The sequence below is a fragment of the Colossoma macropomum genome, unplaced genomic scaffold (assembly GCF_904425465.1).
Source record: "Colossoma macropomum unplaced genomic scaffold, Colossoma_macropomum, whole genome shotgun sequence".
In the NCBI taxonomy this organism is placed as follows: Eukaryota; Metazoa; Chordata; class Actinopteri; order Characiformes; family Serrasalmidae; genus Colossoma; species Colossoma macropomum.
In genome coordinates, this window is record NW_023494785.1 from 33,215,490 (window position 1) to 33,273,795 (window position 58,306).

General features: G+C 38.7%; 2 protein-coding genes across 2 annotated transcripts; both read left to right on the top strand.

Moving 5' to 3' along the window:
- The first annotated feature begins 22,608 nt into the window (after positions 1-22,608).
- LOC118822439 (protein FAM171A2) lies at positions 22,609-38,751 on the top strand. Its single transcript, XM_036591496.1, has 8 exons — positions 22,609-22,823; positions 27,346-27,573; positions 28,992-29,084; positions 31,182-31,334; positions 31,601-31,780; positions 34,848-34,961; positions 36,706-36,832; positions 37,017-38,751. The coding sequence occupies exons 1-8, from the start codon at positions 22,727-22,729 to the stop codon at positions 38,581-38,583; spliced, it is 2,559 nt and encodes an 852-aa protein (XP_036447389.1). The 5' UTR covers positions 22,609-22,726; the 3' UTR covers positions 38,584-38,751.
- Positions 38,752-45,163: 6,412 nt separating this feature from the next.
- On the top strand, positions 45,164-55,223 carry dcakd (dephospho-CoA kinase domain containing). Its single transcript, XM_036591522.1, has 5 exons — positions 45,164-45,406; positions 46,313-46,425; positions 48,478-48,681; positions 53,185-53,272; positions 53,469-55,223. Exons 2-5 carry the CDS (start codon positions 46,314-46,316, stop codon positions 53,752-53,754), a joined length of 690 nt encoding a protein of 229 aa, XP_036447415.1. The 5' UTR covers positions 45,164-45,406; position 46,313; the 3' UTR covers positions 53,755-55,223.
- Positions 55,224-58,306: the final 3,083 nt, after the last annotated feature.

Genomic DNA, 58,306 nt, shown 5'->3' on the forward strand with positions numbered 1-58,306 from the left:
TAACAAACAAATCAAACGAAGATCCTGGTTTTCTCAGAATAAACTGGTCACCCCATTTGGAGAGTGAGAAAACGTGTGGTAGAGGTTTTGCTTTTTAATTTGTATTAATGTGTGCGTTGTATTTCATTGTTTTCACTGTTATGATTGCATTGTAAAGTGGAAAACCAGCTCAAAGTACTGCACTGTGGAAAGCAGTGTAGTTGTTTATTACTTTTCAAGGCAGATTGAATCCAATTCTGTCATGAATTCAGCATTTCATTTTTAAAATCCTCGTGTATTGTTTTTCAGTAAAGAGGTCAAACGACCTGAAAACAGTGTAATAGAGGTTTTATTATTATTATGTATGTCACGATGGAAAAGTAAGTCATGTTTGCACTGCATTTTATGCTTTTGCACTGCAGTGATCTCATTTCAATTTGGCACAAGAGAAACAGAAAATGCAACCAACTTCTAAGACTGAATTTTGGAGGTGTGTAAAAATATTCCTGCAGATTTCTTTGGAGAACTGAAAGCAAGTACTGGATGGCATAAAATGGACACATAAAAAGGCTTTTGTATAATTGTCTGTTAAATACATGTTTTTTGCTGACACTGAAAATTAATAACTTGCACTTAATGACTGTATTGGCAAGAAAATTAAATCAAGGAAGGGTGGTCCCTGATATTCTTTCGTAAGCATGAAAATAAGCACGCTACGCTTATGTACTACATCATCTCTTCATGTAGACATGTAAATCATTTTGCCATTAGTTTTATTTCACTTTGTTTTATTAAATCAAGTGATAAAAAGCAGCAGTGCTGGTTTTCATTAACAAACAACCTTTAATTAAAGGAAGGAGAGGCTTAACCAAAACTTCCCTGAAGGCTGAAGACTGCCTGCCCCAGTTCTGCAGAGTGTGTATGTATGTGAGAGAGGTGCAGAATAAGAAAAGCTTTGATATGATCTACTGAAAACAATGGGATTAGTAGCCTATAAAGTTTAAGAACATCTGTCATGCATATTTTTTTGTTATCATTGAGATGAAACTTACATCTCTAAATAAAGTTATCTGAGTTATTTTTGCACATTGCATCTGAAAGTGTAAGACATAGGAGGTTCAATTATAAACTGCTTTAATGTCAGTGTAATGAGTGTTCTCCATCACATCAGTTAAAGCACGTTGTCGCTGTCTGATTTCCATAAATGATAGCTTTACAGGAGAAAAAAGCAGTACTACCTCATAAAGGAAGTTATTGTAATAAATAATACACACACACATGAAACTGGAGTTTTCATATATATATATATATATATATATATATATATATATATATATATATATATATATATATATATATAGTGCTTTTGTATCTCTCTACACACTTTACATGTTAGCACTGGCCTAGTAAGAGTGCCTTTATAACATCAGCCGTGAAGTAAAATCAGATAATCTTATGTAATTATTGTTGGCCCAAATGTTCAGAATTACTTGCCGGCCAGTGTGTGTGTATGCGTGTGTGTGATAGAGAGAAGTGGGCCAATAGGTCGAGCACAACTAAATCAAGCATTGTGCCATTGCAGTCATAGATGGGATTACAAGCAGTGTTGTCTTTTGTCAGTCAGACTGCATGAGTGTTACTGGCATTAATAAATTACACATTCTAATCTCTTTTCTTTGAATGAAGAAGAACATAATATGGTTAAAACTGTAGAATTCTTGCAAACAGATGAAGGATGTATGCCTCAAATGGCAAAGGTAGGTGGGGGGGGGCAATAATAAGTACAACAACTGAAAGCTTTTTTTTATCCATCAGTACATATATTTATGAATTAAACTGATTAATTTGGTAATCATGCTTTGTCTAGCTGTCCTCCAAAGTAGTAGTAAGAATCGAAATATTGATAGTTTCTAAATGTACCATTCACTCCCCAGTCCATACAGTATATATATGGAGACTTAGTTTTGACTTCACTAGTTCTGTGACATTGTGAGGACTTTTTAACTTGCATTTGCCTATTAGCCTACAGCAACTAGCCCCACCCATTCATACCTACAGCAATTTAGCCCCGCCCATTCATCTTGAAGTGTTTCAGCTCTGATACAGGGCAGCCAATCAGAGCAAAGAAAAAAAAATACATTAAAATGTTGGATATAGGCCCTTAATGTAAGTGGGTTGTGTGTGGGGTTGACATGTACCCTCACTGCTGGATAAACACTACTGTTGTCCAGTCAACAGTTTGTGACTTCATCTGCCTGCGCCTTTGCCGTTTTTCAAATTCCTTGCAGTGCGCCTCCTCCTCATGCAGAGGGGCAGAAAACTCCACAGATACACTGTTTATGAGCTTTTTCCATACTGAAATGTATTAGCATAAAACAAATGGGTACAAAATTTTACTAAAGTCATTTTACCCACTGACAGACAGTGTGGATAGATAATGTTGAGTCTCTCATACAGGCTAGTCAGTTATCTTACCAAGTAGCATTGCTAACCAGCTATCTGGGTAGTTAGGTTATGTTTAATCAGGGTTGGGATAGCTACTGAAAAAGTTAGTAGTTAGCTACTTTGTAGCTACTTTCCCAAAATTTATAGCTAGCTACGATTTAGCTACTTTTCCAGGAAAAGTAGTGCACTACTTTTTAGCTACTTTCAACGCACGATTGTCAGAGTGTTTGTGAATCTCCACCTGACACACCAAACAAGCCCAACTGAAAGTGTGAACAAGACACTGTATTTAATCATGTGCCAGAAAGAAACGTACAATTGAAAAGCCACAAATATACAAAAAGATCACCAAAAAGTTTAAGTGTAACCAACAATCAAACTTACACAACCAAAGGTGTGATATCCAACAAAAACGTAGACTGAGTAAAGAAAAAAGTCAATCATTCCAGGTTTTTCCTAACAAAAATCAACAAAAACAACTGAATACAAACCAGAGAATTTTGTGCAAAGCATTGTCAACTGTTGAAATAAAACTGCTCCAATTTAAACATTTCAGCAAGATACATACAGACATGACATTCAGAATCCTTTGTTAAACTTCAGTAACACTTTAGCCTCAAAACTTTCATCAGTGACTCTGGCTCTGTTTGGGCTGAGAATCAGGCCTCAATAATCTCTCCGCTGCTGCAGAGCTGTTTAAGCTCCACAGCAGAACTAGATTTTTAGGTAAAATAAAATAATCCTCCATTTCTGTGAAAATCGTTATAACACACAGTTCTAACACAGTTTTCATAATAAATGGTCTTAAGCACTAGAGTTAATGTACAACTGCTAATTCACAAACCTTTAACGCTGAAGACTGACACGCAGACTGCTGAACATACAGCAGTGCAGATAACAAAAAGGCAAAGAGAGAGATTTAAGATGAACATCAATAATTTGGAGATGAATGGACTTATATGAATTTATAAGCACTCAGATGGTTTCCTGATAAGTTTAATCTGCAACAAGTTGCGAAGCTGAAGTCACTTCTCATTCTCCTGCTTCTCGTTCTAATTGTCCTGTTCCACCTTAAATGTTGCAGCAGTAACGTACATTCTGGCGCCTCAGGCACCATTTAAGGTGGAACGGGACAATTCGAACGAGAAGCTGGTGAATGAGAAGCGACTTCAGCCTCATAAAAAGTCGAACGTTGAGAGACATTTTATAAGAAACTCGCGGAAAAGTTTCCTGACTGAGGTGAGAAAAGCGGCTATAGCTGAGCTAAAGGTTAAAGCAGAGCAAAGTAAGTCTGCGTTTTTACCCGGTTTTCTCCCCAATTTAGTCGTCTCCAATTCCACCCGCTAGTTAGGACTCCCCCAATCACACGATGCTATCAACGCTAGGAGGGTGAAGGCTAACACAGGCTTCCTCCGAGACCTGTGAAGCCAACCACCGCTTCTTTTCGAGCTGCCGCTCACGCAACGTCACTGGACAGCCGAACGCGCTCGGAGGAAAGCGCCAACCGCCAGATCTGTTACGTCAGCTAACAGACGCCTGCGCTGACTAGCATCGCGCTGAGTGATGGGGGGAGAAGGAGGGGCCATCCTACCCACCCAGAGAGAGCGAGGCCAATTGTGCTCTCTCGGACTCCCGGCTACGGATGGCTGTAGCATCACCAGGGATCGAACTCGCGATCTCCTGATGATAGGGCCAACGCTTAGACGGTTGCGCCACTCGGGAGCGCCTGCGTTTTTGTTCATGTTATATTTTAGTCTATTCTAGTACATCAGCACATACTGAGACTTATTTACAGCCAAGATGGTAAAACCGACCTAACATGCTGTGGCTCCCAGGGTGGTTTCATTTTTGTTGAAAGGACAAAATGGCTCTTCTTAACATTTTGGTTGCCGACCCCTGAGCTAAGCCTACTAGTCGGGGTGATCAGTGCAAGGGGCCAGTGCGAGATTGTTTGCTCGAACTGTCTGTGGCTCAGTCAGGATTGCATAATCGCCACCAGACCAGTTAACCACCGCGTTCTATGGTTCACCTTTTGCCTGGAGCCTGTAGCGAAATTGTAGCGAAAATTTTTGCTATAGCTACACAAAAATTTGTAGGCGCTACAACTATTAGCTACATTTCATAAAGCTGTAGTGGCTACAGGTATTAGCTACAAAAATTTGTAGTTAGCTACAAAAAGTAGCGCGCTACTTAGCTTCTCCCCCATCCCTGTGTTTAACAAACAGCAAAACTTAGAAAAGTGTGATTTTTTAAAGGATATGTTTGACAACAAATACCTAACAGATCGACTTATGAGCTAAGTAAAGCTTATCTAGTTAGCATGCTAGCAAACTTAGTAGTACTTTGCACAGCATGACGAGCTGCTTGTCCTGGGTAGTTAATAGCTGCTGATCCTGGATGGTCAATTAATGACTGTGTTAATCTGAGTTAGAAAATGTATCTTTTTATTGATGGTATTGATCCTGGAAAGTCATTCATCATATTACTTATGGTATTTTAAACTAGTTGATGACTAGATTAATTGGAAGGTCAACACAGTCATAAACTGTTATGATCCAGTTAATGACTGTATCGATTCTAGATAGCCAGTTAGTCATATTATTCACTGTATTGATCCAGGACAACCAGTTAATCTAATTCAGAACTGTATTGTTTCTGGATAACAATTTAATCCTGTTTCTGATGGTATTGATCGTAGATAGTGAGTTACTTGCTTTATTGACTTTGTTGATCCTGGATAGCCATTTAATACAGCTATTGACTGTACTGATCCTGGATATGTAGGTAATCCAGTTCATGACTGTATTGATCCAGGATGACCAGATGGTCATATTATTAACTCTTTTGATCTTGGATAGCCAGTTAATCCAGTTCAGAGCTGTATCCGTTCTGAATTGCTAGTTAGAGCTATTAGTGACTGTTTTAATCCTTGTTAATGAGTTAATCCAGTTCCTGACTTTATTTATCCTGGATAGGCAGTCAGTCATATTCTCGATTGTTTTGATCATGGACAACCAGGTAATCTAGTTCATAACTGTATTGATCCTGGATAGCCAGTCAGTCATATTATTGCTTGTGCTGATGCTGCACAGCTAGTTAATCTAATTCATGACTGTTGTGATCTTGGATAGCTATTTAATCCTGTTACTGATGGTGTTGATCCTGGATAGCCAGTTACTTGCTTTATTGACTATTGATCCTGGATAGCCAGTTAATCTATTTGATTACTGTACTGACACTGGATAAACAGTTAATCCAGTTCATGCATGTATTGATCCTGGACAGCCAGTCAGTAAAATTATTGACTGTTTTGATCGTGGTTAGCCAGTTAATCCAGGTCATGGCTGTATCCATTCTGGATAGCCAGTTAGACCTATTATTGAATCTTTTAATCCTTGTTAAAGAGTTAATACAGTCCCTGATTGTATTGATCCCGGATCGCCGGTTAATCATATTACTGATTGCATTGATCCTGGATAGTGAGCTAATCCAGCTGGTGACTCTTGATTCTGGATAGTCAGTTATATAGTCAGTACTTGATAGTCTGTTAGTCCTATTACTGACTGCATTGATCCTGGATAGTCAGTTAACACAGCTCTTGACTGTATTCATCCCAGATAGCCAGTTAGACGTATTATTGACTGAATTGATGCTGGATAGTCAGTTAATCCAGTTCCTGACTGTATTGATCCCTGGATAGCCTGTCAATCCAGTTTACGACTGTACTGATCCCAGATAACCTGTTGACTTTATTACTGAATGCATTGATCCTGGATTGTCAGTTAATCCAATTAATGAATGTGTTGGTCCTGGATAGCCAGTTAATCCAGTTTCTGGCTGTATTGATCCTGGATAGCCAGTTTGTCCTATTATTGACTGTATTGACCCCAGAAAACCAGCTTATTCCTTTAATGACTGTGTTGATCTTATGTTTATGTATTGATGCTGAATAGTTAACAGAACTGTTTCCTGGATAAAAAGTTAATCAATTCTTTGATTGTGTTGATCCTCAGGTAATGATTTATTATTTAACAGTTTGACAGTTTCAATCTTGAAATGGCGGTTTGTCCTAACCATGACTTCTACACATCCTGGATAGTCAGTCCTTCTCATGACCCTAGATAGTTTTACCTGTTCATATATTGTTGCTGCATTGGCCGTTAATCCACTAGTTAATACGATTTACAATTAAGCTTATCCTAGATACCCAGTTGCTCCTATAACAGTACTGGCCCTGGGTTACCAATAAATCTTCTTCAAAGTAACTAGTTATTCCAGTTCTTAATAGTATTTATTATGCATGGTTATGGTCAGTGGGAGTTATTAATAATCACATTGATCATGAATAATCAGTTCAGCTGAAGTATGGATATGTGCACAAGGTCAAATCAGATTTTAAAAGTGTTATATGCAGCCTATGTCAATTAATATGTACAGTCAGGTCCATAAAAATTTGGATTTCAATTAAGTTATTGTTATTTTAGCTAAACCACAGCTGCCACAGGATGTTGGAGTTGAAATCAAATAATGAATGTGAGCTCAAAGTGCTGATTTTCAGCATCTGGTGGTGCCTGTGGGTTCCAGATTGAGGCAATCAAATGATTTACATCCAAGTATTAAAAATGACAAAAAAGCTAAATGATAAAGATGAAAGTCTGCACTTTGAGCTCATATTCATTATTAATTTAAACTCCAATAAATAATATAGTAGTATAATGTAAAAAATAACCTTGTTGACATTTTTAATATTTAAAAACCTGTCCCTATATCATAGTGGAAACATACGTAGGTTTAACATCTCTTTATTCAATTGCCAGCCAAAGCATTCTTTCCAAAGCATTCCAAAGTGCCAGCCAAAGCATTATTATATAGAATATGCATACTGCCCTTACCTTAAACCAAACCCTCACCTTAACTTCAACCTTAAACCTACACCTACTCCTAAACCTAACCATAATGTTGTTGATAATCAGCTGGGTATGAACAGAATGTCTGTTAATAATTCAAATATCTGTAGATCATCTACAGGGGACCATCACCATAAATTGTGAGCAAATTATTTTGCAGATCAATGAAGGGTGCTTTTTCACAAAGAAGGTATGCTATCTTGGAAGTTCTCCTCATGAGTAGTTGACATGAATTCATACGCTTATTATACATCTCTTTTTTTACAAACACTTACCTTGTACATTTTTACATGCTATAGCCCATATGTTGTCATGCACAATTTGTCAGCTGTCTTTAACCCTGTAATTATTGGTTAGTTTCTGGGACTGCTGTTGACCAGACAGTGGTAGATAGTACAGTACATACACTGATATGGTACAAGTATGGTGGCCCTAACAGTGTTGCTGGATTTTTACACATCAAGACCACTGCTGGATTAAGAATAGCCCACCATCCAAAAGATGTTCTTGTTCAAAATTCTTAGAAAAAATTTCCAGTTATAAAGAGCTAGAGGATGGCACACATAGATTCCATTTTACATTGATAAACTATAATCTCTGACTTCATGATGGGTGATTCTAAGAAATGAATGTATTGTGATCAGGCATAAAAGGTATCATGTGTTTTATTGGGTATTTAATTATCTCTACAGATTGTAACACATTCCTAGTGGAATAATGATTGAGAAGACATCAATCCAGTCATTTAAAGATGGAAGATGGCTTGATGACATCATAATGGATGCTCAAATGTGGTATATCATTTTTTGCGTGTCTGTTTTAAATTAGTTAAAATAATTGAGAAATATGTAAAGTAGGTATTCATTCTTCTGAAGAAGTCTATTGTTGCTTTTCTAGAGCCGACATTGAAGGGTCCACTGATTCCTGAATTGGACTTCCTCAGCCAACATACTGTATTGAATGACTATCCAGAATCAATACAGTCATTAACTGGATTAACTATCCAGGATCAATAAAGTCATGAACTGGATTAAGTGATTATCCAGGATCAGTGCAGTCAGGAAGTGGATTAACAGGCTATCCAAGATCAATATAGTAATGAACTAGATTAATTGACCATCCAGAATCAGTACAGTCAGATACTGGATTTTTTATTTTATGTTCCAGGATCAGTGCTATCATGAACTGGATGGAATGTCTATCCAGGACCAAAACAGTCATTAACTGGATTAACTAACTATCCACGATCAATACAGTCATTGGTAGGATTAACTGGCTGTCAAGCATTAATACAATAGCAGGATTAATTTCTAGATCTAAATCAGATTACCACAGTAATTAAAAGGATTTCATGCAGGTTCCAGAAGAAATACAGTCATGAACAATGTCCAGTTGACTATCCAGGATCAGCAGCTATTGCCCGCCCAGGACAAGCAGCTCATCATGCAGTGCAAAGGACTCTTAAGTTCACTAGTGTGCTAACCAGATAAGCTCTAGTTAGCTCATAAGTGGACCAGTTAGGTATTTGTTAATGTTGTCATACATATCCTTAAACCTTTCTTAGTTTTACTGTTTGGTAAACATAACCTAACTACCCAGATAGCTGGTTAGCAATGCTACATGGTAAGATAACTGACTAGCCAGAATGAGAGATTCAACATTATCTGTCCACACTATCTGACAGTGGATAAAATGACTTAAGTAAAATTTTGTACCCATTTGTTTTATGCTAATATATTTAAGTATGGAAAAAGCTCATAAACAATGTATTTGTGGAGTTACCTGTTGTTCTGCATGGGCAGGATGCGCACTGGTAGGAATTTGGATGAGGCACCACTTATGAAAATCACATCATGCTACTTTGCACACAGCTTAATTTTCATTACTTACCTAAAATCAGAATTCCTACCAACTCAGAGAACCCCTATGAAGCTGTACCAGATTTACCTGCTAGGTTCTACTAACCTCACCCATAGTATTTTATTCTCAGGGAACCAGTATCCAGTTCCACTATCCTCATCTGTGTAATTTTACCTAAGAGAACCTGCGTCCAGTTCCAGTAATCTCACCTGTGTTATTTAACCTCAGAAAACCTGTGTCCAGTTCCACTAATCTCACCTATGTTATTTCACCTCAGAGAACCTGTGTCCATGGCTCACTCAGAGTGTATGGTGGAATGCTCACCTGTGCTCTGTAGAGGCTGTCTGTTATCTAGATGAGCTGTTCCAGAGTTTCTCAATCATAAAACAAAAGCAATTAAGCAGCATGTTTGACTAACATAATTACAGTAGTTATAAATTACATCATCAATGAACTCATGAATGCATTACTTAAGTAAAACTACCTTGATTTGGCCCAATGACCTGCTACTGCCTTATAATTATTTGTTTCTACAAAATAAATCATGATATTCCTCTCAGACAGTCACAGACACAAACAGTGCTTTTTCATTAGACAGTGCAGGAAGGCATAGAACATTTAATAATGCAAACTCAGAAGTATGCATAGTCTGATCTAGTATGAAAGTAAGATTAGGAGAAGATTAAGTTTAGCCAATTCCTATAAGGTATGAACAGCCATAAATCCATACAAATTTATTATAAAACACAGATATAAAAGCTTGGTTAATTAGTCTATGGTTAATTAGCTCGCAATCTACACAAAGATTTATTTCTTTATGTAAACAAAACCATAGGTGTCATAATTATAGGCACCCCTCCATTCTGTGCTTTGTGAAATCTACCTTTGCCAACAGAACAGCACTGAGTCTTTTCCTACAATGCTTGATAAATACTCCAATACTGAATCTCGCCAGATACTTCAGGATCCTGGATCCTCCCTATTGAAATCTCGTCTTCAGCTGACTCCACAGGATATCGGTGGGACTGGGATGACCATCTCAGAAGCTTAATTGTGGTCACCAAACCACTTTTGTGTGGATTTGGACTTATCACTGATCACTGTCTGAAAGATTCAAACATGATCCAGTTTTAGCTTTTTGGCAGAGACAGTCAGATGGTCACGTAAAATTTACTGTTACTTCCAGTCCGTGATGCTGAGTATTCTAACAAGGTTGAAAGGGTTTTTGGAGGAAAAACAGCCCCAAAACCTTCACAGATTCTCATGACTTTGTGCATTATAGTGCTGGAGGTGTCTAAGTGTGCATAAACTGTAACCATGAGGATGAGATTGTTTTGATAAGTGTTTAAATTTAAATAATTTAAATGAAATTAAATTTACATTTAATTTCAATAATTTTTGTTACCTATTGATTGACTGAATGCATAGTGAAATATCAATCACTGCTGGAATGCCTCAAGTGAAGACTCAAAACATCTGAGTTTTTAAAGTTTTATTCATGTTCAGGTTATTATTTAGTGCAGAGCCTCTGAAAGAATGTGGTGAACTTTTTTTTAAGCTAAAAACTGGTGCACAACAGGTACTGTCAGATGAGAACCAGATACTATTAGGTGAGCACTGAATACCATAGAGTTAGCAACAGAGACTATTGGGTGATTACTAGCTTCTACTGAGTGAGAACCAGATATTATAGATTGATCACCAGAAATGAAGGTGTCAGCACCAGATACTATGGACTGATCACCAGATAGGCAAGTCAAGACAAGTCAAAGATTATTTATATAGTGCTTTTTCAACAGATGTTGTCACAAAGCAGCTTTACAGAAATAAAAAACCCAGGTCCAAACCCCCATGAGCAAGCCAATGGTGACAGTGGCAAGGAAAAACTCCCTAAGAGTGAGAGGAAGAAACCTTGAGAGGAACCAAGACTCAAAAGGGGAACCCATCCTCCTCTGGTCGACACCGGGTAGCAAACAATAACAGTAACAGGTCCACTTGTATTGGTCTGAAGGATGATAGCTGTGAAATCTGTTACAGCAGGTGCACAACTGTGTACGGCTTCATCAGAAATCAGATTTTCCAGCTGTGTTATTTTAGAGTCTGTTTGAAACAGAGGTTTGGTGGCTTCCACAGTTTCAGCTATTGGAGCTGAACTTTCAGAAATGGTGCGATCTTCACTGATCCAGATTTCTACAACACAATCTTGATTTTCTCTGACTCAGCAGAGGACTGTGTTGTATGAGCAGCTGCATCTCTTAGTAGTTTTGAGACAATACTGACAGCTGATACTGAATGTGTTGAGGAAGCTGGTCTTTCTAGCTGAGAAACACCATCAGCAGCAGTTAAACGCAAACCAGCACAGTGGTCTGGTGTTTTTGATGATGATGCAGCCTCCAAAATCAGTGGAGCACTCTTTCTAGATGTGGAGCCATCCAGCACCAGATAAGATAGGGTGTGCACCAGATACTATTGAATGAGCACCAGATACTATCGAATGAGCATCAAAAGCTATTGAGTGAGAAATAGATATTACCAACAGAGCACCAGATACATTCAGATGCACATCAGATAGTACTGAGTGAAAAACAGATGCTATGAATTGCACACCAGATACTATCAGTAATACACCAGATACTTTCAAGTAAGAACTTGGTACTATCAGGTGCATAACAGATACTATCAAGTGTGCACAAGATGCTATCAAGTGCACAACACATACTATGAAGTAGGCACTATGTACTATCAACTGAGCACCAGATACTGTCGAGTGTGCACCAGATTTTTACCTTTAAAAAATACACCACATCATTTGAGAGGCTCTGACATTTGAGGATTTAGTGCCTAGGTGGATTTAGGCTTGAAGGAATTACGAAGAGCTTTGGAGATTGCAGAAAAGATCCTGGGCAACAACTTGTGCGGCTTCTGGGAGGATGGTGTACAGCCCTCTGTTTCTCTCCATGAAGCTGTAAAAGATTATCAGATAGATTATTTGATTATGAACATGGTAAAATTAGCTTGACAATGGAAAGATGAAATGATGAACTGACTTACTCTCTCCGGAGGTGGAATTGGACTGATGACTCTCAGATGTTCTTCTGAGTGGGCTCAATTTGTTCTCCTTTTTTTGCTGTTAAAATTACACAACACACATGAAAAATGAAGTCTAAACGATATTCTACAAGGTCCTATCAAATCAATTATATAAATTACTGAACATAAAGCAGTGAATAACATTCTGGTAAAATTGACAATTAAATGTATAATATTATTTATAAATGTGTTTCATACCTTTAATCCAAAGCTAATAAAGGGGAATTTCCTCATGACACCAAAATGAATTTGTCTGCTTTTCTTCTTCAGGTTCCCAGAAGCTGTATCCCAACAGCTGCTGTGATTTAACAGACTGGGGTCACTACGGGTGGGCAGATTCTCCTGGTTACTGATGCTGACATTAGCTGGTGTGTCCTTAACCACAGAACTGTTAGCTTGACTGGAGCAAGTTTTTGGATGAAAGGCCTCCATTATCACTTTGTCTACAAGTGTTTCAGCAAAACAGTTTACTGAATCAGTGAAGACATGTTGATGGTCAGCTGACTGGACTGAGATGAGGTTCTGAAGATGAGTTTCTGCACTTGAGTGTGGCATGTCTCGGTCAGAAAAAGCTGCTCCAGGTGACAGTGTTGGGTTATCACTGGACAAATGCAACAAGAAGTGTTTAGTAGACTCCTCTGTAAATAAGTAGACGAGGGCAGAGGAGAACAGGTCTGAGTCTCTCAACAGAATCTTTCTCTTCTGTGACGACTCTGGAGCTAAATCAGAAGAGCTCAAACAAACATCTGATGGTCCACTTGTCTTGGTCTGAAGGATGTTGGCTGTAAATTCTGTTGCAGCATGTGCACAACTGTGTATGGTTTCATCAGGAATCAGACTTTCCAGCTGTGTTAAGTCAGAGTCTTCCTGAAAAAGAGGTTTGGTGGCTTCCACAGTTACAGATGTACATCTTTCAGAAATAGTGCCATCTTCACTGATAGAGATTTCCACAACTCGGTCATTGATTTTCTCTGACTCAGCAGAGGACTGGGTTGTAGAAGCAGCTGCATCTTTTACTAATTTTGACACATTACTATCAGCTGAAAATGAGTTTGTTGCGAAGGCTGGTCTTTCTAGCTGGGAAACACCATCACTGGCAGCTGAGGTCAAACTAGCACTGAGGTCTGTTTCATTTAACAGCGATGCAGCCTCTAAAGTCAGTGGAGCACTCTCTCTAGATGTGGAGCCATCCAGAAGAGGAAAAAATTTCTTGCCTTTGAATTTCAGAGAGCAATGCTGTCGTAAATAGCTTGTGAAAAAGGCATGAAAATAAGTTTGCATCTTTTTATACATGCTAAAGCAGGGTGAATGACACTTACTCTCTGAAATATCTGATGCAATAAGACTTGCTGTACTGGAGACTACCGAAAACTCATCATGAGCAATCAGGAGAGTAGGAGAGTCACTACACAACACTGATGACTCATCAAGACAGTCCATAGCACTGAGAACTGCAATCATACTTTCTGAAGACGTAGATGAAGAAGACGTCCACATGTCAGGATCCAAATGTATCTGAATAGATGGATCACTTTGTGGAGATGATTTCTTGTGTTCGGTGTCATCAACATCAACGGCTTTAGCCAACACTTCTTGATCCTTATATAATTCCAGGATCTTGTACGTGGCATCATTGCTACAAACGTCAATGTCCTCCTGCACTGTTGGAGGTGTTTTATCTTCAGTTAATTGGGGCGAGGCTCTTAGCAGACACTGACTCTCACTGTCAGACTCTTTAAACTGTGACTGTTGGAGCCTCGAGAGGAATTCAAACACCTTTTTATGCACATCTCTGTAGATCTTACGAGCAGAGAGATTGTACCTTTTTGATAGAGGAGGTTTCCTAAAATCATCAGTAACTGAATGGTCAGATGAAGAAAGCTTCTTAAACAATTTCAGAAAAATTGGAACAATGCATGACATTGTTTCATGAACATATATGGATGATGACGATGATGGTAATGATGATAAAGGTAATGATGATGATGAGCCTGAAGCAGATGAACTTTTTGTCTTAAAATCCTTAAATGTCTGCAGTGAATACTTTTCCTCTGTTTTGATCAGGATATCAGTGACAAATTGTGCTGCTTTGTCCTGAAACTGATTGCTCAACAGTCTCTCAGTTAGCTGAGAAGAAGGACGATGATTTAATGCAGCCTCTTCATTATCAGACACTGATTCGGCTGGGACTGACACAATGTTCTCATCTCTACCTGGTAAACTCTTCTCAGATGAGCTTCTGCTAATGTAGTTCTGTAATGTTCTGCTAAGTTTTTCCAGCTCTTGAATCACCTGATGAATCTCCAGAGAGGAGGCTAGGGAGATTTCTGAACTTCCTGCAGATGTGCAGGGTTTAGGTTGGGACACATTTGCATGATAAAGCTGTATGATTCCACCAACTATGTCATTTGTGCAGGTTAGCGTGAGATTATCTAGCTGGGAAACACTGGCAGGTTGAATCAAAGTGGAGACCTGTTCATCCACTGACAGCTCTGAGGTCTTTGATACACTTGATTTGATTATTGAGGGTTCATCCAGTAGTGGGAGTAGATCTTCTGATCCACTCTGTTTAGGGGCACTTATTTTAGTCAGTGTCTCTGTGATGCTGTCTATCATAGTTTTAGACATGTTGAAGAAGTCCTTCACCTTCTGATGAACAGTGTGGAGCATGACATTAGTGACTGAGCAAATTCCACAGTCTTTGCAGATGCCACTGGTCAAGGAGTGGCCAGACTCAAGAGAGGGGCAAGATATGCTGTATGCAGACAAAGCATCCATGTTTTCCATAATAGTCTCCACAATTTCATTAACTGAAGAGTCTAGATGAGACATTAAGGACTCGTTTGTGGATTCTGACGGTTCTCTCTTCTTCAACAGGGTGTCCTGATCTAGCTCACTAGCAGGGCTGCTGAAGGACTTGCAAGGCCTTCCATTGATCATTCTGTTTCCAGTGCTTCTATAAAGCACTAGACTCACAGCCCTAGAAGATTTAGTCTTCAGGTCTTCACGACTCAGACAAGCTTTCTTCTGAGAGCCTGTCTTATTGGTCAGGTCTTCCTCTGTGTTCACTGCTGAGGTCATTAGTTTGATTCTCTCAGCAGCAGCAATCAGCAGATCACTGGTTTCTTTCAGATCAAAACTCTCAGCACTGTTGCCCTCCATGAGGTCAAGAACGATCATCACAATCTTACCAGTGATGGCTTCTGTGTCTGGCATTTGTGTCTTTCTCAGATCAAAGACTTTACTCTCTGAAATCTCTGCAGAGGGAGAACGCTTACGTCTGGCTGACAGGGCCTTCAGAACTTCATTAGCCAAAGGACTGAATAGAGCGTTCCCCATGCTGGATCCTGAGGAGGATGTTTTTCCTGAGGCCACCCTGCAGATAGCCTCTCGCATTGCCATTTTAACCTCATTGAAGATGTTCTCAAGATTGTCACAAATGATGTCAGACTGGTACGCTGGTGATCTATATAGATGATAAACGAGAGAAGAATATTTAGGACAATGAGCACATTTATAAATCTACAATCAAAGAATTTCATGCACAAGAAATAAAGTCTGACGTAAATACATTCATAAAACAACAGACGTTTCTAGTCTTAATTGGCTTGTGTTTACAGAAATGCACACTGACCTCCCTTAAACTGTACATCTGCTATAGATTTATACTACACTGATGTCCAAATGATATAATTTCTGTATCTTTTTAAAGAGCTTTATATAATGTGGCCACTATTGGAGAACTAAATCACAAATCTAAACATTAAATTATCATAAGAGTTTGGACAATTGAGTAAAATTTATACAGTCCAACTCTTGTTTGGTTTTAAAAGCAAGAAGATATACAGCAAAATTTGGGGTGAGCCATTAAAATCATGTATTACCATGAAACCATTTACTCTGCTACAAAAAGTAAGGGAGTGTTTATCTTGTGCTGCTTAATAAAGCTCATATAGTGAAAACAGTGGAATAATTCTATTCAGATTCTATTTCTATTCTAGTCTATTAACATGAAACAAACAGAGGATTTGTGTGTCCTACCTTTCACATGAGAGTGGAGTCTTTAGGTCACAAGTCAAACCTCTCTCCATGTCAGATGTAGATCGGCTGGTGTGTTTAGCTTTGAATTTCCTCTTTCCCTTGGTCTGTTCTGTTTTCTCTGGATGAACTGAATCTGTTCTAGGTTCATCAGTCAGTGTGGGGATGGAAATATTTACTGATCTCGACACATTAGTCACAATCTTTGTGCAGAGTGCTGCAAACTCCAGTTTAGATTTCTTTATAAATAAAAACACAAAAGCAGAAGAAAAAAGTCAGTATCATGTCATTTTATCTGCTGTTATCTTCTAATAAATGACTGGCTGCAGTGTTTTATTATTCATTGTACAATAAATACCTTTTGATGGTGGTTGTACTCCATGCCCTGCATCAAACACTGCCATTCCCTGTAAAACATTCATTCATTACTCACTGTATTATTACAACATATTAGTGCATTATATGACTGACTAGTATGAAACTGAAAGTTAAAAATCAACATACTCATCACTCAGACTGAGTAAGATGTCCATCATGTCTCTAAGACACTCCAGCTTCTCATTAGATGAAATCATCTGTGAGGGGTTTCCTCTGGTGGGAGTTTCTGATTGACTCAGCATCCTGTTCTTCTCTTCATTCATATCTAGAACCCAAAATGAATCCACTATTTATTATTTTATCGGATTAAGCTTTGTATGCTAGCAGGTTAGTATTGTGTCATAATAATTTTTTTTTATCAACAATCAAATAATCATACATCAACATAAAGTTATTAAGTATTCATGGTGTTTCTTGAAGATTATATTGTTTCAGCTTATGACAGAATATTTTCCTAAATCACATCATTTGTTGTTCTGTGTTTAATGGCGTTTATAATTAATTGTAACATTATAATTAATGGCAGTTTATTACGTCATAGAGTACGTTCTGACGCCACTGTCTCACTGTTGTTGGTCTACACAACACTAATATTCTCATAGTCATTATTTGATTAATTATGGAGAGTAAAGCGAACTTAATAGCTAAATTCTCTAACTTCTGACTTTTCATTCTAGACATAAAATATTTAATATTAGAAGCAATTATGCAAATTATCGCACAATGAAGTATTTTCCATCGAAAATACACTGAGCCCAATTTCTTGTCTATTATCAGTTAGTCTTGCAGCATTTAGACTGTAAATGTTCATTTCTAATTAGAATATAATATTTTACAATAGAAAAATGAATGAACAAATGAATAAATATTAGTTTTATACAACAGTGAGTTCCGACGGCACAATCTGATTGGCTGAGAAGGTTCTAGACACTTTCATAGTAACTTGATGTTCCGCTGGGTTGCTAAGTAACGGCTCCTCCGTAGTGACCGTTACTACGTTTCTACTGTGACGACAGAACAACCGAACAAACTGAACTGAGCAGAAACGAACAGAACGGACTGTGAACTGTTTTACAGCCTGACTGAACAAGACGACCATCAGCTTCATCTGGAGAACTGAAAGACTGAAAAAGCGGAGCTCAACTTCACATTCTCACATTTCTACGGCTCTATTGGTGACAGTGCCGTGTTTTGAAGTAGACATTTCTTTAGATATTCGACTTTCTCTCCTCAATTTCTCATGAAACGAACTTCTAACAATGTTCAGACCTAAAATGTCTGAGTGAGAAGACGGAGAACACACTACAATTACGAAGGACGAAACATGAGAACACCATAAATAAAGAAATAGATAAATAAACTCGGTTCAGATCAGATACAGAAATAAATATATGTAAATAAATTCAAATAAAGCAAATGTAGAATTACATACATTCATAAATACGTAAAAAATGTATTTAATTCTTTATGGGTTTTTGTCTCTAATGTATTTATTATTATTATTATTATTATTATTATTATTGTTGTTGTTGTTGTTGTTGTTGCTTTCCTACTACTCATTGATATATTTATCTATTACCGTTTTGATGAATGAATCAATTGTTCATTATTTATTGATTATATTGGCTGGTTTGTTCATCATATACAATCCAATATATTTTAAAACTGTCCGTGTTTAAATTTCAAAGGCCTGAAAACGCAGATCACTGCAGCGTTAGTCATTAAGGCTCTGTCTACAAACTACATTACACTTTTCTACGTTTTATTTTCCACGTATTTGTTCTAAAGAAGGAAAGATCAAATCACTTGCAGTAGAGAGTTGCTTCCTTTAAATCTACTAAATCTCCGTTCATAATTCCATAATTTCATCACACTTCACATGAGCTTTAACGCCCAATTCAAACACAGCCAGTCAGTAAAGGCTGGGAATCTGCACGGATCTGAAAATATACAGTGTTCTAGAATTAACTGTCCACAGAAGAACTACAAGGCTTTTCCACTGTTTTAGCCTGTGATCCCCTTGACAGCAAACGGAGCTACATCACATATTCAGTCTGTAGATTCGAAAATGTCCACATTTACCAGATAAAGTGAATCACCTTCTGAAAGGTAAAAGAAGAGCAGCCTACCTGACGTCCGTCCGAACGCGACAGCGGATGACGTTCAAATAATTCGCTGGAGCGAGTCACCCGACATAAATACCTCGCGGTCGGTGACGTCACGGCACGTTTTCATTCAGATATCTGCTGCGTTCCATTCACTTAATTGATAGTATTCCGATGACGTCACAATCGCGTTGCCACCACTTTGGTAGGCAACATCAAGTTCATTCAGCAGAGCAAAGCATAACTCATCCAGCAAAGACAGTAAAACACGTTTTGGATCACATTTTTAAACCATACTAACTGATATATTTGAGTGTATTGCCTTGATTTTATTTGATTTGTTGCTCTAGTGATAAATGACAAAAGCTGAAATCGAAATGGCTGAGATTTTCCCGCTGCATTACTTGCACCCCGTCCCAAACCGCATACTAGCACACATTAGAAGTGCACTCATTGGTGTAGTAGGTAAAGTACAGAAGTGTGTGGTTTGTGACTCGACCTTACATCAGCCAGTGAGACACGTTTAACAGTTGCTCTGCTTCTCATTAACTGCTCAGTGAACATTTTCCAAGTAAAACTTTAAGGTATTTGTTGATTAAAGTTGCATTTATGGTGGTAAATTAATGCATTTATTGTGGTAAATCGATGCCTTTATTGGGGTAAGCTGATGCTGGCTTTGTATAGACGTGTTTCTGTGCAACATCATCACAGGGATGTGCACACAACTAGGGGTAGAAAGCAACACAAAGCGGCGCTACAATTTAGCTACTTTTCAAAGAAAAGTAGTCTCTACTTTTTAGCTACTTTTTGAAAAGTAGTGCACTACTTTTTGGCTACTTTCAAAGTGCAATTGTCAGAATGTTTGTGAATCTCCACCTGACACACCAAACAAGCCCAACTGAAAGTGTGAACAAGACACTGTATTTAATCATGTGCCAGAAAGAAACATACAATTGAAAAGCTGCAAATATACAAAAAGATCACCAAAAAGTTTAAGTTTGGTGTGTCAGGTGGAGATACAGAAACATTCTGACAATTGTGTGTTTAAAGTAGCTAAAAAGTAGTGCACTACTTTTCTAAAAGTAGCTAAAAAGTAGAGACTACTTTTTCTGGAAAAGTAGCTGAATTGTAGCTAGCTACACATTTTGGGTAAGTAGCTAAATTGTAGCTAGCTACTAATTTTTCAGTAGCTATCCCAACCCTGGTCATAAGTGGCTCGTTACTGAAGTTACAGAAAACAGCCGACACTCGCTGTAAGGGTCAAAAGCCTCATTTAACAAATTTTCCCACCCAAGTTTATCATTTTCAAATGGACAAGCCAACAGCTAGGATTGAAGAGGAGACAAATGGGAGAGAGCGTTAAGAGGGTATGTAATATACTTTAAAAATCACCTTTACATACATTAACATGATTTGTAAGTTTAGTTCAGTGAGATTGGCTATTTCGAATTATTGTTCCAGTATGGAAAGTGACAAGTTATAACTATAGCTAACAATACCGTTTTGGCACAACACTTGAAAAGCACAGGCTAGCTAGGTTAATGAAATGTCTATCAGTTCAAGGTTTAGTTACGTTACCCTTTGTTGCTAATTCGTCGTGAATAATGTTAACTTGTTCCTTTTAAATGTTCAGAGTAGTTAGCTAACGTTAGCTCGCGGTTAGCGGGTTAGCTCGGAGCTAACGCGTTAACCGCGCTAACCAAAGCTAATTGGAGTTCTGTGGCTGCTTACAGTGAAACAACGGATTATGGTGTTATTCCTGATTGTCAGATAAAGGGATTTGTTGTACAGTGTGACACAAAAAACGATGTTATCTGGAAATCCGTTAAAGAAGTAAATGATAGCTGTATGCTTTTCCTCTTTCCTCAGGCATCAGGAAGTAGACAGGTTTTGACCGATGTAGAATTTTAGGAATGTTTATAAGTGGTAGGTTTTTACTTTAGAACAAGTATTTTGAAAACGTTTATTATTATTATTATTATTATTATTATTAAAGTCACTGAATAACTGTAACTATCTAGTATGTAATATAAGTCTTTGAACAACAAATCACTTTAAACTTCGATTACCTACTATTACTATAGGTTATGTAATTAACAAAAAACATACTATTTTTATTATATTATCTAAAATATACAAATATTGCTTGTTTTAACTGGTGTATTCACTAGCTGTTGTATGAGGTTCATCTACAACAGACCAGAACACTTCTGTTTTGTGTATTTGCTTTGGTGCATTCATATTTTTTTTACTTCGAAAATGTTTATAATTATGATACACAATAAAAAAATCTGAATACATTCTAAATGTTTTTGCTTTTTGTTTTGTTTAAGGGATTCTGCACTGGTAAAAATGAATGTATGCAAAACAAAGCTAAATGATCATAATATACGCACGTAAGCTCATGACGGAACCAGTTAAAAGTCTCTGTATAACTTCTTACATTACTACCACCATAGGGTTTCTAAATTCACCTCTTGCCAAAGTGGAATCCAATGCAAATCCCAGAAAGGGCCCATGTTTAATTTAATATAGCATAAAATCTTGTATTTAAAATCATTAGCGATACAGCAGATTATCCAGTTTTGTATTTGTTTAAAATAAAATGTCTGAGAAATTACATTCTAAACTCACTTGAACAGTGCTCCAAGGAATATGACAGATTTAGCCTCTATTTCAGTGGCCTCTCCACTCGGATCAAGCATTTTTTATCCGCCATGGTTTAAAATGAATGCAGAAATATTGTGAGGAATGTATTTATGAATGTGGAATACATTATACTCTTTGACACAAAGCAGATGGTCTGCAGAACGACCAGCAGTATATGTCCTTGAAGATGTACATACAAAGACTGCAGACAATGATCTGTCACACAGGTGAAGCCTTTTTTCTTCATTCATTTACTGTTTTTATTTATTTAACCAAAATCAACATGGAGTTTTCATTCTGAAATGGTTTTTGACACGTATTGATTATTAAGAAGAAATATTGCTAATATTTTACATGTTCTGCAATAAATGAGTGTGGCATCCTGCAGAGCCACATTTTACTGTTTGCTAAGTGATAAACGTGACAAAACTTTGATGAAAGTGACTGTAGAATAAGGAGATGTTGCTAAGAAAGTGCTCGGTGAGTGTAAGGTAAAGCTTCAGGAAGCCTCTGTGGTTGAACTCCTTCAAACCTACACTAAGCCTTAAGCACTCCTTAAGCTGAACTTTTTATCGTGTCAGTTTTCTGACTGATATTTAACACTGCCGCTGGTGTATCTTTCCTCGGTCTAGATCCCAAAGCCTTTGTTTAACCTTACTATTAAATTTGTCCGTGTTGTAACTCCGTTTCCGTTGCGTCTCAGATTAAGAAAAGCGGAGCGCTATTAAAAACGAAATGAATTGAAAAGCCACTGGCTCCCTCTAGCGTCTCCACTCACCACTGCGCCAAAACGCTGAAACGTCCCTGCCGCCCAAAACCTTATCACGGCAGTCACAGCATATTTCCACCACTAGAGGTCGCTGTCACCACTAGATGGGTTTTCGCTCCCTTGAACAATAAAATCACTTGTCGCGAGGCAGCGGATCTGTTTTTTTCTCCACCCGTTTTCAGACAAACCCGCCCTCATACGCTGCGATTGGCTAATCATGTCCCTCTTCCTGCGCTATAATTGGCTAGCCGTATTCAACATTCCACAAGCCAATCCCAGCGCACGTGATGGCACGAGGCTAGCCAATCTCACTATGTTAGGGCGGGGCTTTGCGGAATACGGGTAGGGAAAAAAAACAACGCGAGGTAGCAGCATCCTGTGCAGGAGGAGGAGGCTGAGGAGGATGCGTCTGAAAGGCAAGGCGCCTTCAGCAACCATCTGTACATGTAAAAACATGGATGAATAGACATGGCTGCTGAAGTGGGAAGGGAGATGTAGCTTTGAGGATGCCATCCATGCACGTTTCCCACTTGTTTCTCTTTCTCCTCTTTTCCTTCGTTGGACGGAGTGTGTGCAAATCCATCGCGGAGAATGGAGCCCTCGGTGAGTGAGCACACATGCTGCAGCAAAAAGAAAAAAGAGAAAACACAGCAGCCTCCACGCCCATGCTTTTCACTCGTGCAGGCTTATTGTAAATAATGTACAGTTCGAAATCGCGATTGCATGCAGGTGCTTGGTGAGAACCTGTCCTGGGCTAGAAGCGTGCATAACGGAGAACATGTATGTTGGGGAAAGAGACGCCTCGACCTGTGTTGGCTCATTGTGGATTTCAGGGCTTTGGTCAGATGCAGCGTCGCCACGAATTCTAATGGCACCTCCTCGCGCCCTGAAGGTGTCAGTTCACACTATGGGTGTTTATTCAGCCCTAAGTGTTCATTGCAGGGGTACGAAACGTCGTGTATATATAATGTCACTATCTAGGTGTTTACTCATATCGAACCTAGGTGTTCACTGTAGGAGTTCTAAATATGGTATGTGTTAATGTAACACTGTACGTGTGAATTCAGCAAAATAAGTCTCTATGCAAGACTGGGTGCTTGAATGCCAAACTACAGTTCATTTCACACTAGCTGTTACTTCAACACTGTGGGTGTTAATTTAGTACTACATGTAATTGAGCTCTAGAGGTGTTCATTCTGCACTATAGGTTTTCAGCACAATAGGTGTCAATTCCACATTAGCTGCTTGAATTTAAAACTGTAGGTGTTTATTCAACACTGTAGGTGTTAGCACTGTAGCTGCTAATGTAACAATATTTAGGTGTCAATTCAATACTGTTGGTCTCAATTCTGTCCTTTAGGTGCTCATTCAGTGCTGTAGTTGTTCATCAATACTGTGATAATATCATGCTATAGGTGTTCATTCAACACTGGGTGGTTGAATCCAACACTAGGTGTTCATTTAATGCTGTAGCCATTAGCACTGCAGCGGCTATTGTAATAGTGTGGGTGTTAGACAACGCTGTAGGTGTTCATTCGGCACTGTATGTTTTTAACAGAACACTGTAGGTCAGGGGTGGGAACTCTGGTCCTGGAGGGCCTGATTCCTGCACAGTTTGGTAATTTTGAGTTGAATAAGGTATGTTTGAGCAGAGGCCCTCAGTTCCCCACCCCTGCTGTTCATGTAAAACTCACAGGGTCATATGGCCACAGTGGGTTTGTTTGTTGCATGTGACAATTCCTGGAGAAGGTTGTCACGATACCAGAATTTTGGTTTTGATACCGATGTAGCAAGTGTCAAGCAACACAAAACTTGATACTACGGAGGTCCGCTGGTGACGTCCTGTATAAATAAAAATAATGCATAGCCACAACTTAGTAAGGAGTGGGAACAAGATAATTAAGTCGTGGCCATGACTTAGGAAGGTGTGGGAATGAGATCCTAATGCGTGGCTACGACTTAGTAAGGAGTGGGAACGAGATCCAAATGCGTGACCACGACTTAGTAAGGTGTGGGAATGAGATCCTAATGCATGGCCACGACTTAGTAAGGTGTGGGAATGAGATCCTAATGCGTGGCCAGTTTAGTAAGGTATGATGTCGTTCCCACGCCTTACTAAGTCGTGGCCACTACTTAATTATCTCATTCCCACACCTTACTAAGTTGTGGCCATGCATTACATTCCCACAAGTTAATAAGGCTTAGCCACGCATTATTTTTATTTATATGGGATGTCACCAGCAGGGCTCCGTATGATACCAAACAATACTATGGCAAAAAATGAAGAAACTCATCATTGTCAGAATGCCAAATCTGTATTGGACGCAGAAAAAACATTCTGAATTTTACAGCTTAGTTAAAATCCCTTATTTTTTAATTCAGTCTATTTTGTATCAATGCAAAATTCTTCAAATGTTAAATAATCAAACAATTACTTAAATATTGAAACACAGCCTCATTAAACATGTTCTGAAGGATTAACAGTGAGATGAAGAAAGACAGTATAGCCATATTCAGCACACTGTGTTCAAAACAAATACAATATGGCTCATACCTTATGTTAATGGATTCCAAGCACATACGCCAGTTAGATATGCTAATGGGTACATCTCTGTCCATCCTAATCAAATAAGCATGTCCAGTTTCATTTGCCTATAAACTTCTAAAAATGGGTTCTTGGCTTGGATGTGTGGTTCTAGGAAACTTTTGATGCTTTGTGCAACTCCACTCTTGGAATTTGAGTGCATTCGAGTCTAAGCAATGTGAAATTAACACCTACAATGTTTATTTGGACACAAATGAACATTAATAGGTCATTAAACACTTGGGGTTTTCCAGCAAAGAGGAAATATTCCATCATTATTTTTTTTTCCCCAAACCTGAAACATATCTTATTTTGAACATTTCTGACAGGGGTGGACGATATGGCAATATTTTGTCATTACTGTGATAATTTATGTCACAATACACTTTTCTAAGCTATTGTGTATATCGTCAATACTTAAAGAACAATGACCAACTACGTTTTGTTACCAAGAAAAAATAGTAATTTTTAATTGGATTTAGTGCAGTAGAGCTTGTGAAACATTAAAGTCATTGTTGTTGTAGGTTTATTATAGGATCTTTATGTGTGGCACTACAGGTTCTATTTTGTCTGTTCCATCAAATCTCAAAAAAACTAAATATCGTGATGCATATCGTGTACCCTTAAAATGTCTTGAAGTATTGTAATAAAATATTTTGGCCATATTGCCCACCCGTTTCTGACCATCTGTAGTTTTTTAAATGAGTCATTGGATTGTCTCATTGTTAGACAGACAGTCCTGATGATACAGCCAGTATGTAATACATGATGACCAATACCCACACGAGTCATTCATCTCAGAAGAAGGTTCAGATCTTTTATGTTTGCTGCAAAATGAATGAGCAGAACAGTGAAATTATGAAAAACATTCCATATGCTAACAATTAAAAAAAGTCACAATACACGGTTTATGAAACTACATCATATTCCCAAAATAAAATAGCCAGTCTCCCCAAACCTAACACAGAAAAGAAAAACACAGCTATCAAAACCATGTACCGTTCTTCAAGCTTGTATCAAAACTAAACAAAATTATTTAGATTAACTTTAAAACCAGTTTGAAAGTAATATGACAATGTGAGTTTAAGATATTAATGTAAACTTACAATTCTTTAAGCAGGGTCCTCTAACTGTAACTTTTGTATTTTGGTAGTAAATTGAAGTGAAACACCCAGGTTTGATGTGAAATGATTGACTGTATGAAAATTTACCAACTCAGAGTTCTTTACAGTGGTGATGATTTGTGTCTACAACACAAATATAGCCACTTTATTTTCTATCCAAAACAACCAGTGACTTGTGTTGATGATGGTAAAATAGTGGTAAATATGGGAAAAGTTTTCCTTGGGGATTATTTTTCCTTACAACATCCTGTACCTCTCTGCCATGAATTCTTTAAAAAAATATGAAGAATACATTTTAAGCCTTTTCTCAAAATAATAAAACAGTGTTGCAGGCTTCATACAATGTATTTGCTACCATTTTGTGTAATAACTTTGTGAGGTAGCTTATAGAAGTATTAAACTTTGCAGACGTCTGGTTCCTCTCACCACTGCTGTGAACAATTCTGACTTAGTAAGCAAGCACCCTTTCCACCGGACAGTGTGATACAGTTACAAACTTGTGAGTGCATATTTTGTCATCATTTTTTCACTGCCAAGTGAACCATACCATACCTGAGTGCCCGTGCTGAACCTGGTTACCCTTCTTGCTGGGGTACCAAGTGTGCAGAGCCAGAACGCATAAGTGGAGCTAGGAAATGGTGCAAGCCACTGATTGGTCAAGCACTCAGAGAATTGTCACTCAAGTCAGACAACCACCATTAAAAAAAACACCAGCTTCACATGTTGGTGGGTCACATGTTGGTGGATGATGGACGACCTCAAGTTGGACATTCAGTTGTTTTCGGTGAAACTGTGACGGAAAATTATAACACTGCCAGCAGCAAGGGTTGTGTCAAGAGTTCAGTTTTCCAAAATTTTTACTGTAACCACAGCAATGAAATAAACCGGATATTGATTTTTTTTTTTTGGAGGGGGGGCACAATGCAATTGCAGACAAACCCATTATTATACAGCAAAAAGTAAGAGTACAGAGATCCTCCTGCCTTAAATTAACCAATAATACCACTGCTAAAGCTCTGCTCATATAATCATTCTTTTTCTCTGGTAATGTTGCCACCATTGCTGTCTTCATGCCGCCAGCAGTCATGTACCTCTGTGAGGCGCTTTTTTCGCACCCCAACATGTGAACGCAGTCTGACTCTACACATGACTTAATCAGAGCTGAAGGCTCCCCTGTCTTTGCTCTTGCTGTTTGTGTTTGCTGTTACTAGTGTTGTGAGAACAAAACTGTGTAACCCAGCCCTACATACTTGAAACTCAACCAGGTATTTGACCAGGGTACTGAGTTCTGAGGCCAGATTTACTGCACCACCCAGTGCAAAACACCTTAAGAAATTCACTTATTCACTGTTAAAGTTAATCAGGGAACAGTTTCTGAAAACAATGGAGTAATGTTCATATGATGTTTCTCTTGCAGAGGTGCAGGTGAGGGTTCAGGTGTTTGACGGAGGTGACCTGTCACCCCTGTCCAAAGCTGCCATTGTTGTCCATGGCAACCAGAGCGTGCTGGCCTCCAGGCAGGCAGAGAATGACGAAGCAGTGGTCGTAAATTTCCTGTACCGCACAGGCACATGGGTCATCATCACAGCATCTCACAAAGATTATGTCACCAGCTCAGTGCCCTGGCATGCCAACAGAGTGCCCTGTGAGTAAACACTTAAAGTCTCACAATTTTCCTCAAAAACAACTAGTTGTTGAGATTTTTAAATAGTAAGTTTTAGTGTTTTTTGTGCTGTTATTTCGATCTTATGATGAGACCTGATACAAAACATGATCTCACCTGGGACTATTAAACTGCTCAACTCTTTTAAATGTTGTGGAGAGTGATGCGTTTCTGTACGTCCACTTTTCTCCCTTTAGTTTGGGCAGAATACTAGCTCATGCTAATAGTAAATTGCAGTCTCATGCTAATATGTTAAAATACTCATTTGCAGTTCATGTAAAGTAATCTGAGCACATTGTGATGATCAAATGTGTTTAGGTTTATGGTTGTACAAAACCATATAGAACCCTAAACTAGATTCAGGTCTGTGCCCTGTAAAGCCTATAAGACAGGGGTGTCCAATCTTATCTACAAAGAGCCGGTGTGGGAGATTTGTGTTCCAAACAATGAGAGCACACCTGATTCCACTCATTTAATCAGTCAGTCTCAGCCTTTAAACAACTGATTATGTGTGCTCTGCTTTGTTGCAACAAAAACATACAGCCACACTAGCCTTTTGTGGTTAAGATTGGACACCCACTGCTATAAGAAGTATTTTTCTGCAAAGCTAGAAGCACAAAACAAAATCATTTTAAAAAGGCACTGTAGAGGAACACCTAAAATCACTGCAACTGCTCATTATTCTTAAACTGTTGGTTTATTCACTGACACATTTTTTGGCAAAGTGGTGAGCCTTGACCCACACTTACTCGTAAAGGCCTTGTTTATTATGGGTCATCCATCACTCCATCCCAGCATAAGGTCTTACTGCCCTTGTGGCTGTAATAGCAACTGCAGACACATGGAGCCGCTGTAATCTGCTCTGTTTGGCTGGATTAGTTTTGGATTAAATATGGATTAAATTGGGATTATTGCTGGTTAGTGGGGCATTAGGTGGTTAGAGCATATTAGGTCAAGTGGAAGGCCTGAATCTTGGAGCACTTTATTAAAAACAATAGTGAAAGGGTCAGACTTTGGACTTTTGTGTCGATTGAGAGTAGAGCTGAATGGACATGTTGAGCTGGACTGAATTTAGTGTGAAGTGTCCTTGTATAGCATACATGAATGAATATATGAATGAGATTTGTTTCAGTACATTACACAAGTGGAAGAACATGAATTTTGCATAGTTGACTATATACTTACATAAGATCTAAGATGTTGTATAGTGCGTATGAAGATGGCAGACAGCAATGTGTGTGTCTGACTATTTTACAAGAATGCTAATCTAGTATCAGCATCTCATGTGCACTTATTATCTGTTAAATCATGTTAAGAATAGAATGCACCAGAATTCTTAGTCTTCTAAGTTTGACCTTGCTTCTCATGTTTCTTTCTCTGTCTGTCTGTCTGCCTCTCAGTGTATGCCTCTGTCAGCCTGTATTTGTTGGCCCAACGACCAGGAACACTTATCCTGTATGATGATGTCATCCAGGTGTTCCATGGCTCTCCTGGTAAGATATGCTGATGATGACGATGGTGGTGATAATTAGTATTATTACATAATACAGTAATATAGCAGTTTTTGTCTTTCTAAGATAATGAACATTTTTCTATTTCTGGTTTCAAAATTGGGAACAGCAAACAGACTAAAGATGAATGAAGTACCACATACATCCCTCTATTCAGCCTACAACAGATTAACTCCACCCATTCACTCATAGGTTATAGGGAGTGGTTCAGTATGAACAAGCCAACCAGAACAGAGCTCATTTACATATAACAGTCTTAATGGCACAGTAACAAAAACAGCCTGTTAAATTCGAAGGGATGAAGAAAGGCTGGAAAATAGTCACATAAAAATGAATTATTACTGTTTTTGGTACATAAAACTACACAAACATTAAGCTGACATCAATGAAAATAGGAAAATACAAGAAATATATAGGAGATGCACCTTTTAATAGTTTGGCAAAATATAATTTACGTAATTTTCCACTTATCCTAGATGTAATAACTTAAGACATGTTTTGTGTCCAAATTTTGCTTCTTCAACTGTGAACAAAACTCCAGTGTGTAGTTGAACTTTATATGAAGTTATTTTGGACAACAGGTGTTGTGCCGAATTCTGGCTCGCCTGCAGAATCTGGCTCCACTTTCTGTACATGCAGGTCTCTCAGGCATATGGATAGCTAGATGTATGCTGTAGCGTCCGTATGCCTGTGTGACAAATGAATAGGATGTGGAATTGGGCACAACAACCACTGTTGTCTACACTGACTGCCTATTGCGTTCAGATACACAATAAATTCACCTTTATAGTACATAGTAAGTCATTCTGCATCCTAAGTTTGTGCAACCTTAATTAAGACCAGAATGACGTTTGAGCCCATGTGTGCATACACAGTTTCTGTTAGTCTTCCTCTAGCCCTTCATAGAAAGGCAGGATACACCCTGGACAAGTCGCCAGTCCATCGCAGGGTAACTCCATCAACGCCACATGTCTAATACACTCTTATTAGCAGCACACACACTACCACACCACTACCTTGTCAGTTTCGCTGCTGCTCTGAGAGAATGATCCACCACCCAAATAATGTCTGGGCAACAGTGGTCCTGTGGCCAGAAACTGGCCAGCAACGAACGGAGGAGAGGGCATAATTTTGCATGATAACAAATGATCTGCAGACTGTATATGTACACCTACATAGTGGATCTGTTATGTAGGTGGAGCTCATATAGTGACTAGTGAGTGATATTACAGTGTTTCTAGTAATGTGGACAATTAGTTTAATTGACTACAACAAAACAGTAAAGGAAACAATATTTTTCTTGAGCTCTCTGAAATGTGTGCAGATTTGCTTACTGTCTCTCTCTTTCTCTCGCTCACATTCAGTCACAGACACAAATATACCCATGCATTCCTGTAGCCTTGAGCTGTGCATCATTGAGCCACTACCATTTCCTGCTACTGTTGCCATAGCAACAACAGCAGTATTGTTTCTGTTGTTAACCTTCTTTGGGCGTACATCCTCACATTTACAGAAATATGAGATATAAAACGAGACACTAAAAGATTTTCAGATGTTCACTGAACTGACACTCAGTAGTTTTTGGCATTTGTGCGTTTATGTATGTGTATGTTTGTTGTAACAGCTAGATACATAGCACTAAGAGGCCTGTAGGCCATCTCAGGCCATCTGTAGGCCTTAGTTAAAGGGACATTCTGGCCTAAAACTAGACCTTAACGTGTTATTCATCATGCAGTGTCATGTGCTGTGGTGCAGCATTATATCCCTCAACATTATCAGTCTGACAGAATTCAGAACTTTATATTGTTGTGTTTGTATATGATTTTCACTACAATACCCAGCAGTTTTATCTTTTGAATGACATGACAATGGATTGTGCTTAATGTGACCAAGGACATGAACTAACGAGGTGAGAGAGGTCCATTTTGTTTTCAGGTTGACTTTAAGAGACTTATATTGTAGAAGTACTGGGTCAAAAGAAAAACGATTTACTCTGTAACACAGAACACTGTCTGCTGCTGTTCAGTAAGTACCATTTATGATATTAATTTGTTATTGCATTCCTAATTGGACCTGCAGGTGGGCGAAGTCAGCCATGGCTGCACATTCCAAGGAGGAGCTTGCAGCTGAATACCTCCTTCTCTGAGATGACTACAGTTTTGACCACTGCCAGAGATATGAGTGAAATCAATGCCTTCCCCTACCTCCTGGCCTTGGAGCTCAACACCACAGGTCATACATCATAGAAAGAGAGACTTTATATATTTCTAATGCAGCAAACTTACCTATATTTTTGCACTAAACCTGACTTATTTCTTTGAGAATCATTATAAAGGTAGTCATCAACAGCTTTCATTATGCAATATGTTACAACCCAACATAACTATAAATACCATCCATATATTCTGAATCTGGCAATAACATGCTGATGATATCAGTGTAATTTGTTTTCTGAAGCACTGTGAATTTGTGTGCCCATGTGTGTGTTATGTGTGTAGGAGGAGAGAATAGCTGGACTGATCTGACAGCAGTAGCAGCGGTCAGTGCTCAGCTGTTTGACCGAGAGGGCCATATGGTTCAGGTTACCGAGTCCATTCATGTCTCTGTTCCTCTGCCCTCTGACTCACGTGTCCGCTCCCCAACCAGCATACCGGTGTGGGTGTACGACACTAAAACAGGTACATCTACATGAAGAGTCCGGTACAGAAACCTCGCTGACAACTCTGTGCTGATTGTATTTGGGTGGTAGTTTTCTCAGAGGATGAACTCGTTCGCCGTTTTACCATTACCATTTATTATATTTGTACAGTTTCTCTGATTGATTTCCATTGTTTGACTGTTCACTTCTATCTTCTGCCATGATGAAAATAGCATTGACCTCACAACTCAGCCAATCTGTGCTGCATCAAAAATTTAGATGTACCTGACTTCATCTTCAAAGGGCATTCCTGTCGTGGGGAACTTGTTTTTCTCGATAAAACTGAGAGCACTTAAAAGCACCGCAAGGGCGAAACTGTACTTCAGCATCTGTGAATTTGTGCACGCATTGGGCCATGTTCAGAGTCGGCAACTTAAGTGGGCCACTTAAAGATGAACTCCAATGTCAAATTTCATCCATTAGCTGTAATGACATTCTATTAGATGAAGTACTGAGTTTAAAAAATACTTAAGGGTTCAAATATTAATCACTAAACAAGGTCGCTAATTCAACAATATTGAGAAACTTCAAATTAGACCTTTCCAGAAGAGGTGAAACTGCATATAGAATGAACAATATGTTGTTTGTATGTCTGTTAAAAGCATCATATGCTGGTGTTTAAGCTAGAATTGAAATCAAATGCTAGCTTAGTGCTAACAAACACCACACATTCCCATAGGCTGCTAGCAGAAATCAGCATTATGCTAGTGGCTAATCAGAAGGGAACTTATAAAGTGAATTACAAACAGTAATGTACAGTATAGGCTTATGTATGCTGAAATAACTTCCACATGCTCCTAATGAATATGAGTGCTAAATCTATTATCTCTAGTCTAGGTTCTTTAAGGAGACTGGCTGATTTAATTCAACCTGGCTGACATTAAAAATGACCCTTTCCACCCCAAGGATGACAAAAGACAACAACTATTAATAATTTGATGTGTGTGTTTGATATGTGTGTTGTATTTCTACACTATTATCAAAACTAATGATTTCTATTAAATCTCTAAGGATCAAGTCTAGTTTGTGAAAAAATGTATTCATGAAATAAATAAATAAAAAACAGCAAGAGTATCTAAAATGTTCAACAATACACATTGAATATACATTATACACTAAATTTGTGTTATTTTGGCCCAAAAAAAGCAGTAAACAGTCAAAGTAATAATTTCAAAATAATAATCCAACCGAGATCAATAAGATAAATAAACAAACAAAATATTTCTAATGATTATCAAAACTTAATCAATTCCCCCTTCCCTAAGGGCACTCAGTCTCTACTGCTCTTCCACAACGTAATGTCTCTGTCCCTGATCCTAGAGATGGTGAGTATCAGAAAGCTGAAAGTGTGTTGTTGAAATGAGTTGATGATGCGTAGATGATGACGTGGCTCACTGAGGGAAGTAGGGCAGTCCAGCTCAAATGTAGCTCAATAATAATAATTGGAAAAAAATAGCCTGCACACAAATGTACAAGCATTCATTTAAATGTCCAGTTCAGTCACTCATTCAGCACTTATATATAACTACTATATAATCCTAAGAAGTCCCGTTCTAAGAAAGAGATTTGAATTGTAACATCGGTTGTAAGTTATATGGTCTCTACAGTTACAGCAGCAAAGCGCCTTGCAATATAACTACTTTTCACAGCTCTAAAATAAATATATACATACACATTAAATAATGGAACACTTCACCTAAAAAATAATTCTGTTTTTTAGGTTAAGAGATTGTTGCTAAAAATGTCTAATATCAGTGTCTATATCAAATGCTACATTAACTCATCCTACTCAGCAGGATCTGTCCGTGTATCAGGTGCAAAGTCATAAAATGTTGTGCTGGTTGTGTACTTGCTCTGCTACACATTTAAAAAAAGATGGTCCTTCAAGGGTTCTTTGCATGATGAAAGAGTTCTTCAGATTGATGGAGAATGTGCTGTACATGGTTCTATATAGAACCTTTTTAAAAGGGGTTCTACGTAGCATCCAGAAGGGTTTTTCTAGTGTTAGAAGCTTGACATTGACATGTATTTAGAACCATCTACAACACATTCTTCTTCACATTCTTCAATTCCTTTCATGATACAAAGAACGCTTTAATCATTCAAAAGGTTCTTTGAGTGTTCATGATTTTCTTTACTAAAGAACCCATCTTTTTTAAGGGTGTATCCGTTCTGCTAATAAAGAAGCTACAGTTTGAAAGAAAATAACACCAACTGACTGTTTTTTAACCAACATTCTAAAGTTTGTATTTAAAGGGACAGTACAGCAGTGTGCTTGTGCTGTTAGGCCAACATCCCCAACATCTTGTACATCCCCCTAGATTACAACCAGTGAATTTCAGCATAAAATTTTGTGGTTACAGTAATTGGTCAGAAAGTGGCACTGGACTTAATAAAGCTCCTCGCAGGGGTGGATGTTGCACAAGGCAAATGCTATTAGGTTGAGAGTCTGAATCGTGGACAACGGAGTTCTTGTCACAAGGTAACGTTTAGCCCTGCAAGATTAAGAATTCATCTCATTGTTTTATTGTTTTCATGTTTTGAAGAGTAGTCCTGTAGATGCTTATAATGACAAACCTCATTGGCCAATCTATTTTTTTCCTTGTGCGTGCTTTTTCCTTCATGCATTTTTTTCCTTTTTGGGTTCCATCCGTAATGTTTCTCTGTTCCAGTAATCAGCATGTGCTTGACACATAGCAAAACAGATTCACACAGTGTTTTCACAGATACAAAAGTGAACCTTAACACACCTCAGATTCATTTGTGCAGTCTATCATGCAAGCTGTGAACATATCCAGTATGGATATAGCAAACAGATGGATACACACAAACACAAATATATACACACACACAATTTAAAATCCCAAGACTGCTATTACTCCATGGACAGTATAAGCACATGCTCTGTTAAATTCTTTTCTGAACCTGAGAACAAGTAAACCATCTGTCTACATATGAACGCTTCTGTTCTCACTATAACCCACCACTCAGATGAAGCTTGGGTTTCCATAAATGAGCATCATTAAGGGTGCTTTTGTTCTTTGCAGGCCTGTGGCTGAGGAATGGTACTGGCTACATTAAGAGAGATGGAACTCATCTTACATTGGACTTCATGGCCTCACGACTTGGCTATTGGATAGCAGCCTTCCCTTCTACATCAGGTAATGTGCACACTAACACATGCGTGCAAAGACCTTCAGCTTGAAACAGAGCTTGAAATGTTGTCCCAAACCTGATGTCATTTTGGGTTTGGGCATCATTTCCCAAACATTTGACTTGGGGTTAGGTTCCTCACAGCCAGTTTCCCATCTTTTAACAGATTTTGGCCTTCATTATTATTTGTAACAGTGCTTTAATTGTGCTTTAGTTGAGTTGTTGCCTATGGTAAGTGAATACTATTATTTTATTTAATGATGTTATATAATAGGTGTATATCATGCGATCAATAAATGATAGGCCGCAACATGGGTTTATGTATATTTATGTATATAGTTTCATTACAAGATGTAGCCATTGTGTGGGGAATGTACCTTCAGGGAAGAGCCTGTGTCTAAAATAATAATAATAATAATAATAATAAGAATAATAATAAAAACTAAAGCATTTAAGAGTAACTAAACCTAAAAATAAATCGAAGCAAAAATATAGTCAGCCACCCTAACTGCCTGCTCCCTACCTTTTAAACAATCTTGTCATGTTTAAATGTAAAACTGTTTTTCCAAACTCACTGTTACAACGAAAAACAAGTTTACTTTTGAAGTCCGCCTTTACAATGTGCTGGATGGATTTAGATATTTCACACTCCATTTGTTTCCACCCTAATACATCACACTCCCAGTAACATTTAGCCCAACGTCTCTAATGGTTGTCCCCACATATTTTTGTCACAAGATTACATCTGGCCCCATGAGGCTAAGAATTCATAAGAATTCATTGTGACCTCATTGTTTACCTGTTTTAAGAGGAGCCATAGAAATGCTTATTATGACCAACCTCCTTAATCTGTTGTCCAGCTACTCTAACCAAACCCAAATAGAAAAAGAAACAAAAAGACAAACAAAAATACAAATAGTTACCCTAACTCCCTGTTCAAAAAACAGGAGAATAAGGAATGACCATAAGAAAAGGCGCTGTAGAGACTTGCACAGTCTCGTCACATTTTAATGCACAACTGGTTTTCCAAACTCATGTTACAGCAAAAAGCAAAAAAGTTACACAAGTTCACAAACTGCCACTACCACAAATTACAAAAGCTACACCAGATTAACAGTATTTGCAGGAAGTGAAGTGTGTCGGGTTAGTCTGGAGTGATGTACTAAAGGGGAAAGAATACTTATACTTTACTTTTATTGTTCCTACAAGAGAAATTTGAAGGGTTAGACGTCTTGCCAATGGGAATACACAGTCAGCCCTGCGATTTGAACCCATAACCTTCCGATTACCTGCTGACCTCTCCTAACGCTAGGCTACTGGTCACCGGTTTGGTTAGTACTACATACTACTCATACTACACTAATAAATGAAATTCTAAAGGTGGTGCACTTTTATTACGTACTATGTATGCAGTTTTGGACACAGGCCATGGTTGTGCCTTGTCCGTCCTCATTATAGCGGAAGCGCCCTTGTGTGGCCAATCAAAAACCCTCCACACACTGCGCACACACAAAACAGAAGCAGCAAACACACAGAAGGAATATTACGACTGGAGGTCATAATGATGATTATGTAATACATATCAGGCAATAATCAGTTAACAGCTTAATATTATGACTCACTTATGGCATAGGCTGTGAACTCACATCACAGTATAGCAGCATTACAGTATTACAACTTTAAACTAGCCTTGAGTACTACAGAGCTGCTCCCAATAGCATATCTCTGACCAAGCTTGATATTGCACTTTAGGCCCAGGTTTGTCTCATCCAAGCCTGAGGGACATTACAGCCTACCATACCCTCTTTCTGCTCTCCATACTGGGATCTCTGGCTCTCCTTGTACTGGTACTGCTCTGTGTCCTCCTCTACTACTGCAGGTCTGTGTATGCTTTGTCAGTTTTTGTTATGTAACTTTTCTGTTCTTTGAATGAAAAATATTATCCAACCATTTACAATGTACCTTTCCTATGACAAGGCTTTACAAGGGCTCTGACACATATCAGCTCACATCCATCCTTCTGTCTCATTTTTGCTCTTTGTTTCTGTCTTGCTCTGAGTTAGACGGAGGTGTCTGAAGCCTCGGCGTCAGCAGAAGCAGGTCCAGGCCTCATCTGCTCTTTGTGGCTCCAAAAGAGACCAGGGCACCTCAACCTCTCGTCTAAACCTTATTTGTGGTGGCCATGCTGAACCTGCTGCTTCCAATGGTGATCTTGATGCCAGCAAATCTGACACCTCACCCTCCCGTGAATACAAGAGCGCAAGAGAAGAGCTCTCCAAACATGTACCGGCACATAAACTCCGGCATTCATCCAAGAATAAACAATCAAAAGGGGCCCACCGAGGGGTTGAAAGCTTCCCCATGAAGGTACATCGCTCCACAGAAACAAGCAGCCTTGACAGCACCCTTCTCCATGATGACTACGGGCGCAACTACAGCCCAGATGACAAGGATCATGACTACCGTCGCAGACATGTTGTCAATGACAATCGTGGGTACACAGCAGATCCACCTTCTCCACCCATTCCAGACAAGCCTCCTGAATACTCACAGGTTTCCCAAGGCCCAGACCTCTTAGCTCGTCCAACGTCGCTGAACACACAACCTGGCCAGATCATATTCTGCAGCTCTTTGGATCAAATGACTGAGAACATGTACCGCAGCATGGTTCCAACCTTGGTTATCCCAGCACACTACATGCGCCTGTCGTCTGAGTTCAATGCCTCAGAAGCCGCAAAGGACAGCCAAGGCCAAGCTGAGAGGGAGAGCCAAGGAGGGGCAGGTAATGGTGTCAGCAGTGGAATCCAGAACCAAGGTCACCAAGGCCAGAGCCAGGGATCAGGCCAGATGCAAGCTCAGCCAGGGGTGGGGTCTCCAGCTGGCTCGGATGAGAACATGTGGGCATCTGGAGGTCCATCAGCACCAGTCCACATCCCGGTCCTCTTTAATGACTCCACCATGGCACAGATGAATGGAGAGCTTCAAGCACTTACGGAGAAGAAGCTTAGAGAACTAGGCGTAAAGCAGCACCCTCGTGCCTGGTTCATATCACTCGACGGACGTGCCAATGCCCACGTGCGCCACTCCTACATTGATGTCGGCTCTGAGCTAGGCCACAGTGGAGCAAACAGTAGCAACCACAGTGCTCAGAGCACCCTCAGCGCCCCCGCTGGCACCAGTAAGGATTGCAGCCCAGATACAAGCCTCCAAGATACCCCACATGAGCGCAAACAGATCTCTGGACGTAAGAGTAAAGAAGAGCGGCATGGGAGTGGACGTAAAGGGCATGGAGGGAATAGCGGCAGTAGCGGGAAGCAGTATTCAAAGCTGCCTTACCATGACCCTCTGGATCTCAGTGGTGGTGTCGGCCGCATGGGGGCAGGGTCACCACTGGAAAACCCACTGACTCCCCTCCTAGATGACGGTCCTGAGGAACCACGAGGGTCAACGATGCCAAGAAGGGGTCGCAGCCGGGGGAATAGCTCACGTAGCAGCAACAGTGAGACCCAGCGTGACTCTGTCACCAGCCCAGAGGATGAAAATGACCCTGATGACAAAGATGAAAACAAGAAAAGCCCATGGCAGCGTATTGAGGAGCGACCACTCATGGTGTTCCATGCCAAGAAGTAAAATAGTAGAATATATAAAGACCAGGCCTCTACAAAATAAACACAAGCACTGTGTTCAAATTGGCATTTGTTAACAAAGGTTTGCTTGAATCACCAAACTGGTTAAAGTCAGATTTCAGTGTCAGAATCTTTTCAATATCCGAATCTTTTCAAGCTGAACTTAATCAAATAGCATTACATCACATGCCATAAATACATTCTAATGTGGAGATGAGACTTGTAAGCAGAAGAGACTGATTGTTCAGTTTGAACACACAGGTAAAGATATTACACAGCTGGATCACGTCTAGCTGAAGTCCATGATGATAGTAACAGCTTTTTTATTGTAGGTACAAGGAAAAAATTAAGTCGTAAATGTATATCATATGCAAAGAATAAGCACAAGATGATATACCGGCCCAGAAAAAGAGGATACATTTCAGGAATCATCTGTTTACAATCAAATATGGGGCTTTTTTTTCAAACAGATCACAAAACCACATCTAAAACTGTTTCTTTTCAGTCTAAATGACTTGGAGATGTACCATGTCCAGAGAATAAAACAGCTTCTTCATTCATACTCCTGATCAAAGTGGCTTAGAGCAACAGACCAAGATGACACGTTCATAAACTGATCTTGGAAAAGAAGGCTAGATGTTGCCGTTGAGCGACGAGTTTCTACAAAGGAACTGGATGCTGAGTTTTCACAAGCCACCCCCTGATGTTCTAATGCAGTATTCCTCTGTACCAAAAAACTTCTCACCTCTTTTCTTATCCCAGACAACCACATTTTTATATACATGTACACAGCATCCCAATACCAACAGGAAACAGTAGGTATTTCTTTAATCATACCTTGTTTTTTTATTAACCGTGGTATCAAAGTTTTGGTGGCAATAGATTAATATATTCTTCAACATACATGTGTTACATTGTACAGGAAACAGTAAGTATGAAGTACAGTATAAAAATATAAATCTGAACATTCCGTTACAAACATTCCAAATGACAGCACTTAATTATGTTAATGACCTAGACTTTATATTGTTTTGTAGTTTATTTGATAAGTGAACAACTGTACTGAACATCTATATTTTATGTGTGAGCCATTGTAACTGTGATTTATGTGTTGAAGCCATCCTTTTCTAACTGACCTACATCCTGTTGAGGACTTTCCTACATAATGGTATTTGACAGGAAATACAGACCTGAAAACAGTTGTATTCTTTTTTTTTTTAAGTAACATTTAAGTTGGTGAAGTTTTGGAAACAACTGATTCTTTGTCAGTTACTTTTTCTTCAAGCCCAAGGGATCTCTTGGAATGACTGTTTTGAACAGTGGAGATGAATGTATGGTTGCTTACCCTGATGTGATTCCTTGTTAATCTTATATCTGTCCTAAACTCCTCCATTAACACAAATTTGGATGTAGAGTTCCCCTCCAAAATGTTGGGATTCTGTGTATATGTATGATAGCATATATGTGCATGAGATACATAGAGTAGGATAACGGTTTGTTTTATGACTGGTGATTAAAATTCAGCCCGGTTTCTGATAAAAGTGTAAAAGCAGGAGATCGCTTCATCTGGTACAGAGGGTGATTCACATTCTGCCATTTGAAACGTTGCATTTGGGAAAATAGGCCCCGGCCAATATTGAGCATGTTCACTTATAACTGGGCCAAGAGCATTTGATGATGCAGAAATGAGATGGGCTTACCTAAAACGACCCTGGCCTGCTCCAGGAGAACCTGAGTAACACCACTGTTTCCCTGATTAGCAATCAGGAAACATTTGGTGCTGTTAGCTACTCTCTGTTTACTGGTAGCTGTTAACAGTTAGCTGCCAGTGTTTTCTATTTCCATTTTATGAGGATGTTTGACATCCTTTTACTCTCTATTTTACTCTAAATATTAAGTACTATGTCTTGGTGCTGAGATTTTTGAATTTGTATCCATCGCCCACATGTAACATTCCTACTACAGTATGATAATACATGTACACTTGCCTTTTTTAGTGGTGTGCATAATTTTGGTAGGTTTATCATTTTCCTATTTTTAACAGCTTACCCCACCCCAAATCAGCTTTTTACTTTTCATTACATTTATTATACCCTGTCACTGATTTTATAATCATTCCTTTACCTTTTTCTTGTCAACTGTAGATCACTTATCCTTGTGAAAACGTGTGGCCTGCTTTAAATGGGTAGGCCTACTTTTAAGCAGGTGATATAGTAAGCCGCCTTAGAACCAATTACTGGGCAATACAGGTGTGGTTTCACTGTATGACACCAACATCAGTCACCATGTAACAGCTGATTGCAAAACTACACAAAGACACTGAAGTGCCCATGCTGAATAACAGATGTCAATCACAACCTAGACATGTCGCTATTAGGCCTACTGGCATGTTGATGGCATTGTCTGCAGCATTAGCACAAAAGACCACTCATTTGCACCAGTGGAACACCAGTGTAGTGTCACATTGTTCATTTGTTTTTATGTTTTTTAATTAATTTATTGATTTTTTTGTTAAACAAAGTAGTAGTCTGCAAGTTCACTTTGACAGGGCCTCAGTCTTTCTTCCAGGCTCCAAAGTAAGAAAGCCATTTCATAAAATGAGCAAAGAAGCACTGTTTGCTTCAGCTGTTCTCTCAGTATGGCTTGATTCAAGGCAGTGAGAACCAATGTTCTAGAATTCTTATAATCTACAACAAATTCTAGAACTCCAATTGTGGTTCTAGGGTTGTGTCTCAAATCAACTCCTAGTTCCCTGCTAATCGAATTACTTCATACAGAATGAAAGTGAGTGACCTGATTAGGTCATAAAGTACAGTCTTTACTGGATTTGCCTGAACAATGACATACACTTACACTCAGGTCCATATTTATTCGTGGACTTTTTTAGTTGTCAACACAGTATATTGATGTAATGGAGTTAAATAATAAGCTCAAAGACAGACTTGCAGCTTTAATTTGAGGGTATTCACATCCAAATCAGGTGAATGTCCAAATATTTATGAATCTGAAGTGTGCATAAACTACACAACTGACTTTGTTAGCAGCAGTAAGCTAACAGATAACTGACTGGCTGCCTAGACAGACACTAGCAAATATATAGCAAATGACCAACGGTAACAAAACGGTCAACAAAAGGCTGACTGCATATTACATACTGTAACATTTTAGAGTTCTAGTGATAACTTATGTTAGACTGGATGGTAACATGAATCCCATCTTAAAGTATTTTTTTGTTGGTGATTTGTTTGATTTGAAATGTATCCTTAGATACTGTAGATTGGTTAGGGCACATATTTATTCCCTGATATTTTGAGGTACATGTCTTTAGGGGTCCTACTGTCGAGGTAAAGAACCCTTAAAGAACCATCTTTTTTAAGTGTGTGGTAGAGCAAGTCTCTAATTTAGATAATTTTGACTGACAAATGAAATAATTAGGGTTAATAAAGAGTTCTTTAAATTGATGGAGAGTTTTACATGTTTTTTATTGTTACAGGCTTGACATCATAACAATAGAAGAACCTTTTTGGTGCTATAGAACCCTTTCCAAAAAGGTTCTGTATAGACCCATCAACAGCATATTCTCCATCAATCTGAAGAATGCTTTAATCATGCAGAGGGTTCTCTGAGTGTTAATGGTTCCATATAGAACCATTTGTTTTACAAAAAAAATCCTTGAAAAAACATTTTTTGGTGTACATTGGGACCCGGTACAAAATGTCTGAATACCCTGTTGGATTAACTGTAAGGGGTTGATTTGAGACACACCACAGGTTTCTTTAGTCAGTCTGAGCATGCACTTAATCCTCCGTAATGTTTACTTACTCTTCCCGAGTATGGAGTGTGTGAATGATTCTATGAGCAATGGTGCTCTCTCTAAATCAAAGCCATTCTCTCTCTCATTGCTACTAACTATCCATAGATAATATATCAGTAAGCCTTTGTCAATGTATATTAATAATGTGATGTGGTTACAAGTGCTCTGAGAAACCATTATGTTTGTGTAAATAGTTCTCTCTTTATTCTGGAGTGAGTTCAACAATTTTCAACCAATTGTGCACATTCTGGATCTGTTGACTAGGTTGTTCTTGAATTGGTTCAGTCTAGTTTCGGTGGAGTAAAGTCTATTCGCTCGAGGCAGTTGATGTTTTTTGTTTTCATTTACACGAGCTGTCTCAGTAACAAAGAAGCCAACACTCGAAAGCATTCTGTGTTGATCATTTCATTATAAAAGGCCATGAAATTGGTTGCACATAAAAGATCAATTTGATTGTGAACCTTCTTCCAAATGAAAATAAACTTGTTTACATATTGATTATACACTTTGTTTGACGTGGTATTTTCTTGTTCAAGTGCACTGAAAAGTGTGTGCTGCTTATGTCAAAGCAAATTAAGGGACTGCTTTGAAATATTAAAGGGCCCATATCCTAAATTTTTACCTGTTTTTTATTTTCCCTCCTTCTTATCCCTTCTTAACATTATGTGTTAAGAAGAGATAAGTTATGTGTGGTTCACATTCATAATTCATTTTTACATGACCGTTCTCCAAACTTTCTCTATCCCTTAAAATGAAACAGGCTGTTTTTGGTACTGTGCCTTTAAGATTGCTAGAAGATGAGCTCTGTTCTGATTGGCTGCCCTGTACTGGGCCACTTTCAGAAAAGCACTCAGAGCTGAAACACTCCTTAGAACTTCAATATGAAACAGGCAGAGCTAAAGGCTGTAGGCTGAATAGGTAGACAGGGACGTGTGTTGGTTTTTGTGACATCACACAAACAATGGATTTAAAAAGGGCTGTTTTTGCAACCTTATTTCCTTATGTGGACTGTATGGACTGGGGAGAGAATGGTATGTTTTGGAACCCAATAAATAATTAGTTATTCTGTGATATTGGCTCTTTAAATAAGCATGAGTTATTCAACAGTGATATGACAGGTACTTGAGAACTGCTGGAAATACTCAGTTAATCTTACCATCTTTAAATGAGCTGAAGATCTAGCTGAAACTCAGATGATGACATGTAACTTGGCATGATTTGGACTAAGATTGAGTTTAAAGTGCCTGAAGGCAAGTAATTTGCTAAAAGACAGTGATAAATCATTTTAATAGAATAGAAAGCCAGAATGCTGTAATGCTTCATTCACATCCATTGAGCAGTCATGTATCTCAGCAGAGGAGTGTAGAATTACCATAAAACCATTCTTAGCTTCACCAACATGTAGTGAAGTACTGATTGAAAATACACAGAAAAGTGTGAATCCAGCAGAACTGTAGATGGAACTAGAGGTGGGCCTTGTTATCGTCAGGGGTTGGAATAAGCAGGTTTTACTCAGGAAATCCCACTTGGTTTTCTTTCTTAGCTTAATATTCACAGGTGCATTCAAAATGGAGCTTCATATTCAGCTTCTGAAACCACATTACCCTTCTGTTCTATTCTTCCACCTTTTATCTTTCTGTCCTTCTGTCCTTGCTCTCCTCTCTCTGTTCTCCTCACACCTCTCCTCCTCCTTCTTCTTCTTTTTTTGTTAAAGCTGAAAGAACTAAAACATGAATTATTCATGTTGGCAACAGTAGTACTTTTGATTGTGGCAGGTAAATATGTCTCTTATCCTGTCCAGGCAAAACAGCAACTCGAATCTTAAATTGTTTTAAATTCATTTTTCATAAACAGACTATATAGCTCCTAAAGCATAAAGTTTAAAACATTAGAACAAATAACATTGAGTTTTTTTTAAGATGTTTGGTCTAAAGGAACAGAACCACAAAGTCACATCCTAAAAGTTAATGCCACTTCCACCGAAACTCCCATTAACAACCTAACACACAGGAATCTGAACAAGCCTTTAACTAAGACAGACTACAGAACACTATGGATATCATCAGTAATTAAAGGGTTCATATCCTGCATGTTTCTAGTACTTTCTTGTATTTTTCTCCCTGAGGTTCACTTATGACTTTTGTGTGTGTTGGAAAAGCAGTCCAGGCTAAAACGCTCCTTCTAACTTCAGTGTAAATGGGCAGAATTAAACTTCTGTAGGCTGAACAGGTTTATATGTAAGCGTGATCTTTTTTGTGACATCACAGAAACAGTGAATTCAAAACAAGGCTGTTTTTGTAACTTAATTTGCATTTATGGACTGTATAGACTGAGAAGTGAATGATGTTTTGAAGCAGTTTTCCACAATATGAGCTCTTTAAAGAAACTGCATGGTTCATTACAAAGACAGCATAATCAATCCTGTTTTAATGAATTGCAGTACCCTCTTTAAAAATATGGTTCTTTAGTCAAAAGAATGTTCTATATTTTGTCTTTTCCAACTTATGACACATCAGCGAAACGAAAAACATTATCTATACTGGAAATTGTAAAAAAGTCTTCTAGTGATATGTTTTTGCCATAACGCCAACCCTGCCTAGATGTAACAGAGTAAAAGAGTAGTTATGAACGTCTGTCATTCACAGAGGGAGACTTTGTTAACAGTGCTGGTCACAAAATCACAGAAACCCGTTTCTTTTTTCATTTTTCTTCTGTCAGATGTTGTCATGACTCTCCAATCCGCCGTGAGGCAGCAACGTGTCAGCAGTAATCCCTTAACTGCTGGCTCAAACAGGCTTCTGTGTTGTAGTTCCTTGTCAGCCTCATTTGTAGGCTTATAAACACCTTTATATTTAAATATGTGAAACAATGTGCTGAAACTATTACAGGAATTCCTTTTGTTCACCCGTGTGACTTCATGGTGGCCGCTGTCTGCAGTCCGTGAGACACACTCGGGCTACGGGAGGGAGAAGGTCGTCCCCGTTTTAAAGCAGGTCAACAGCAACGTCGTTTAGTAAGTTGGCTAAGGCTAAAACGAGCTGTCATATGTTTGAAGACATTTCGAAGCTCCTCACCGAACGAAACATACATTTTCTGCCTTCGTGTGGCCTAAACAGTAGCTTAAAGTGCAGTTTCGCGCGCTGCCTGCCTAGCTCGACTACACACAAAGTAACGTTAACGTTAAGTTAGTCAGGTGAAGAGCAAGTCTGTCGTAAAACAAGATTTTAGCAACATTTTTGCTCACTTTTGATACTTATTCGTGTTTATCTTAATTGTCTACTCCTGTCTCGTGTAGCTAGCTACTGTGTGTAGTTAAGACTCAAAATATAGGTATAAAATGTAAAAATATAGCTTATTTGAGTCCACCACGATTTAATGTGGCATGTAGTTTGCCTAGCAGCCGCCAGAGGGCGTCAGTCATCTGTGTTTTGTAGAGGCTGTTGGAGATGGACTTGACTTGGTCAATGCAATGGTTCTCAGTCCTGGTTCTGGAGTACATAGTCTGCACATTTTTGAGCTGTGGCCACCAGCCTTGGTCCTGGAGATCTTTCTTCCTGCTGAGTCCAGTTCTAACCACAATGTGACACACGTGTTCCAGCTAATTAAATTCTCCAGAAATCCCTGATTGGCTTGATCAGATGCACTAGTGGTAGGTAAAGGGGCTGTGTTAAATGCAGCTTTGAACTAAACTCTTTAGGAAAGTAGATTTCCAGGAGGAGTGCTGGCCGCTGCTTTAGAGTTTCCCCTCATCCCAACACACCTGCTGCAGCTAATGAATGATTTAACAAGCCATTCCTGAGGTGAACTAGATGTGTTAAAGCAGGAAAACACTACAATAGTCAGAGAAGTGGTACTCCAGGGCCAGAATTCAGAACCACTGGACTAGTTCCATGTATGTATGTTTTTGCCTTTCTTTCAGCATGTTTCTGGTGGGGCTCACGGGAGGGATAGCCTCAGGGAAGAGCACTGTCTCCTCTCAGCTGAGAGAACTCGGGTGCCCTGTCATCGACGCTGATGTGGTGGCCAGGAAAGGTAAAAGAGCCTTCATGTCAGAACCATTACATGTAATGTGTGTTGAGACTTGACCTATTATTTTTTTAAGGAGATGATAAGAATAATCTGTTCTTATTTCAGTAATCAAAGTTAAATGCCTGAGTGTGCTTTGCCATAGCACAAGTTTTATTTGGCAATGATTTGATATCGGCAGTATTTCTAGCATTACAACAATACAGCAGTGTGTGATTCCTCTCATTAATCACAGCTGATCACACCTATCTGAGCTTACTGGACATCCCATTCTAAAACCATGGTCATTAATATGGAGTTGCCCCCCAGCCCTAGACCATTATCACTCCTCTAGCAAACGTTACTTTTGGCAATCGGTACTCCAGTAGGTAGCATTCTCCTGGCATCAGTCAAACACAGATTTGCCTATCAGGCTGCCAGATGGTGAAGCTTGTTTCATTACTCTAGAGAACATGTTTCCAGCGGCGGCTTACCTTAAACCACTCCAGTCGACACTTGGCATTGCGCATAGTGATGTTAGGTTTATGTGTTAGGCTTCTGCTCAGCCACGGAAACCCATTTTATGAAGCTCCTAATGCACAGATCCTGTGCTGATGATTCTTTAGAGGCAGTTTAGATCTCTGTAGTGAGCACTCGGCAGCCTGTGAGGTTATTTATTATTGTTTGTCTGATGTTTTTGGGTGGATCCGGCTGACTGTACAACAAATTGGGATAATAACAATATCATTGATCCTTAGTACACCTGTTAGCAAAGGGTGTGGCTGAAACACTTGAGCTTAATAATTAGAAGTGTTCACATACTTTATATATGATCAATGGATACATAGATTTCTGTTTCAGTTTACAACCAAGTCCATCAAAATCAGATTGACAGTAGAGATGGCACTGATCCAGTATCAGAAGAAAGTCCTGGACAGGCTATCAGAGGGGGAAAAAATCAGATCTTGTGACAAATCTAGCCTGAAACAGCGCAAAGTCACATTGCGTCATGTGATGTTGGCTGTGTTTTTCTTCTTGTGAGGTAGTGGTGTTGGAGTAGTTTGAGCATGACTGTGAATATGCCTACTTTGAAATGCTCATCTTAAAACTAGCTAAAACACTTCTAATAGGCTGCTGATACTGACAGACCAGTCTGAGAACTGTCTGGGCGTGGTCCTAAAAATCTGTTGAGCATGTTTGATTGACAGCCTTCAGTCCAACACTCCTAATGTACTATGACTGTGAAGCAGAACTAAACACAATTGTATGGGCAAAGCTGGAGAGCAGGGAGAAATGAGTGAAACAGGCTCTGCATATGTAGGTGGGGTTGTAGGCTGTGTCTGTGGCTTAGTAAAACATTACCAAGCTTTTATATGGTGGAGAAAGGGAGAATTTTGGCCCAGTACATACAGTACAATACTGGGCATATTTCAACACAAAAAAAGTACTCATAGGGCCTGGTACATGTATATTGTGTGCCCATATGAACAAGATAAGCCTTGTTTGAAAGAAAACACAGATTTACACTATATGACCAAAAGTATGTGAACTTCCTTCCAGCCACACCCTTTTCTAACAGGTGTACAAAATCAAACACATAGCCATGCAGTCTCTGTAGACTAACACTGACAGCAATGGATCATACTGAACTTCAGAGTGCGTTGCATACTGTGAGTGTCATGAAAGGGATCTGATGTGTTTGGGTGTGAACAAGAACTGGTCTGAGATCTCATCACTGCAAAAAAGGATCAGAAAGAAAACCGAATCCGCTCTAGTTTGCTTACATTGTGAACACAAAAAGCACTGCGGTCATTTGCACCCTTTCAGGTTTACTTTAACAGTTTGGTCCTTTTAAAAAGAACTATATGTGAAAACACCCATAGTGTAGGTTTTGTAAGCGACTTGCTTCAATTAAAAACAGCTTGTGTTACAGCTTAGTAGTTTTAAATAAAAACTATTGGTATCAACTTAAGGTGTTAATGTTCTTGTATTATGGAGTGATAAATGTTGGTTTGAGTGATAAAATCATATCGTAGCCTTTAGAATCCATGAGTGTTTGTTTGGTTGTGTGTGAGACAGTTGTGGAGCCACACAGCCCTGCATACAGGCTGGTGGTGCAGCACTTTGGGCAGGAGGTGCTGCTGGAGAACGGGGAGATAGACAGACAGAAGCTGGGACATATCATCTTCTCTAGCCCAGAGAAACGCAGGCTGCTGAACTCCATCACACACCCGGAGATCCACAAAGCCATGCTGAAACAGATCCTGCTCTACTTCATCAGAGGTATGAACTCGCTCGCTTACACTTACTTTTCCACTGTGTCTCTCATTCACACAGAGGCAGATGCTCAAATCAGAAACAGCTGTGGTTGGGACATACACACAATCACTGTCTCACTCCTTTGCTGTTTTACTCGTGCTCATTTGAGAATAGAGCACATAGAAGAAATGCTCTTACCAACGTAGTTCCTCTTAGTCTGTCTGCTTTGAACACACACACAGACTTGGGCCTGATCAGCTGTGATGTGTCCCTTGTGAGCGTGTTGGCTCTTTTTTTCTTTTTCTTTTTAGCAACCGCTGAAACCAAGATAAGCAGTTAAACTGTGAAAATTCATCAGTATTCTGTAGGTGTAATGATGTTAATCACATACAGTGCGATCGAAATGCATCCAGTAAAACTTCTAATCAGCACCTGACTTGTTCAGTAGAAGATAAGGATTTTCTACTGGTTGTTTAACTCTCTCATTTGTGTAGCCTAGACAACAGAATGTGAGGGTCAGATCGCATCGCTGTTTGTTGTGAGAGTAGTGTTGTGTGGTGCTTTTTGCTTAGAACTATGATCATGATTCTCGCAATTCGTCAACATAGCAATTTGCAAAGAACAATGTGCAGTACAAATTTTTACATAGTAAAACTTTTAGAAACATATATAAAAACAGCTTATAGACAAACAGCTATTTCAGTACTAAGTACTGCAGAATGGAAACTAGAGTAATATGGATGATATCTGTTTTTACACTAATCAAAGTCTATTCACTATGTAATAATGGTATTAGTGTGTACACTATAACCAAAATACCCTTATTCTTGATGCATATGTGTACTTTTTTTGTGTGTTTTTTTTTGTTTTTTTTTTTGTTTTTTTAAAGCAGCATAACTTTTTGGTAATTTGGTCACACATGGGAATAGACAGCCACCTCAGTTGGAGTGAATAAAGGCTGGTCGTCAAGTAATTTCACCCCAGTTTCCTAAATTTGATGTCCACATGAGCTGTTTTTGCTTTGGACAAGAAGACTTTTAAAAGTATTAGTATTAGTACTGGTTTTAGGATGTTAGTCTTGATATTGAAAATGAATTAAAAGAAAATTATTGTTTTTACTGCTGAATCCCTGCTGAACTGGTAAACACCATCATTGGTAAAACAACCAAAATATATATATGTAAAAAAAACATACCTAACCTTTACATTAAATTAACATGTATTTTTAAATAATCTTTAAGATAATAATAGAATCTAATAAACAGGACCCAACAAAGCCACTAAGAATGCTGGATAGCTCCTGTCCCATGTGCTACAGTATTTGTCTTTCACGACTACTGTTTAAGAACTGAGCTGATAATCATAGTTGACAGTTAACAAAAATCTAATCAGTTGGTCAATGTCTGTTTTCCTGCCAGCACTAACTAAAACTGTTGGAGTTTGTTTAATTTTTGACTATATAAAATTATATGCTGCTGATATTGGAATTTTTCGTTGAAATTGGTGTTACTATTGTTGGCACTGTTCATATTAGACAAGCTCTAAAACAGACACAAGAGTGACACTCATACAGAGTCATGTAGAGACAGACTCTGTTGTCTACCAGAAAACATATAAAAGGAAAATTAACATTAAATAAGTGAAGGGTTAGGAAACACATGTAAAGATGTCACTGTTCTGGAGCCAGTGTGGATGTTTGATCAGCCATGTTTGTGAAAGGCTTTGCCGCTACTTTCCATTTTGTTTATTGCTTTCATGTCGACTGTTTTAATGGCACACAAAAACTAAATGACAAATAAGAAGACTTAAAGTTGTCACTTGAAAGAAGGGATTGCTGAGGAACTTTGGGAGTCATGTGAGTGCAGAGTAATTTTTTTTGCCACTAAAAGAACTGAATCTCTTTTATTGAGTTTCATTGAGTTTGTTTTTTATCTCTAAAAGCTCTAATATAATATACTGTGATTCATTCAAGCTGCCGTTTAATTTTGTCTGCTGATATCATTATATTTTGTGTAGTCTGAGGGCTAAACCAATAGGTATTGCTATAGTTGATTGCCTTCATGTAAATGTACAGAACTTTACATAAATGTAAAGCAGAGTGAAGGAGTAAAAAAAAAAAAAATGTTAAGAATTCTCTGAAATGGACACTATTTTATCATTCTTAATCATTTCATACCATCATTAGGGGTGACTTAATCTTGCACAATCATACACTATTGTCTCATGTGACGAGCCTTCTGGCATCTGGGACTGTGTGTGTTCCGCATGGTCCAATCACATAGCTTTTAGCTTTGTCTAAAAACATCTCTATATGAATGTCACAATCAATTTAGCCTGGATAACCAAAGGGAAAATAGTACAGCAGGTCTTTTTCTAGCTCTGTCATAAGCAATGATTTACAGCTCCCTTAAAGTAGCCGGATGGCTAACCTTTGGAAACTCTTCCCCCACCCTACGCTCTCCAACGCACCTCCTCTGAGCGAAAAACCGCTGAGCAAATCACTAGCAAACCGCTGACTTTGCCCCGGGTGCTCCAATCACAGCACTCAAAACACTGCCTGTATTTACACAGCCGGTCAAAAGTCTGGAGACACCTGGATTGTCAATGTTTTTAATAAAAGCACCTGTCTTCTTGTTCTTTTTGCAGTAACATATTAAATACAAAACTTTTTCTTTGCAAAAACTGCAGAACTAGAAGACCACCCATTTTTTTTTATCCTCTTGTTGTAATTACCCTTGTTACTGGGCAGTGTATGTTAAATGGCACTACAGTGTATTTTTGATTGATTTCAATTAGGACTGTCACTACTGATTATATTGATAGATCATTTAATTATTAATTACTTTGATGGACTGAAAAAGAACAAAGCATGCACCTTTTTATTTGGGGGAAAAAAACTAGAAAGCATGTATAATTACACCCGAAATACCTGTTTCTTACTGTAACAAATGACCAGTATGATGAAATATGCATTATCATGCAAATAGTAATCCATGATTTATTTATTTTTTATTCATGTAATCAGATTTGAATAATCATGATGCAGTTATATGCAAATGTTTGAACACCCCGGTCAAATGACATGTTTTGTTGTTGTAGTAAAAGTTAGTTAACACACTTTTTTGACTTGAAATATTAATGTGATTAGAAAATTAACAAAACATGTCATTTGACCAGGGGCTCCTAAACTCTTTAATATGACTGTAGTTCTACTTTCAGTCAGTCCAGCATTCGTTGAAGTTTTAGTTTAGCAGAAAGTGGGTAAATAGGCCAAAACACATTTCTTAAACATCTGCTTTAGCTGTTCAGCTCAGTTCCATTAACTCATGTTTTGCAGTTTTTTACTCAGATGTTATACAGTTTAATGATAGGATAAATGAGCTACCTTGGTGCAGAAGTGTTGTAAATGAGCGGTCATGCATTGAAAGTTAAGAATGTCTTCCTATGTGTTTCTCTCTTCAATTTTAATGAATAACTTATGTTATTTTTGTATTCAAGGTTTTACAGTTTTTATAGCCACGTAGTTCAGGTCTTCTTGTCTAATCATTAAAGTATGTCTTGGGAGATTTAATATGTGCATTCAAAAACACCCAAAAGACACGGTCCTATTGTTGCTAAGAAAGGATTATTCAGTGTTTCGCACATACCTTATATTTGAACAGTTTAGAGAACGTTGAGTATTTTTATGAATCTGTTTAGAAAACACAAGGTGCTTTGAATTTGAACGGTGCGTGAATATAGCTCAATTTAGGGGAGGGGGAAGAAGAGGGAGAGTGCAGGAGAGTAAGCAGTAAGAGCATAAAGTCAGCTAGCGTCTGTATGTAAATAGTAAAGTTGTCCTGGCTGGACTGCTTTCTCTTAGTTCAAAAGAATGCCTTGATTCAGTTACTCTACAGACTCATCTAATATTAACAGATGAGCATTGTGAAGGAGGAGGTAGCTCAGTTACCCTGATGTGTACAAATTCAAGATGTCATAGAAGCACTTTGAGGTCATTGAGCTAGTTTACATTCACAAACTGATAGCGACCAGTCAGGTAAGATCTGAATCAGGAATGAACCATTCCTGTTACTTCTACCAGGTTTTCTAGCCTATCTAGTAAGATTTGATACAATAGACCACTCTAAGATCAAGCGGAACCAGCAAAGATACATTTCTACGGTCAGCGAATAAGAGATTGTTTATAGTTTTCACCAGTGCTGCCTCTGTACTACGATGAAGCCGAAATCCAGACTGAATTTTTTTGATGATTTTTACTGATGCGGGAGCATGCTGCGCATAGAGATGACTGACATGGTGGATTTGGGTGGGACAAAATCTTTGAAAAACGGTAGTAAAAATGATATCACCCCACCTTTTAATGTAAAATCAATGCTGTCTAAATAATGTTTTGGTAGGCTATTGCATTGTAATACAAAAGCTGATATGTTGTTCAAACATTAGAGTTGTATACTTCTGTCTGTGATGACTTATCTGGCTTCTTGTTTGTGTGGGTGCACGTGCCTGTGCGTTTTTTGTTTCTAAAAGGTTATCGGTATGTGGTTCTGGACGTGCCTCTGCTGTTTGAGACGCGCCGTCTTACTCGCTTCTTAAATCACACAGTGGTTGTCTACTGGTAAGTACTTTTCTTTCTGCACCGCCTCTCACAGTGCAGTCATTATTACTGGCATCTTGAACATACCCTGTGCATGAAGCTGTTCTCAGCATGTTAGTTTGTGTATTGCAGTCTCATAAATCTCTTTTTCTTTGCTTCTCTTTCTCTCTCTTTCTCTCTCCCTATCTCTCTCTCTCTCCCTCTCTCTCTGCCTCAGTGATCCCACCACGCAGCTGGCTCGGCTGATGCACAGGGACGGTTTGAGCCAGGAGGAGGCCGAGCAGCGCATTGCCGCGCAGATGCCCCTGAACGAGAAGCGTGGTTTGGCTAGCCACGTGATCGAAAACTCGGGCTCGCGCGAAGACACACACCGCCAGGTCCTCAAACTGCACACCAAGCTGGAGGACTCCATGGAATTCCTGTTCGTCAGGGCCATCGCGGTGGTAGCTGTTGCCGGCCTGGGAGGCCTCTTCCTGTACACGGTTAGACTCCTGGCGTCCTAGCCGCAAGGTGGAACTTTTAATGAGGTGCTTCTCCGGGACAGAACCAAGGCCTTCCACGCAGTAACAGTGAAGGAGGGTTGAATGTGGGTTGAAAATGTGATGTGAAAATGTGTTGTGTTTTTTTTTTTTAAAGTCTAAATCACTTTAACAAAAAACACTAACGCTATTTTTAATAGTTATCAGAAATTTGACAATCTAAACCTCACAACAAAACGACCTCCAACTTAACAGAATTAGAACTGCACACAGGCCAAGTTGTGAACAGAATTAAAAGTCCCATGTTCTACGATGATTTTGTGTCAGATTAGAGGTGAATGGTATAGTAAAAATGTCACAAAGAAATTTTCACAGTACACAATTTGCATTGTAATTAGAAAACTATGAATACAATAGTGCACTTAACTAAATACACTTAAACAGGATTAATTATATGAAACATGCAGTTGGTCAGTATTCTTTTAAGTACTAACGATACCCATAATGCACTCAGAAAAGCATGTGTAATTCATCACAATAACAATAGTAATTGCCATATCACCCATGTCAGATCTTGTTGAAGTGTACGCACTGCTTTGTCCATTGAATTATCATCTGACATTCTGCATTCATTCCTAGGTCAAGCATTCCTGTCAGCCATAGTAGTTAGCAAGCAGCTTCACTAACTCTTAAGCCATCCAGCTGTGTTGGCTTTTAGATAAGTCATGGTGACACATCCTTTACCTGTTCCCTAACAAGTAATTGGGAAATTTCTCTTCCTGGCTGGTGTATGAAGTATGCTTTGATGCGTCACTTATGTGTATGTTCTAACATATACTACTTCATTCTAACATGTGTGGCTTTTAAGCTGCTACACCAAGCTAGTTAGCAACATGTGCGAACAAGTAGAGATGGCATTTCCGATACTGATATCAGTGTTGGCGGATAACGATATAATATTTTTATCTTTAACTAATAAGCCTTAAAATTAGCTATTTTTAATCAAAGTTGTTCACTTAAAGCTATATTATATATGGTTTGGGGATTTGGAGACCTCTCTGTTGGAAATGTGTAATTGCACACAATGTGTGGAAGAACATTTTAGCTGCATTTCGAAGCCCAGGCTGCAGCCGAGGTAGAGTGCGTCCTCGGGAAAACTGTCCTATGAAGACTCCTCCTTAGTAGCCTATTGGTCACCCAAATAGAACAGTCCTAACAAGGCTGTGTGGTGCCGTCACCAGAAACTTGTGAGAGCCCATTGCATTGTATTTGTTGCTACAGTAACTAGTAAGCCAACAAGCTTATGTAGTTTGATAAACTGCATATATACAAATATGTCTGATTAAAATACGATATGTGGACGAACTTTTTAATTAGTCATTTTACACTTTATAATGCAATGAAGACTAATTCAGAGATGTGAATAACTTACATTTTAAAACAAGCTCTGCTCCAACGGCTTAGTTTTCTGCCATTTTTGTAGTGTTGTGTTTTCTTTTCCCCTTTGGCCTTGTTTTGTGCGCAGAGCACTGTGGGCAACTGAAGGCCTGGAACGTTACTTTATTTGCATCCTTGAAATCACTCAAAGCATTGGCTGCATTTTTAGCCTGTATATGAAGTATACTTTGGAACAACCTTCTTTGACGTAGCAGCCGAGAAATGCAGTCTTCCTAGGCTTTGGAACGTGGCTATTGAAATTTTGGTTGTGTTTCGGACCCCTTCCCCAAGCGGATGCATCTGATGATTGCGAGCCGTTGAAAAAGTATTTAAAGAAAACTTTAAAGTCAAAACTTAGTGTGTCATCAGTATAAATTGGTCTGGCTCAATGTTTATGAGCCTGTGTGTGTAACGACAAGATGTAAAGACGCATGATGTGGTTTGAAAAACTCCCATAATATGCAACCCAACAGCTCTGACTTTTAAAATATTATTTCAGACTTTTAATGAAGAAATCTTATATAGTGCAGCTTTAAGTTGAGCATCCAAAAGTAGATTTTGGCCGATATCAGCTTGATATCGATGCCATCTCTACTGGTATAACTATAACTTTTAAAATGCTGATATTCAGTTAATATTGCAGTCGAAAAACACGTTTTTTTAGTTATATGCACATTTATCATTTTGTGGAAAGGAAACTTAGAGATTACTACTTTGACTTTACAGGGTTCATGTGTAATGGTATACATGCAATTATACATGAAATGTACAATTGGTATTTGTTTATAGGCAAACAGCTTGTAACGTTTTGCATTCTACAGCCCGTTAGCTTTTAGCTAAAATGGTATCTTATTTTGCGTTAGGTTTTATTTCTTGCGGAAGTTACAACATCCTAGAACATTCTTGTATTAGGCTTGGCCTGCTGGAAGGGAGTAGAAGGGATATTTTCTTCATGGGCCAACTGGCCTTCCGACACATTCTGAGGTGTTCTTTGCTTTTCTCTTCTTATACTTGAGACTGATTACCATTGTAACAACAAACCCCACAGGTAAAACAACTTAAACACCAGTCTTTAGCACTGACTTCCACATGGCAACAGGTAGAGATTTTGGGGTATTTTTTTTGAGGTACAGCTGCTGAGCATGTCATTTAACACTAAGTAATTCTGCTACAGATTTTGTAGCTCTACTGTAAAATCTCTTTAGGGATTGTAATAATTAACTTCAACCTCAGGCTTGTAATGCCTGACAGTCTTTCCTTATATACAGTCTATTATCTGCTCTGTCAACACTTATATTTTAGTTTGTAGTGAAATTATTATAACAGAGAGTGATCTGAATGTATCTGTTGGAATTGATGCTGCTCTTTGCAAACAAAAGGAATGTAACTGGTCTAATCTGCAGATTAAACACGGTCAGATTCACTACATCATGTATTGTATTGGTGACTGTGCTCCAATCTGTGACTTTCTGTTACATCTATGCACTCTTACACTTAGTCATTTGGCAGATGTGCTCTCCATTGAGAGTCCAAGTGATGAAATGAGACTTTATTGAAAGAATTTAAAACACTCATTGTTTGCTTTTCTAGAAACCTTCTATATACTTCCACTCTGTGATCACTTTATGAGCTGTCGACCATCTCTTGGTGCACAATCTGTTGCCTTCTACCCCATTCGTCATTGGTCAGTTTCTGACCACAGGACTGCTGTTGTCGAGATATCATTTGGGTGGCGGGTCATTCTCAACACAGCAGTGAAACTGACAATGGTAGTGTTTGTAGTGTTGGTAGGTACTGTGGAGTTGCTGGGGTTTTTACATGTCAGTGTCTAAAAGGGTTTAGAACCTAAAGGGCAAGAGTCTTAAATTAACATGACATCCAAGTCTCATTTACATTCAACCAAGAACAATTCTATAGCAAGCAAGACTGAAAAGCACCACGCACATGTAATGCATTCATGCGAGAAGACAATGACTGAAAGCAATGCGCATCAGCAAATTTGGCATCTGCATTGCAAAGTTTAAAAAATTAGCTAACTGCTATTATGTGCACACAGTGCATGATGCACATAAATTAAGACATACTTCAATTAATATAGACAGTTAATTAGTTTTTTTTTTTTGCACTGTCCACAAGCTTGTGGTATACACATAAAAAGAATGCAGTGAAGGCTGAGGCAGATTATGCAAACGGACAAACATCAACAGAGATAAGAATCATGTTAACAAATTAGATACTTGGACATTTGGACATCCTATCATGTATTAAATATTAGAAGTTTAGATTATCACTATCTACATGTTACATTTATAAAATGTAATTATTTTACTTAATTACACTTACATTCGGTTTGCGTTCTGTATTGACAAGTTCAAGGCTGCACTGCAGTTGCACGCTTGCATACAATCATGGCAAAAATGTAACGCATGTTTTTCGTCCTACAAAACAAGGCTGCACAACAATAACTATCTAATTCAAATCATAATAAAACGTTTGCACTTTTAGTAATGAGCATAAATGTTGTTTTGATTGAAAGTTTTCAATCTGCGTTTCTTTTTACTTAATTTTTTGCCATTGTAGTAGTTCTTCCACCTATTGCATGGTGTTTCCAAGCTGGAAAGGTGAAGGATAGTTTCTTCCGAGACACGTAAACCCAGCCACCACATTTTTTTTTAAATTGACCCCAACACAACGTGATTGGACTGTTGAACTGATTTGGATGAGAATGCCAGTTTTGCTACGTCAGCTAACAGGCCCCCCACATTGGCCTCAAATCAAGAGTGGTTTGAGCTCACAATCTCCTGATGATGGAGCCAAAGCTTAAACAAAAAAGCTCAATGGTGGAAAATGTATTACAACCCCCTGTGTGAATAAATATAAATAAAACAGAATGCAATTATTTGCAAATCTCATAGACCCATATTTTACTCGCAGTAGAACATAGAAAACATATCAGATGCTGAGACATTTTACCATTTCATGAAAAACATTCTAATTTGGAATTTCATGGCAGCAATGCATCTCAAAAAATTTGGGACAGGGCTGTGTCTGCCATTGTGTAGCATCCCCTCCTCTTTTAACAACAGTCTGTAAACGTCTGGGAAGTAAGGAGACCAATTGCTGGAGTTTTGGGAGAGGA

Excerpts from the sequence above, each read along its gene's own strand:
- dcakd (XM_036591522.1), top strand. The coding sequence starts at position 46,314 with ATGTTTCTGGTGGGGCTCACGGGAGGGATAGCCTCAGGGAAGAGCACT. Across the intron at positions 48,682-53,184 it reads CCTGCTCTACTTCATCAGAG|GTTATCGGTATGTGGTTCTG; the intron begins GTATGAACTCGC and ends TGTTTCTAAAAG. Across the intron at positions 53,273-53,468 it reads CACACAGTGGTTGTCTACTG|TGATCCCACCACGCAGCTGG; the intron begins GTAAGTACTTTT and ends TCTCTGCCTCAG.
- LOC118822439 (XM_036591496.1), top strand. The coding sequence starts at position 22,727 with ATGCCATCCATGCACGTTTCCCACTTGTTTCTCTTTCTCCTCTTTTCC. Across the intron at positions 29,085-31,181 it reads GGTGTTCCATGGCTCTCCTG|GTGGGCGAAGTCAGCCATGG; the intron begins GTAAGATATGCT and ends TTGGACCTGCAG. Across the intron at positions 36,833-37,016 it reads GTCCTCCTCTACTACTGCAG|ACGGAGGTGTCTGAAGCCTC; the intron begins GTCTGTGTATGC and ends GCTCTGAGTTAG.